The sequence below is a fragment of the Hippopotamus amphibius genome, chromosome 7 (assembly GCF_030028045.1).
Source record: "Hippopotamus amphibius kiboko isolate mHipAmp2 chromosome 7, mHipAmp2.hap2, whole genome shotgun sequence".
Lineage (NCBI taxonomy): Eukaryota > Metazoa > Chordata > Mammalia > Artiodactyla > Hippopotamidae > Hippopotamus > Hippopotamus amphibius.
In genome coordinates, this window is record NC_080192.1 from 9,185,166 (window position 1) to 9,254,660 (window position 69,495).

Sequence of the window (69,495 nt, forward strand, 5' to 3'; positions counted from 1 at the left end):
CTTTTTTATTTCTTCTCCTTTTAGTCTCCTTGTCAAACAGATAACTACACTTGACTGTGGGCCTGTAATACTGTGCTATGATAAGAAATATATATTTGGTCTTCATCCAGTCCTGGTCAGGAAACTAGATCCTGCACGCCACAACTAAAAAGATCCCCCACGCTACTAAAGATCCTACGTGCTTCAACTAAAGATCTCGCGTGCCACAACAAAGATTCTGCACGCAGCAATGGAGATCCCACATGTCGCAACTAAGACTCGGTGCAGCCAAATAATTAATTAATTAATTAAAAAGAATGGACCCAGCTTTTGGTTTAATGCCTGCATGTGCCATCTTGAAATTCTTAATAATTTTCTCCTTGAACTTGTTTTGTAAGAGAAGTCCAAGGGGATGATGGAGTATGTGTGTGACCAGGTGGCAGCAAGCAGGCTCTGGACAGCAAGAACAGCGGGCAATGGGCAGTATGGGTGCCAAGCAGTTGGCCTGGCCACCCAGTGTGCACCCGCATGGCTGGGCCATCTGGGACACCGTGGGGTTGCAAGGGACCAGGATCTGTGCCGAGATGGGCAGCAGCAGAAGATGGCAGCAGTCCTCCAAGGCCGTGGTGAGAGAAGGAAGAACCCATCCTGTAGCATCTACACAAATATAAACTCTGCAGCCTAAGTCTGGGACAGGAACTGCCAGCACTCCCGCAGTAAGCTGTCAGGAAACTATTACAAAACCAAAGCACACACATGGATGTTGCACGAAAGTATATCAGGGAGCCGTTAGAATTCATCAGTGCTACAGCTTCTGCTTTTAAAAACTGCTGCAGCTTAGCAAAGCAGGTATTCACAGGCTTAGAAATACAGATTAAATTTAAATATCATATTCTACAGAAAAGAATTCTATTTTCATGTGGTTTCTTCTCTTTTTTTTAATTTATATATTCATTTTTATTGGCTGCATTGCTGTGCTCGGGCTTTCTCTAGTTGCGGCAAGTGGGGGCTTCTCTTGTTGTGGAGCACAGGCTCTAGGCACGTGGGCTTCAGTAGTTGTGGCGCATGGGCTTAGTTGCTCTGAGGCACGTGGGATCTTCCTGGACCAGGGATTGAACCCGTGTCCCCTGCATTGGCAGGTGGATTCTTAACCACTGCACCACCAGGGAAGTCCCTGAAGTTTCATTATTAATGAGGAAGGCAATCTGAAATTAACTTTTCCTTGTAATCGAAGATAGAGCAAGCAAATGTATAAACAGGTTATTAAAATTATATACAAATCATGAAGTCACTCAGTTTCTTATACAACTTCCACAAGTTACAGAAGATGTTAGGGGAAACATTAAAATGTCACTCTATAAATTTACATATAAAATTAAATTCAGACATATGAAATTGATTTGTATGAAGAGTTAAATCTTTTTAGAAAAATTGTTCCACAAGAATCATCAGCTCTAGATGTACTAATATTTATTGATATATTCTGAAATAGTTTATCAGAAATTTCTCCTAATTTCACCTATAAAACATTCTAACAACTCCAGTAACAGTTGCATTGGCAGAAAGATCCTTCTCAAAATTAAAAATTGTAAAAAATTATTTGTGATCTTGCATTTACCAAGAATGACTGTCATAGCTTTCAATTATGTCAATTGAAATGAAGTGGGCAAAAGTATATGTTTTGATGACTTAAGAAATTTACAAAAAAAGAAGCCAGAATAGTTTTATGATCAGATATTATATTAACGAGGTATTTATTGTATTATATAAAATTATGAGAATTTTTTTGCAATTTTAGGTTTATGGTGTTACTCATGTATCACTATTACCCCTTACTTATCATTAAAATATTTTGAAAGGAAAAATCTTTACATTTTAGTACTTTTAACTGCACTTTTTTTTTTAATTGCTTTTTGAACAAGAGGCCCCGCGTTTAATTTTGAACTGGGCTCTGCAAATCATGTAGTGGCCCTGAATCTGAAAACTAGTGTTTTTTTCAACTAGTATTTTTTCACATTTCCCCAAATTGTCCTGACTCTGTGACAACCCTTTCAGGCTTTTACACACTTCCCTCCAGTCCAGTGCATAGCCATACATCAGTGTGGAGGGCTGGTCATCTTGGAAGGCTGACCCTCTCCACTGTGATGTCCTCTTCATCCCTTTTGGGGCGCCATGCTCTCGACCTGAGATTCATTGTTCTGAATCGCTCCCCCACCCGCACCCCAGATGGCAGATCTGAGCCCTCCGATGTCAATTTTTGAAGTCCTCTGGCAGGTAACGTATGTGACAAGTGCTTTGCTAACTGTAAAGTAGTGGAGGGACTACCTGAATAATGCTGACGAAGACAGAAAGTGCAAATGGAGGACGGTGTGACTACTAAGTGTTCACAATACCAGCAGTCTTGAAGACTGGGGGGAAGTCTGTTACAGGTGTGGCCTGGGGTCCAGCGGAAGCCAGCGAGTTGGTGCCCGGCCCCTCTGCTTCCTCGAGCAGGGGTGGGAGTGGGGGTACAGCAGCCTCTGGGTTGGGCCTTCCAGAGGTCATGGGGCGTCTTGATTGCGAGCAGCTGCAGCCCTCGGGCCTCCTTAAAGCAAAGAGGGGCAACACCTGCGTAGGCTGGAACCTGCTGGTCTCCATTTTCTATTGGAACGCGCTCCTCTTCGGGAGTCTCCTCCTGCTCCCGATTGACCAACCCCTCCACCCCATTGCGGAGGGAAGCAATCTGATTGGTCCACCCCATTGCAGAGGCAAGCAATCTGATTGGCTTAGTCATAATGGGGGGGGTGGAGGGAGAACGTTTATAATAGCCTTGGCCCCAAGGCACTTCAGCCTATGAAGAGGTGGCCCATGGATCAGGTGTTCACCTCTGTCCAATCAGAGGCCTGGGGGTGACTTCCCAGGACTGGACTAAGGCGGAAGTTGCGGATAACAGAGCATCATGACTGACAGGTCCACACAGGCTGCACTCACCTGCTTCTCCCGGCCGGCCAGACTCCAGCACTTCTAGTACTTGGGAGGGGTTCTCCAACCTACCTCACCCCTCTTTACTCAGTCCATCACTTACTGATCTGCACCTTCATCAAATGTATCTTGACTTCCTCCACTCTTCTCATCGCCATGGTGACCATCCTGTCCGAACATTGGGCAGCAACCTCTTGACTGCCATTTCAACACCGGGGTGGTCTTTTCAAAGCACACACTGGGATGGTCACTTGCCCTTCAGTGAGTTCCACACACTTGGTATGAAGCAAAACCCTATGTGGCTTCAAGACCCTACACCGTGGAACTTGAGTACCCTCCGCATTCTCTCCTGTGTCCGCCACTCTCAAGCTCTTCCCAAGCCGGGGATGGCGTTTTAGTTCCTCTCCAGAATGCTCACCTGCCCACCTTGCCAGTGAACCCCTGCTCATCCTAGAGAGCTCAGGTTAAGGGTCATCTGCTCAGAGGGGCCCAGGGCTAAACCGCATCTTCTGACACTCTCAGCACGTCACACAACTGAGATTTCTGCTCGCATATTGGTTTAACGTCCATCTCCCCGGACGGAAGACCACCTGTGCGAGGGCAGGGGCATCTACCTGGTTCAGTGTTGAACTCCTAGGGCCCCGCACAGTGCCTGGCACTTTATAGGGTCTGGACCCTGTGCCAGCTCAGGACCCCTAACTTTAAAAACAGCGTCCTGCAAACATATGTGTACATAAGAGCATGGGAACATTCTGAAAGGAATGAGGCCAAGCTCCTAATCTTGGCAGCCCCTGGTGGTTGGGGAAGGGACCAGGACCCGGAGTGGCGATGGGGTGTGTGTGTGCGCACAAGGTCAAGTCAGGGGGGCACTGGCTTCAACTGTAATTTTACTCAACAATAATGAACACATAAAGCATGTTCCAGGTCAGGGGAGACAGAGGGGACAGGCAAATGCCAAGCGACACTCACGAAGAACAAAAAAACACTGTGACACTCTGCAATCCGCCAGGTGGTTGTGAGTCTTCACTTTATTACTATGTCACCAGAAGTCACCACCTTCACTTGGTTCACCACAAATGGACGGATGTCATAGAGGAGGGTGCCACAGGGCCACTGGACTCACTCTTGAGAGACTTAACCAGGTGGTGGGGGAGTCCAGAGTGGGGGCCCAGGACGGGGATCGCCATTCACTGCGCGCTCACACACACACACACACATATATTTGTGGAGCCTTATATTATACATCTTATATATAGAAAATATATATATTTATACTATACACAGGCAGTAACGCTGGGGGAAGGGCCGGGGCACCCAGACAAGGGCTGTGGGCACCAGGGAATGGGAAGTGTCACATCAAGGGGCGGCGCTGGGAGACGGATGGACAAGTCCATCCTCCCACAAACTCTTGGGAGGGGTGCTCCCCCTTTGTGCTCCTTAGAGAATCAAAGGGGTCTTAGGCCAAGGTTGGGGGCTCCTGAGGGGTAACACGGGGGCTCTTGGTTACATGGGGGAAGCCTGGGACCCCCAAGTCTTTGAAGATCAAGAATCACCAGGGAAGGTTGGAGTGGGGAGCAGATGCCAGTACCCTGGGAGTGAGTCCCTCAGTTGTTACACCCCCAGGAGGACCAGGAGGCACACCCAGGCAGATGCCTGTGACCGTGAAGGATCAGTGTCAACTCAACTCAGAGGCAGGAGACCTGGACCCCGAACCGCTAGCTCTGTGCTTGACTTTGGACAAGTCACTGTCTTCCTGGCCCAGACCCTACCGCCCCTAACAGTCCTTGCAGCTCTAACCTTGTGTGGAACCCCGTTTTCCTTGGCCCTCTCTTGTGCTTGACGGGAGGAGGGAGCCCAAACTCAGCAAGGTCAGACTGCAGGGGTGCCCTTCTCCAAGGAAGGGCTTGGAAGCAAGGGAGCGGCAGAGGGGGGCAGCAGGGAGGGAAAAGGGGATACCGCTGGCCTGTGAGCACAGGCTCTAAGCTTGGGGCCCCCAGGGGGGCTGTCCTCAGCCAACAGGAGCAGGAGGGCTTCCCCACCAACAACGTGGCAGGGGAGTCAGGAGCCCCGGGTCTCAATCAAATCCTGCCCTCTAAATCTCTGGTCCTGTTTCTCACCCCCACCGTGGCACAGTCTGGCCATGAGATCCCGCCTGGGCCGCACCCCGGGACTAGTGGGGAGTGTTGAGTGAGATGATCCAGCACCCCCCACTCCTGGCAGGGTCCTGTAAATGTTCCCATTCTGGGGTGGCACGGAGTCTGTAATGAACACCCAGCGATTGGGTGAACTTTAAATGGTACCCTGCCCTCCAGCCCAGCATCACCAGCAGCTGGTTGGTGCCCAGGGGAACAGATGGGCAGCACTCTGAGGTCTCCTGGTGCCCATCAGCAAGGGAGGTTTTTGGTGGGGAGTGGGAGAGGGGGAGGACTTCTCATAGCCTCCTGTGTGGGCACAGAACTTCTCTCTGCCAGAAACACACCCACGCCCACCCTTAGCTTTTTCGCAAACCTCTGGTCTGGTCTTTTTCGCAAGCCTCTGGTCTGGTACAGGTTCCCCTGCTCAACCTGGCAGATGCCACAGCCCCATTCTGTCCCCTCTAGGGCCACCAGGGGGGTGGAGGAGAGAACCACAGATAGAGCCCCTTCCCAGATGTGGAAAATCGAAGTCAGCAACAAGCGGCTTGTCGGCTGTCTGGGGTCCTCTCCCGTCACCACTGCCCCTCGGAAGGACCTGACCAGGCCTGATCCACGCTCCAGTGCTAACTTACTCACAGGCTGAGCCTCAGTTTCCCCTTCTGTTACGTGGGGACAATGATGCCACTTCTCTGCCTAGGAAATTCCCTCTCCCTCCCTCCTTGCCATGCGAACTCCTGCCCATCCTCAGGGCCCCTCCTGGGGGAGTGGAGCCTGTCACACACTCGCACAGCACCTCGCCCCTGTAATGGACCCTGGGAATAGCTGTTGGTTTAATGCTCATCTCTGACGACCAGCAGCTCCTTGAGGGCAGGGACCCCACCCTCTGTATAACCGGCACAGATGCCCCATAACTGCTGAATCAACAGGCAAGTGAGTGAACATTACCTGTCTCTTAGGGTTCTCGTGGGGGCTGGTGGTGGGAACATCCAGCACTGTGCCGACCCGCGATCCCACTGTCCTGCTCCCCAGGGCACTGGCTGGTGGATGCTGGGCCCCAGGTCTCCCCTCACCTCTCTCCCCTTCAAGGCCTCCTCATCCCTTAAGGCTCAGTGGAGAGCCCTCATTGTGCAAGAATCCCTCCCTGCCCCCCACAACCCTCCCTGTGCCTTTGGGGACACCTGCCACCCTCTCCCCTACACCCTGTGGCCTCCCTGAGCCTTCCACGCCCCAGGGGCTCTCACCGTTCATCTTGGGGACAGTTTGTCCCACAGCAGCAGCTTGCAGGCTGGCCTTGGTGGGTCTAGAGCCCCTGTCTGCCCACAGGGAGACCGGCCACTTGGCAGGCCTTCTGGAAGGTCTTGGCTTGGCTGTCCCAGCCCCTGAGCCCCTGGATGACCCCAGGTGAGGGAAAGAGACACAGTGTCCCAGATCAGTTCTATTTCCTGGGAGGTCATGAGGGCAGGGAATGGGGTACCTGCTGGGTGGCTGGGACCAAGAAGCCCAGGTAGCAAGCCCAGCTCTGCCACTCACTCACTGTGACCTTGGGCTGGGTACTCCCCCTCTGGGCCTCCTTGTCCATTCAGCCCCAGGCAGGGACTTAGCAAGCTCCTCTTAGAGGCAGGGACAGTGGTCAGTCCATCAGGAGGCCACAAAGGCGTGCTGGAGCTCCCGGCGGGATGTGCGCAGCTTGGAGCAGTATACGGGGGCCAGGCCAGCCCTCTCGGCTCTCCTGCCCTGGGAGGTGGCCAGGGGAGGGGCCGGCGGGATGTGGGGAGAGGGGCCTAGAGGCAGGGCTGTCCCGCTGGGGGGAACAGTCGGGGCAGAGCAGGCCCCTGGCTTGCAGCAGAATCAGGGTGTCTCATGGGCTGAGGTCCCCAAGGCCTCCCAGAGTGACGGTAGCACTGAGCAGCGGAGCCTCTGGCTCGGGGAGGGGGGAAGGCAGGGAGGTCAGGGGACAGCAGGTGCTCTGCGGTCAGGCGGCCTGGGCTTGGCCCCACCTCTATCAGTGGCCGCCTAAATGACCCTGGGCAAGTGACCTTGACCTCTCTTGGCCTCAGTCTCCTCAACCATAAAATGGAGACAGCCTAACACTCCTCGCAGGGCAGTTGTGTCACTCCTAGCAGGTGACAGCCCCCAGTGTCCTGGGGGTGCTCACGCCCCACAGCCAAACCTTCCCAGCACCCTCCCAGTCGATCTTTCTCTCCATTCCTACCTCTGGTACCAGTAGGGCCTCCTCCACATCTCCTCTTCCCCATTTCTGGGGACCATGTGTCTTTCAGCACTCGTGCCAAGCACAGGCCTGATATACAGTAGGCGCTCACCAAATGCTCGAAGACACAAGGAATGAATGCAAACACCCCAGAGCCCTGCTGGACACACCTGCACACACATATGGAGACCCCCCAACACCTCACTGCCCCCTCCCACCCGAGCTGCCCTGGACCTCAGTGGAACCACCTGGAGGCTCCGGGCAGGGCAGCCTGGGAGAGAGCAGGGGGCCAGGTGTGGAGGGAGGGGGCAGCTGGGGTGGGTCAGGGGCAGGTGGGGGGCAGGCGGTCACTGTGGCTCAGTAGCCCTGCGACTGGTAGCCCTGGGGCTCGGGCTCGAAGGCGCTGGCCGGCTGCTGGTAGGTGCCACCCATGCCGGCAGGGTCTGGCCCGGTGCTGGGCTCCACGTAGGGGGCGTAAGGCATGCTGGAGTCCTGGCTGGGGTCCATGTAGTCCTGGGAGAAGAGGGCCGAGTCGGCGCCAATCTGGTACCTCTGGAAGGCCAGCACAGCCTGGCCCGCCTGGGGACGGGGGTTGGTGGGGACAAGGACAGGTGGGAGGGGATGGTTAGGGGAGAAACAGACAAGAGCACTGGGTTAGTAAAGGTTAGTCCACAGGACACGGGCAATAGAGGGTTAAATATCCTCAAAACACGGAAGATAAAACCAAGCTTGACTAGGGAGGAAGGCTGTTCTTGCAGGCAGCCCAGAACCACACTCTCTAGCCAGAAAGAACTTAGGAATTCACCTGCCCTATGCCCCTAATCCAGAGGTCTCTGGGTCAACAAAAATTCTTGAGTCTCCATTTTGGAGTGATAAAATGCCCCAAAGGCCTACAGCATCCTTCTCAAAGTGTGTTCTTAGGGAGTTAGATGGAATGGAGAAGTTTCTTGGTGGGACAGAGAAACGCTGGCATCTCCCAATAGCTAGTCTATCTCTCTTGCAGTTAGGCATAGCCATCTGACTAAGTTCTAGCCAATGGGTCACCCCTAAGTTCTCTGTCCCACCCTTTAACCTGATGCCTGGAATGCAGATGTGATAGCTGGTGCTCTAGTTGCCATAACGGACCACGAAGTTCATGAGCCAAATTGTAGGAACGGTAGAGGCCTGGGTCACTAAAGACTTCTGGAGCCACTATGCCAGCCCTGGACTGTCTTCCCAGACTAAGACTTTGTTTAAACCACTGGCATTTGTGATTTCTGTCATTTGCCACTGAACCTAATTCTAACGGAAATGCTTCGTCAAACAAGTTTGGGAAACTGAGTTAAAGAGAGGACTACAGGACTTGTCAGAGCTTTGACTAATGCATGCTGGGATCCCCAAGGGGAAAACTATGGCAAGCAACATTTGCCAACCGTATTTGACCACTGAAGCCCTTTCTGCAAAGGACCCAGTTGGGAAAGACTTGTCTACAGCGTAAATGCATAGGTGGGAAATTCTTTTCCAGTAAAAGCAATTACACTGTTAGTATGACACTGATCACACCAAGCTAGGGAATAAATGAAATCTGTCATTAAAAGGCAATGTTTATAGGTTTACACTGAAAGCCTGATCCAGAGAGCTTCCCAGTCCAGGTAATTTGCTTGTGATGGGAAAAGGGTAATGTTCTACATACCCCTGTTTGGAGGCTGGGAAGCCTGAGGCCTAGAAAAGGGTGGCCTCATGGCAGTCAGTGCCAGAACCCAGACCTGAATCCAGGGATCCTGCCCCTTCCCGGGCCAAGGCCCTCTCTACCTCCTTCCTTTTGATCACCTGCTGACAAGTCACTAAGTCAATCAGGAACCCAAAAGGGCCAATGGGTGAGAGGCAGGGGGCAGAGTGCTAGGGGCCTGCTAAAGGCAGACCAGGCCTCCAGGAGGTGGGCTGAGGAAGTTAGGAGTGGCCCTCTTGCATTTTCTATTGTGTTGGTATGAGGTCCTGGCTGCTGGGGGCTCAGATGCAGGAGCCTGGAGAAGCAGGGAGGTGGAACAGGCCACGCCTTCAGCACCCTTGAGCCATCAACGAGCCCATGAGGGCACATGGGGAATGAATGAATGAGTCCCTGAGAGGAACTTCAGCAGACCTGGTCTTCCCGCAGCTCCCTGGTTCCACTGGTGTCTGCATGAAGGCAGAGGGCTGGAGCAGATGACCTCTGCAGACCCTTCCAGGGAGGAGCCTCTGGCTACAGGCACCTAGTGCTATCTCTGTGCTCACTCCTCCGTCCCCACTGAGTCAAGGCCTCCCTTAGCCATCCAGTTCAAAGAGCCACAGACAGGAGCCATGGAGGAGTGTGGGCTCCTGCTGGACTGGGGTGCAGAGGGGAGGCTGGGAGTTCCATTCAGAGCCCAGGGACCTGGTGGTCCACCTGGCCCTGCTTCTTCAGAGCGGGCGCACTCTGCAGCATCTCCACCGTGCAGTGCTTTGCCCTGAGGCCAGTCTGTGCTCCACGGCAGTGGAGGGCCCCAAGGAGGGAACCACTGGAAGCCAAGGTCCTCTGGAAGAATAGGGATTCCCCACTTGGGAATCACTCCCAAAGGAGCGATTATAAAGGTGTCCCTCACTCCTTGGAGAGAATGAGTGAATGAATGAACAAACAAAAGAACCTACATTTATTGAGCATCTCTGTGCCAGGCCCTGTGCCAAGCTTTGTTTCACCTAAGCAACAGCCCTGAGAGGTGGGTCCATTATCGTTCCTCAGTCCAGGGAAGCAGACTGAGGCTCAGAGAGGTGCACAGGTCTGCCCAGGGTCACACAGCACACGAGAGCAGAGCCAGACCAGGAGTTCTCTGATGTCCTGGGCCAGGCCCCCCTTGGTAGCCAGCCTCCATGGGGACTGGAGAATCGGCCTTCACGTGACAGCTGTGGGACGGGCTCTCAGCCCACAGCTCCGCACCCTGACAGCCCAGGTACAGAGCCAGCTCTGGCCCTCCTACAGCCTGCGGTAGTGCATCTGAGGCAGGTTTCAGTCTGACTGTTTTCCCCTCCCCAGCATGTGGGCTCCTGGGGTCAGGGACCACATCTGATTCATCACTAGGCACAGAACAATTGCTCAATGTTTACTGAATGAACGGACACGTGAAGAATAAACAAAGGAGACAATGAATGAGTAAGTGGTGAGTCTTAACTGGCCTCTCCAGCCAGCCTTCCACTGCCCTGCAAGCACTAGCAGCCTGGCCGGTCCAGGCCGTGGGCTGCCCCTCGACCGTGCCGCTGGGCACGATTAGCGCTCCCTGCCTCTAGAAGCTGGGCAGGCCTACGGCTGTGCCGAGGCGGGAAACAGCGTGCTGTATTCCTCCTGGAAGGTAAGGTCCTTGAATCTCCGCACGGCCAAGGCTGCGGTCAGGCTCTGCCAGGAGAGAGCAGGGGTGAGGCCAGTGGAGAAGAACAGGGAGAGGCAGAGATGCCAGCAGGGAGGCTGGCTTCAGTGGGCTGGTGGGCACCTGTCACTCAGGCTTTGAGACCCGCCCCTGGAAGTCCTGATGTCCAATCACCCACTCCTCCTCTGCAAGCCCCGTCCCAGGAAAAAAGGGATAGCCAGGCGGCCACAGAAAGAGAAAGAAGTCTGGCCAGGATAGGCCCAGGAGGGCAGGGGGACAGGGAAGGCTGGCTGCAGCACGGCTTCACAGGAGGGGCCACACAGCTGCAGGACCTGGAGGGGAGGGGGCTGCTGCGGGGTGGGGCACCGTGACAGGGGAGGGGAGAACCCTTGGGATGGGGGAATGGAGCTGCAGGACCCCAGATATGCACAGGAAGGAGATGAGAGAAGAAAAAATAAATTGAGAGGACCTGGAACCAGTGGGAAAGAAGGGCCAGCCTTGCTGTCACGCTGATGGGTGCTCGAGACCACCGGGTCCAGAGCCTGCAAAGGGGTGTGACCTCTGGTCAATGGGGCCCAAAGACATGCTATTTTGGACCCACACAATATATATTTTTTTAACTTGAACAAACTGCTAACACATAAAGATCAGATTTTACATAGAAATTCAGATTTCTGGCTTCTCTGGGAAAACAAGAAGACCTGGCCTCTGTGGGTCCCCATTCCTGCTCAGAACAAGGGCCAGGCAGAGGGTGTCCTTTTAGGATGGTGTGTACACGCTACCCAGTCCACTCACGCCTTCTCACATCCTGCCTGTCCTGTGGGCATCTGCATTTGTGACACACCCCGCCACAAATCCAATCTCCCCATTTTATAGATGGGAAGACAGAGGCCCAGAAAATTAGAGGCAGCGTCAAGATTTGATCCGGGTCTCCTGACTCTCAGCCTCCTTCCTAGCCTCGAACCTCAAGGCCTTATCTTCCCTTCTAGGCCTCAGCTATTTTGTCTGTAAAAGGGAACAGTTAATACCTACCACTCCACTACTGGAGAGGTTGAGAAGGGGGTCCATTACCACAGGAAGGGTGCTCTGCACCAAAGCCAGGGTCTGCCACCACCACCTGACTGTCCTCGCTGGCCACAGCAACTGTCTCCTTCCTCAGGGGGCAGCCCCACCAGGAGCATTGAAGAGGGAAGCAGGACGGAGTCTCTGGCTATGCTCAAAGGCCGCCCGGGAGCCTGGCTGGGGCCAGCGAGTGTGGGCTGGGTGGGCGGCATACTTACCCACGTGAAGATGGAGAAGAAGGAGAAGGCAATGGCAGCCCGGGCTGCGTCTGTTCCTTCGTTCAGCGGGTTGTCCTTGGGCTTGGAGACCTGCCACTGGTTGGCCAGGTAGCAGAAGCCCACAAACCAGAGGAAGGCCCAGAAGGCTGGGGTGCGCACAGGGCCAGGCAGAACAGGCCCCACACGGGGAGAGAGGGCAAATGGGATGGATACGGGAAACCGAGGAACAGGGGGAGGTTCAAAAGTGCGTCTCCCACGCTCCCCAGCCCCCAAAGGGAGAGGGGGTGGGGGTCAGAGTGAGGGGGGCACAGGGAACGTGCAGGCGAGAACAGAGAGGCCAGTCAGACGCAGAGCGGGAGAGAGACCATGGACAGGAGGCAGCCAGGCCGGGAGCAGGCCCAGGGAGGGTCAGCAGTGAGAGGGAGGGAGGGAGGTGGGGAAAGGAAGGAGGGAGGGAGGGAGGGAGGTGGGAGGGAGAGACAGAGAAAAGTCAGTCAGCCTCGGCTGGCATTTCTCTAACCTCAGCCAAGCACAGATTTCCCGGCTGAATCCCCAACTGACCCGTGGTCCACCCTGAGGCCTGCAGCTCTCTGGGAGGGGCATCCACCCCACCCCCCGCCTGACCGCAGCCTCCCGGAGAACTGGGCAGGCGAGGATGAGGGGACGCTGGGGCCAGGGGGTCTGAGTCTCGACCTCTAATGTGTGTGCAGCCCCACAAAGCCCCGAGGTCAGGGAGGGGCCCTTTGAGAGCCGAGGCCTGGGGAGTTTAGTGGTGGTAGCCTTAGGGCGACAAGATCTTCTCTGGGTGCCCACAGTCTACCCAGAGAAGTCCAGAGCTCTCAGGATAAAGAGCGTGCGTGCCCAGGGGGTGGTGCCCAGAGGCCAGCCCCTCCCAGAGGCACAGCTGGGGAACCCTGGGGCTCCATGGAACACAGTTTGAGAATCACTCATGTCATTCTAGTTCTTTCAAGTCTAAGGGACCCCAGGCCTCATGGCCTGCAGGCCAGGCACATCCTGAGAGTCCTGGGCCAGGAAATGGGGGGAGGCCCCAACCAGAGGCCTGAGACCACAGCCCTAGGCCAATGACACCAAACCCAAGCACCCTCCAATCAGTCTCTCAGAACTCAAGGGGACAGAGGCCAGGTACCTTTGCCAAAGGCCATTTCTGAAGGGCAAGGGCGGCAGGTCACAGCAGCTCCCCAGCTCCACGTCCTGACCCTCCCAGGGCACCTACCGTGTGCCAGGGCCTTCAACCATCACCTTGCTTACTTTTCACGGGGCTGCACCAGGGAGGGGGCCGCACGCTGTGCTCTCCTCCCCGCCATGAGCTATGGGCTGTTCTGGGGTCTCAGCTCCGGCCCTGGTCCCATCCTTCCCTGCTGCCAACCCCGGGACCCCAAGTCTGTCCCTTCACCCGCCTGCACTTCGGTTTCCCCATCTGGCAAATGGGGAGAAGGGTGGCAGCCGCCTCCCAGGTGTGTGTGAGAATAAGCAGGACCCCGGCTGGGACAGCCCCCTGCGGACGCTGCTGCGCTGGGCGGGGTGCCCACTGGGGCGGAGGCTCACCCGAGACGCCGATGTCGGACAGGACGGCCTTCTTTCGGTCCTTGACACTGCTGATCTGCGGGAAGTACACGTCCAGGGCCAGGTAGAGCAGGCAGGTGAGGAAGGCGAGCACACCCACGGTCACGCCGTAGCCGCAGGCGTTGGGGTTGCGGTTGTAGATGCAGAACTCCTCGCTCTCCGAGGGGCTGTTGAGGTAGCCCTCATTCACGATGGAGCCGAACACCACGATGGAGAACACCTACAGTGGCGGGGGAGGGGCAGGGGCAGGCATGAGACCCCGCCCTGCACCAGCCCCAAGGGAGGAGAGGGCTGCTAACCCCCGGCCTGCGGCCTGCCCCTCTGGGAGCCCTCCTCATTCCAAACAGCCACAGGGCTAGCGTTATGCAGGCGTTTCAGAGAGGAGGCCCAGAGATGGAGGGGAAGTTGCTTGGGGTCACACAGCACAGGCAGCACCTGCGGCGTCAATCACTCCCCTCTTCAGCTGCAGGCACTGAGGACCCTCTGACCACAGCTGTGGCCCCACTCCCCTTCCAGCCAGGTGCTCAGAGGTCTTCCTGGGCCCTGACACCACGGTTCCTCTAGGTCTGGACTTGGCCTCCCAGAAGAACACGTTTCATGCCCTCTGGCTGGTGAACCTGCCAAGCTCTCAGGCTGATTCCTCTGGATGCGGGCACGTGCCCAGCCCCATCCTGTGCTCCCCTCTGCTCTGCAAAGCCACAGGCTGTTCTGGGGTCTCAGGCCCTGTCCTTGGTCCCACCCTTCCCTGCTGCCCAGGCCCTGACAAGTGGAAAGAACAATAAATGAAAAAATACACACAACCCTGTCAATTACAGGACCACCTGCACAACGGGAAGTATGTTACCTCCTTTGGTGCCCCCAACAACCCCAGAGACAGGTCTGTTTCAGCTGGGCTGGCAGCCAGCAGAGGTGGTCCCCCACGACCCCACCTCCTGGTATTCACGCTTGTGTGATCTCCTTCCCCTAGACTGTGGGCTGAGCCTCGCGATTTGCTTCTAAACAGAATACGGCAAAAAAAGTGATGGGATGTCACTTGTGAGAGGAGGTTACGAAGACTCAGCCTCCAACATGCTCGCCCTCTCTTGCCGCCTCCCGCTTGCTTGCTCTGATGGAAGCAGCTGTCTTATGGAGAAACACACGCGGTGTGGAACTGAGGGAGGCCGGCAATCAACAGCCAGTGGGGAACTGAGCCCCTCACTCCACAGAGAACGAGTCCTGCCTGCGCCGTGTAAGTGAGCCTGATGACGGATCCACCCTCAGCTTTCAGATGAGACCACAGCCCCCGCTGACACCATGATGTGGGAGGCAGAGGCACCTTGCTAAGCAGGTTCCTGGCCACAGAAACTGTGAGACTGTTGTTTTAAGCCACTACATTTTGAGGAGTCTTGTTACACAGCAGCAGCTAACAAATACAATCAGTATCATAGGTGCTTTGCAGATGAGGCAGGGAAGGTGTAGGTATTGGTTGATATGCCCAGAGTCACACAGCTGGTCCATGACAGAGCTGGCTTCAAACCCAGGGACCTGACTCTGAAGTTCATCCTTTTTGCTCCTGCCTCTCACCTCCTCTGAAACTCTGAGGACCAGGAGGCCTGGACCCAATGGACAAACACAACAAACAGGAAGACAGAGCCTCAGATGTGCCTGCAGTGAGCCTGAGGTGCAGGCTGCAGAGGACTTTTATTGTCCATTTTCCACTTCATTTTGCTTTCCAATTTCTCTACAATAAGGAACTATAATTTCAATACGAGCCAGACACAGTTTCATCCTCAGCTAACACCTAGGCTGGGTAGTGACACCAGGGCAGGTGTGAGAAAAAATATGAGAAGCACCGTTTTTTTAATTGTATCTTTTTAAGATGTCTACACTTTACATGGGTTCTATAATGTACTGGATATATTGGTGTAGTAGTAATATATATAAAACAAATGCACATTTTTAATTGAAATATAGTTGATGTACAATATTATATGTTACGGGTATATAATATTGGGATTCACAATTTTCAAAGGTTATCCTCCATTGATAGTTATTATAAAATATTAGCTACAGTCCCCATGCTGTACAATAAGTCCTTGTAGCTTATTTCATACATAATAGTTTATACCTCTTAATCCCCTACCCCTATATTGCCCCTCCCCACTGGTAACCACTAGTTTGTTCTCTATATCTGTGAGTCTGCTGCTTTTATGTTATACTCACGAGTTTGCTGTATTTTTTAGATTCTCTATATGTGATATACAGTATTTGCCTCTGACTTACTTCACTTCGTATAATGCGCTCCAAGTCCATCCATGTTGCTGCAAATGGCAAAATTTCATTCTTTTTTATGGCTGAGTAGTATTCCATTGCATGTATATGCCACATCTTCTTTATCCATTCATCTATTGACAGACACTTAGGTTGCTTCCTTTTCTTGGCAATTGTAAATAATGCTATGAACATTGGGGTGCATGTATCTTTTCAAGTCAGTGTTTTTGTTTTTTTTCATATACACACCCAGGAGTGGAATTGCTGGGTCAAACGGCAGTTCTAGTTTTTTATTTGTTTAATAAATTTATTTATTATTTATTTATTTGCTGCATTGGGTCTTCATTGCTGCACATGGGATTTCTCCAGTTGCAGCAAGTGGGGGCTACTCTTCATTATGGTGTGCAGGCTCCTCACTGTGGTGGCTTCTTGCTGCAGAGCACGGGCTCTAGGCACGTGGGCTTCAGTAGTTGCGGCACACGGGCTCAACAGTTGTGGCTCACAGGCTCTAGAGTGTAGGCTCAATAGTTGTGGTGCGCAGGTTTAGTTGCTCTGCGGCCTGTGGGATCTTCTTGGAGCAGGGATCCAACTCATGTCCCCTGAATTGGCAGGTGGATTCTTAACCACTGCGCCACCTAAGAAGTCCCCAGTTCTAGTTTTTTGAGAAACCTCCATATAGTTCTCCACAGGGGCTGCACCAATTTACATTCCCACCAACAGTGTATGAGGGTTTCCTTTTCAACATTTGTTATATGTATTCTTTTTGATAATAGCCATTCAGACAGGTGAGAGGTGAAATCTCATTTGGATTTTGATTTGCATTTCCCTGATGATTAGAGATGTTGAGCATCTTTTTATGTGCCTGTTGGCCATTTGCACTTCCTCTTTGGAAAAATGTCTATCCAGGTCTTCTGCCCATTTTTTAATCAGGTTGTTTTGTTTTTCTGATGTTGAGTTGTATGAACTGTTTATATTTGTTGGATATTAACCCCTTATCAGCTATATCATTTGCAAATATCTTCTCCCATTCAGTAGTGTTGTCTTTTCATTTTGTTTATGGTTTCCTTTGCTGTGCAAAAGCTTTTAAGTTCAATTAGGTCCCATTTGTTTATTTTTGTTTTTATTTCCTTTGCTTTAGGAGATAAACCCAAAAACAAATATTGCTACGATTTATGTCAGAGTGTTCTGCCTATGTTTTCCTCTAGGAGTTTTATGGTTTCCGGTCTTACATTTAGATCTTTAATCCATTTTGAGTTTATTTTTGTACATGACGTTAGAGAATACTCTGATTTCATTCTTTTATACGTAGCTGTCCAGTCTTCCCAGCACGACTTAGTGAAGAGACTTTCTTTTCTCCACTGTATATTGTTGCCTTTTCTGTCGCAGATTAATTGACCATAAATGCGTGGGTTTCTTTTCTTTTTTAATATTTATTTATTTATATTTTATTTGGCGTCGGGTCTTAGTTGCTGCATGCAGGATCTTTAGTTGCAATATGTGGGATCTTTTAGCTACAGCATGCATGCAGGATCTAGTTCCCTGACCAGGAACCGAACCCCTGCATTGGGAGCGTGAGGTCTTAGCCACTGGACCACCAGGGAAGTCCCAGTGCATGGGTTTCAAATCCACATTTAATGGGAAGATTGATTCAAAAATTTTTCCTCAGGGAGTGCATGATCAAAGGTTTGGAGATCACTGGTTCATGACACTGTGTGTTAAGAAGGATTCTGACCCAAATGTCCATCAACGGGTAAATGGGAAAGTAACTTGTGGCACATCCATACAGTGGAATATTATTCAGCCATAAAATGCATGCTGCAACTGGATGAACCTTAAAACAGGTGAAGAAAAAAGTGAAAGAAGCCAGACACAAAAGGTCAATATTATGATCCCTTTTATGTATTATACCCAGAATAGGCAAAACAGAGACAGAAAGCAGACTAGACGTTACCAGGAGCTGGGGAAGCAGAGAATGGGTAAGGGGTGTGTTTATGGGGTGACGAAAAAGTTTCAAAACTAGACAGGAGGTAGTTGCACAACATTGTGACTCCACTAAACGCCACTGAACTGTATACTTTAAAATGGTTTATTGTGGGTAAGGTGAATTTTTCTGAAATTCAAAAAAGAAGAAAAGATTGGGGGTGGGGGTTGTGTCCTGATTCAGCCATGGGCACCGAAGTGGGCAGTGGTGGCCTGTGAGTCACACATCACAGTCCTGATTTGGGAATGTACACGTCACCACAACCCGCAGAGCTGTGCAGGCCTCCTGGCTCACAGCTTTGCCCGGTCCAGGCTCTGGATCTCCACTGCCACCCCCGTGAAGCTGCAAGGGCAATTCGTACTGCCCCCAACTGACAGAGAAGGAAAACTGAGGCTCAGAAAGAGAAGGCGACACTGTCGTCAGGAGTACAGGCTGAACTTGAAACCAGGTCTCCTGAACCCCAGCCTTGCGCTCTCCTCCACTTGACCAGGCTGACTCTCAGCCTCAGGAGTTGGGCCCTGAAGAAGGGGTGATCCTTTCTTTCCGGAGACCCAGGGGATCAGCAGGAAAGCAGACCATGGGACTGGAGTGCCAAGTCTGGTGTTCGGGGTTACAGGAGGGAAAGGCAGGAAGTCCTGACTTCAAAGCAATTGTCAAAGGGATCCTTGGGCTACTGACACAGCCCAGACGAGCAAGGCAGATGCCACCAGGAGACAAAGGTGGGCTCTGACAGCTGGCTGCCTGGGCCGTGCACTGCACAACTCCAGGGACCGCCACTCACACAGCCCCTTGGGCCTGTGCACCAAGACAAGTCTAAGGCTCCTACCAGAAAACTGCCAGTTTTCTGAGGCCCAGTCCCAATGTCACCAGATGTCACCAATCAGCAAGATGGAAAAGCCTCTTGATTAGAGACTTCAGACACTGAGGTGTCACACAGACCTGCTGGATTCAAATCCCAGGCCTGCTGCTCATGCTGTGTGGCCTCTGGCAAATGGCTTCACCTCTCTGAGCCTCAAGTTGGTCCTCTGTAAAAATTAACCTTCTCTCCAGGGCTGATGGAGAATTACACCCAAGTACCCCGAGCAGAGCAATCAGGACTTAGTAAGGGTTAACTTCATTCTCCAGAGGCCCCGGGAGAGAAGGCAGAGCATCAGGAAGGCCCTCTGGAGCAGCATTTCCTGACAGACACACTCCCTGGGGGCTGGAACAAGGGTGGACCCCCTCCCTAAAGCAGGCTGCAAGGAGGTGGGGGGGGGGGTGGGCAGCAGGTGGGCGCAAGTCCGGGCTTTGGGGACAGCAGAGGAGGAACCATTAAGATGGGCCCTCTTCAGGGAGAGGAGCAGGGAGTCCTTGGAGAGGCCAGGAGGAAAGTGCTGGCGAGGACGTGTCCCCAAGAGGGGAAGGAGCAAGATCAAAACAGCCTCCGAGGGACCTGGTGCCGCCATGGAACTGGCAGAGCGGAAGGAGGAGGTGTTGTGCCAGCTCCCTGCGGCTTGTCCTTCGGGCCCCGAGCTCCCTGCCCTCCTCCCTGCCCACGGCTCCCTCCTGCAGGCTCAGGGCTCGGTCAGGCATTCATCACAGATCACGGGCTTCTCGGTGCCTCGCACTGTGCTGTGAGGGGGTGTCAGGGGTGACCCTGCTGTTGGGAAGCTGATCGCCTGGAGGGACAGGAGTGAGGGGGCAAGAGCCTGGGTCAGATTACCTGGGCTTGCTGAATCCGAGCCTGGCCCCTTGTCTAGCGGGGTGACCTTGGGCAAGTGACTTAACCTCCCTGAGTCTCAGTTCCCAAGTCTGTATAGTGGGGCCACATTAGCACCTAAACCACTGATGTTTTGTGAGGAATGAATGAGGTCCTGCATGCAAGGAACAGCACGTGACGTGGAGTAAGCATCCAAAAAATGCCAGACCGACACTGAGCGAGTGGAACAGACAACCGAGGCAATGACCCGCGGTGGCAAGTGCTGGGAGGAGGCGGCAGTGGTCAGGGAAGGGAGTCCTGAGCAATGATTTTTGAGCTGGGCCAAGAAGGAGCTCACCCTGCACAGATCAGGGAAGCGTGTTTCAGGCAGAGGAACAGAAGGGGCAAAGGCCAAAGGTGAGGGAAGGAGCGCTGTGGGCGCAGGGATGGGGAGCTGGGGCTGGAGAGGCACATGGGACAGGAAGTAGGGGGGCAGGGCCTGGTGGGCCACCGGGACATGGGGTTAAACGCAGTGAGAAGCCACAGGGATGACGAGATCTGGCTCTATGGACCACGGTCCCCACCCTGCAGCACGCAGGTCACCAAAGCTCCCCGCCCGTCCCACACCCTGCCACTCCCTGGCCTCCGGCCTTCTGGACACAATCCAAGCTTCTAGAGCTGGTGGTCAAGGTCCTCTAAGTACCTGCTTTGTCCGCTTCTCCTGGGGCCTCCCTTCCCTCCACTTCCCACCAGCCACCTGCTTGCCCACCTCACACCTGTGGCCTTTTCCACTGTTTTCTTTCTGTAAGATTCTTTCTACCATGCTGCAGGTGCTGGGCTATAGTTAACTTTTCTGTTTTCTGTTGGGTGGGGGTGGAGTGAGTGGCCCCTGGGCTGGGCATGTGCTATCCAGGGAGCTGAAAGCTCTGCACCCACAGGGGCCCATGCATCCCGGGTCTGGGAGGCCTCATCTCAGAGGCCAGAGAACTGGGGCTTGCCTTCGGCTGTTCACTCATCTGACAGTATTTCTGAGCACCTACTATGTGCCAGGCCCTGTGTGAGAGGCTGAGAGGGCAAGGTCCCTGTTCTCACCAGGGATACAAACAGCCGAGAAACATGTTACAAAAGGCCTGGCAAGTGTCCCGAAGAAGCATCAAGCAGGGCAGGAGGACACAGACTCGGTGAATGGGGGTCACTGATGCAGTGACCTTTGAGCAGACGCCCATCTGCAGAAAGGCAGAGCCATGCAGATTTTTGGGAGAGATGTTCCAGGGAGGAGTCACCACAAGTGCAAAGGCCCTGGGGCACGAATAAGCTTGGTGTGTCGAGGAGGCGCACAGAGTGTGGCTGGAGCAGGGTGAGCAAGGGGCAGGGGCTAGCCCCCCGGGCCTGCAGGGGAACACTGAGTTCAGGAGTCACTTTGGGGTTAAGAGCAGGTGAATGACTTGATCTGACTTGGATTTGAGAAGACTCACCCTGGACATGGTGGAGAAAAGACTGCAGGGCAAGGGTGAAAGCAGAGAGACCAGTGGGGCCAATCAGCGCCCAGGTGAGGGACAAGGGGGCGGGGCTGGCACAGGCAGTGGGATGGGGTGAAGTGGCAGGGGCTGAATGTCCTGTGGAGGTAAAGCCACTAGAATCAGAGGACACTGGCCTGCTGCGGGGAGCAGAGGAAGCGGGAGAGCAGGTCGGGGAGGGGCTGGGCTGCATGAGAATTGGGAGCAGAGGTGTCTCGTGCTAGGTCCCCCGCAGGCTGCAGGGAGCTGCCCCTGAACCAGGCTGAGAGTCTACAGATGGAGAAACAAAGGCTCAGGGAGGGGAAGAAGCATTGCCAAGGACAGACAACCAGGCCCTTGCAGTCTCCCCACACTCCCTGCAGGACCCTCTGAGCCCCGGGTTAAGTCCCCCATTTAGCTGCAGTCTCCCCACCCCGAGTGGAAGGGAGCCCCGCCAGGAGCAGGTCCAGGCCCCAGGTTTCTGTTCCACAGTCTGGGAAGGAGGAAGGGCGACTCCTTTAAGACCCACGATGTGACTGAAATACACGCTCTTCACTCCCCGAGGTCCATGTCTTTATTCTCATTTTACCCACGTCTGGGGACCTGCCCAGGTCCAACGGCTGTTTGGGGGTGGATGGAGACTCACACCTGGGTCTCTCTGAATCCAAGGCCGGTGCCCTGTGTCGGCCTCTGGGGTAACTTGCTAAGGCCGGATCTGCAGGCACAGCAAGGAGCACGCAGAGCAGCCACTGGAGAACCAGAAATTAAACCACAATGAACTTCTACGCTGGCCACAGCGGCAGAGGCACGGGAGGGAGAAGCTCACCCCAACGAGCAGATCTGCTGCAGGGGCCAGAGACAGGTCTGCGAAGGCAGAACCAGCAGCAGGGAAACAGGAGAGGATGAAGGGTAGGGGCCTCGGTGGGCACTTGGGGGCCGCTGGTCACTGGCGGGCACAGGAAAAACAACCTCCCTCCCTTGCACTAGAGAAAATGTTGAAAAAAAAAAAAAAAGAAAAGAAAAGCACCAAGGTAAACCGGGCCAAGACTCTTCTTTTTTCACCATCTTTATAATCCAATCTTGAATCTTTAAAAAAACGGATTCCAGATGGCACTTAGAGCAGAGCTGTGTCAGACTCAGAAAAACAAACTGGAAGGAATCTCAGCATTTCAGGCTTCTGGATTCAGAGACACACAGAAACAGAGACCCTAGAACTGGCAGACCCTGCCCTGGCCTCACATCTCTCCCTCTCCCACCCCACAACTCAACCATCCCAGGGAATCGGCATTGGCAAAGCCACAGGCTGCTTGATAATTTTGCCCCAGCTGTTCCCACCTCCCAGAACGTCCTCTTCAACTTTTTCATCTTTCAAATAGAAACAAACTCCTTCTCACCCTTCAAAACCCTGCTGGGAGGTAGCGACTTCCAGCTGCCTTCTGGGACACCCTCCTTCCCAGCCACTCTCCCCAACCCTGACCCTGCACATACTCCTACTTGGGATTCATCTACGGGTCTGTCCCAAGACCCTGAGCCAGCTCACAGCCTCCACAGGGACCCTGCATGTACTGGGAGTGCCTGAAAAAAATCCTCTCATTTAATCCTCTTCAAAACCTCTTAAGGGAAAAAATAAACCTAAAAACACTCCCATAGATTAGGAGATACACACTACTATGTATAAAATAGATAAACAGGGGCTTCCCTGGTGGTGCAGTGGTTAAGAATCCGCCTGCCAATGCAGGGGACATGGGTTTGAGCCCTGGTCTGGGAAGATTCCACATGCTACAACTAATCAGAGCAACTAAGCCCATGCACCAAAACTACTGAGCCTGCGCTCTAGAGCTCAGGAGCCACAACTCCTGAGCCCACATGCCACAACTACTGAAGCCCACGCGCCTAGAGCCCATGCTCCGCAACAAGAAAAGCCACCGCAATGAGAAGCCTGCACAGTGCAACGAAGAGCAGCCCCCGCTCTCCGCAACTAGAGAAGGCCTGTGTACAGCAATGAAGACCCAATGCAACCAATAAGAATAAATAAATAAATAAATATTTAAAAAATAGATAAACAAGGTCCTACTGCATAGCACAGGGAAATATATTCAATATCTTGTAATAACTTATAATGGAAAAGAATCTGAAAAATATATATGTATACATATATGTATAAATGAATCACTTTGCTATATACCAGAAACTAACACAACACTGTAAAAATCAACGACAGTTCAATAAATAAACAAACCAAAACAACAACAACAAAACCCCACTCCCACAAAGCAGGTTTACTTAGCCCATTTCACAGAGCAGGAACCTGAGGCTCCGTGAGGCCTAGACTCTGGCCAGCCTGTGGCCGGCTGACCCGGAGCAGGTAAGCGCAGCGTCAGGCCTGCCTCCTGCCCAGGCCTGCCCCCGGTCCCAGCCCCATTCCAGAATGTGAGCCAAACCTTGACCTTCAGCTGCCTCTCCACGAGGAAGTGAATTCCAGGTCCCAGGCTCTAGGACCAGCACGAGACCCAGGAGAGACAGCTGCTGTCCCGAGCCTGTCACCACCCCACAGCGCAGGAGGGGCCCGGCCCACGTTTCTCCACATCCACACAAAGAGCCAGCAGGCAGTGCCTGGGCCACTGCCGGGCTTCGGGCTAACTCGGGCTCCAGGGACAGCTGGGCCCAGCTGGCGCTGGGGGAGGTGGGGGCAGAGGTCACCGCTGTTCCCAGGTAACTTCCCAGAGGCCTGGCTTTAAACATCCTTAGGCACCTGCTGAGTCTTCCCCCAGATAAGCTGCCGAGAGATGAGGTCGGGAGCCCACGGCCCTCCAGTCCTGCCAGCTCCGGATGGCACCTCCGACCTCACCCTGTACAGGGACATCTGTTCCCAAGCCTCACGCTGCCGGCAGCCAGCCGACCCGCTCGCTGGCTCTCCACTTCGCAGTCTCGGCTGCGGTCCACTTCCAGGCCGTGATGTTGCTTGCCTGACCCAGGACAGCCTCCTCTCCAGCCTCCTCCAAGCTGTCTCCAGACAACCGCCAGGGGGTGCTCCCCACCCCCCTACTCTCACCAGTCCCTCCGGGGGCTGAGGATAAAGTCCAGCCTCTAAGAGGACGGATCCGAGGTTCCCCTATTCAGGCTGTTGATCTCACCCCTGGTCCCTCCCAGTCGCCAGTGACCTCCAGCCCCTCATCCATTTGCACCCTGGCCCCCACCCAACTGCTCAGACCCCAGAGCGGGTGCGTCCTCAAACCCCATTCAACCTGGCATTTGGGTCTCCTTCCTCATCCTTCCCCAAACAACTCTCAATTTCCTCCGTGCACCCCCCCACCCCCCTGCACCGGTCCAGGCCACCATCACCTCTTGCTAGGCGATGACAGCAGCTTCCCAGGCTCTGTGTGCCACTCCTGCCCCCCCACCCCTGCATCACCCACTTCAAGGGGCTGGAAAGATCTCTTCAAACCTAAGTCAGATCATGTCACCCCCTGCTGCATCCCACTCATTCACACCCCCACGGTGAAATCCCCCTCCCCAGGGTTCCTGCCTTCCTCTCAGCCTCCTTTCCAGCCACTCTCCTCTCACTCCTAAACTCATTCCTGCCTCAAGACCTCTGCACTGGCTGCTCCCTCTGCCCGGGATGCCTAGAGTTCCCCAGATCTTTCAGGCTGGCTTCTACTGGTTCCTTCTCAACACCCAAATCTCAATGCAAGCCACCTCCTCAGAGAAGCCCTCCAGACCTGACGCCCAATACCCCCGTTTATTTTCTTGACAACATCTTACACATTTTTTTTATTTATTGGTTCAGTTATTGGGTGTATACCTCCACTCCAGACCCAGAGGAAGGGTCAGGAAAGGCTTCAAGGTAAGTGAACAGCTAGCCTGATTGATGGACAGAGGCACAGGCAGCACGAGAGTTGGGAGAAAGACTATTCTCTCCTCAGCATCCTTGGCTTGCACACCTCTGACCACAGGGAGCTCACTCCTTAAAAAAGGGCTGCCAAGTCCTCTCCCTCAGCACGAGCTGAGCCCACCATCCTGCTGGCATCCCTGTGAAGTCCTCAACCTGCCTCCTGGGCCCCAGGGAAAGGATGGATGAAGAGACGAGCAGGCGTGCGTTTGAGGGATGAGTCAGGCCGCAAGAGCGCCCCCCGTCATGGGAACGGGCGCTGCCTCCCCCCGGGTCATGTGAGGCCAAGGGCTGAAGCCAACACAGGGGCACGTGACAGGCACTGGGCGGGCACTGGGCTTCCTCAAGAGCCTCGTGCAGAGCCGCAGGGCTGCGGCAGGGCAGGCGGGCTCCCTTCTCTCCTCCCAGCCTTGGCCCAGCCCAGCCCGGCCACCACCTCTGCAGCCTTGGAAGCAGCAACATGCTGCGGATTAGGCTGTAATCTTCCTGCAAGCTGTCCCCGTGTGCTCTCAGCGGTGGGGGTAGGGAGTGGGCTTGCTGGGCAGGAACCCTGTCTCCGCGGCACTGAGACCCAGCCCGGTGGTCTAAAGGCTTCCCCATCTTCTCCCTCCTGTGGCTGTGCAATCGCCAGGGGGGCAGGGAGCCTCCTTAGAAACAGGGAGACTGGGACTTTCCCGGCGGTGCAGTGGTTAAGACTGCCTTCCAATGCAGGGGGTACGGGTTCCATCCCTAGTCAGGGAACTAGGGTCCCACACATGCCATAGGATGTGGCCAAAAATTTAAAAAAAAAAGAAACAGGGAAACTGAGACCCAGCCCTGAAGACTGGAGACCTGAATGGGGACAGTGGGTGGCAGGAGGAGGCAGGGTGCAGTTCCCAGCCTCATTCACCCACATGTGACAGGATGCCAGGCGCTGTCTAGCACTGGGGACCTGACAGACACGGTCCCCGCCCCACAGAGCTTACAGCCCATGGGGGCAGCAGCCTCTTGTCACTGCCATGCTGCGCCTCTCGGCCTTGGCCTTCACCCTTGCCCTTCCTTCTGCCTGGAACGTCCCCTCTCTCCGACTGGCTGGCCCCATCCCCCCCACCCTCTGGGGCCCTTGTGAGCGTTCCCTCACTCTAGGTCTTGTGCTCACCTCCATATTTTCAGTGCTTTCTCCGCCACATTTCCCTCCACTAGACTGTGAGCCTCGCAAAGACCAGGCACACTAAAGAGAAGGCGACAGTCCCGCGACTGTCGGAACCAACAGGACATACGAACCCCTCACTGCGCCAGAGGCAGCCGAGAGAGCCATTAATAACAACTGGCCACGGGATTTGCCAACGTGAAGGTCACGGATGATCTTGACAAGATGGAGAGGTGAGGGAGAGGGCCTGAGTGGGGCACACGTGAGAGAAAACCGGGGGAGAAACACTGGAGATGGTGACCATAGACAAATCGTCTGCAGGACCAGAGGAGCGGGCGAGGGGGTGGGAAGAACCCACATGTGTGAGCTGATGGGAAAGAGCCAGAGTGGAGGGTGGAGGCGGGAGTGGAGGGGAGGAGGAAGGAGGAAGGGAGGGAATCCAAGTCCTCGAGCAGGTGGGAGGGCGGATCTGGTGGACTCTGAGAGGCTGGCCTGGCCACCAGCACAGCAGAGAGCCTGGGGGAGGGGCCGGTGTGAGGAGGCCACGGGTGGATGCGAGCAGGGCTTTGCCAGGTGAGCGCAGTGACGCAGGAGGGCTAGAGCCAGGGGCAGGTGCGTGAGACCACCAGGGAGCCCAAGCTGGAGAGGAGGACGGGGAGGGTGGGGTGAGGGCCCCAGGCCCAGGACCGCGAGGGAGGGCGCTGGAACGACAGGAGGGGTGGGGAGAGGCCGACACCTGAGTTCTCGCCAGGAACAGCGGCCAGGCCCAGGGTACAGCTGGTGAGAGCGACTGAGGCAGTGAGGATAAGACTGTGGGAGGAAGGAGGCCAAGGAAATCAGAGGCCAGGCTGTGAGAAGGATCACGGAAGGGGGAACTGTAGTGACCAGGAAGGCAGGCATGATGGAGCTGCGGAGGGCGGGCGCCACGTCAGGGGAAGTGACCCGGCGGTGGCCCACAACACGGGGAGTGGCTGGTCCCTTGCTGGTGCGGGATTCAAAGCTGGGGGAGAATGGTCTGGAAGTAGCCTCAGGAGCCAGGAGGACTCTGCCCTATCTCCAGGCCCGGCAAGGGGAGGGCATTAGGCAAAGAACAGCCCCCACTGAGAAGGCTGCTGGGGAAGCAGGGGTGGGGGGGTTGGGCAGGGGCAGGTTACAGTGCAACTTACAAAAGGTGTCAGGGATGTGCAGAGCGGGGGCCGAATTTGGGGAACAGACTCCTGAGGAGCCCGGGATGGCTGGGGTCCCTGGATGATCGCTTTCTAAACAGTCTGGGCCTGACAGCCTAGGACTGTCCCAGCCACCCCTTCCCCACAGTCCACCTCTGCCACACCATCTTCCCTGGCAGAGGTGGGGGTGAACATAATTCCCTCCTGGCAGGGAGGGCCTCTCCCGAAACACAGGGGCACAGGCCACCCTGCCAGCTCCAGCTGACACTGTTCTGCTCAGTCAGTAACGGACCTGGGGTCCGGGCCCCTCTGCAGCCCCCACGTGGCACTGGGGGATGGTTCTTGACATCACTCCTTTAAACACTAACCAGTCCCAAAGTTTCCGATCTACAATCCACTAGGAGCAACAGCAGGGTTCTTGGAGGGTGGAAAGGCTGGGCACCACCAGCCCAATCTGCCTATCCTTTTCCCATTTGACAGGTGGGGAAACTGAGGCCCCATCTTGGCATCTTGCTCACATCACACCACCCGTCAGGGTTGGAGGGGGCACAGAACACGGATGCAGGCCTCGGGCTCCAGGCACTTTTTGCTGCTCTGCCCTGCCTCTCCTCCCACTGGACGGCTGGTTCTTCCGGTGTAGGTGCCAAGCGCGGCTCCCTTTCCAGCTCTGCCATCTGCCCTCTCCCTTCCTCCCTCCTCCCCCTGGTTCTTCCTCCTCCCCGCCCTCCCTCCCCCAGCCTTTGTTCTTTCTCCCCAGGCTCAGGCCTGCCTGACAGCTCTGCACAAGTGGCCACGTGGGGATGGGACTCCCGGTGTGGCTGGGGACTCCCCGAAGCAGGAAGCGGGGGCCTCATCCTGGAAGTCAGGCGCCGGCTGCAACCCCAGCAGCTCCAGTTAACCTCTCTGGGCCTCACCGTCTCACCTACAATGGAGGTGATGAAACCCAATGGGCAGGGATGTCACGTGCCTAGAGGAGAGGATTCGATGGCACGCCCTTTAAACATCCACAAACCAAGTCCGTCTGGAACCCAGGCACTCCAATCTCATGTTACAGATGAGCCTCAGAGAGGCTAGGATTTTCCAAGGTTCCCTTCTGGTGGTCCTGCTCTCAATGCCAAACCCAAGGCTCCTCAAGCTCCCCCACTGCCCCAGGACACGAGGAAATGCCCAAGACGCATGCAGAAACCTATCAGCTGATGTCTTTGGATGACCTCCTTGCCCTTACGCCCTCCCAGGCCTGAGAGAGATGGACCAGCCAACGGTCAGCCACAGGCAGGCGAAGAGGCGAGAAAGATTCCAAGACAGTCAGCGATACACGCCAAAGGAGCACAGGACCTGCCTCTGGGAACCCAGCTCCCTGAGTAAGTGACAAGGCCTTGCCCACTGCTGGGAGAGGACAGGCTGGACCACACCACACATCTCCTGCTGGGCCTCCCGCCCCCAGAGCCCTCCCCAAGCCACACCTCCACATGGCAGCTGCAGGGAGCTTCCAAAACACGGAAAAACCTCTTCTCCACTTGAAACCCCTCTCTGAGGCTGTCCATGGCCCTCAGATGCGGCCCAGCTTGTGAAACTGGCATCCAAGGCCTACTCTGGGCTGCCCAGCCTGCCTGCCCCCCGTGTCTCCTGACCTGTCACTCTCACTCACACACCTGGGGTCCCTAAGAGCTCACCATCGTTTCTAAAACCCACTCAGACCTTGTGGCCCCAGGTATTTATTTGCACATGCTGTTCCTCACACCTGGAAGGCACCTCCCCCACACTTTCTTTATTAGGACCAACACAGGAGTCACCTCCCCCTGGATGCCCTCCACGCCCCCTGGCAGAGGTAGCTACTCCCCACTGGACTTCCTTCTTGTTGTGTCCCAAGCCTTCCGGATGGTGTCTGTCAATTCAATTCTGTTCTCGTTGGACTGAGAGCATCTCCGGTGGGACACACAGGCAGGCACTGAGCAGGGATTTGGTATTTATGGAATGAATGAATGAATGAATGCCAGAGCTGGCCAGAGGCTCTGTCTCCACCCTGGACCCATTTCACCCCAGCCACTGCAGGCTCCAGAATTTCTATGCAGGACAGCGAGGGTGTAACAATCTGGCTGGGAACGGAGACAAGGGGTCTCATTTTGAAGCTGCTGCCTTTGCAAAGCGAACTCAGCTTTTATTTTTTTGGCCGTAGAGTGTAAGATTCCCCAACCAGGGAGCAAACCCATGCGCCCTGCAGTGGAAGCACAGAGTCTCAACCACTGGACCACCAGGGAAGTCCCGCAAGCTCAGCTCTTATCCTCAGTGTTTGCTTGGAGTTACTGAGGGAGTCTGATATAAATGAAGGTGTAAAACCGCCCCCTCAAGCCACTCCTTGGTGCCACTACAACTCAGACAGGGAAGCCACGGAGAGTGCACTGAATGTGGACCCAGTGGACTGGATTGAAACTGCGGCTCTGACAGTCCAGGGCCCAGTAGCTCTGTCTCTAGCCAGAGAGAAGTCACCTCCAGCCTGCCCCTTACTTCTGTCATGGGGGGCTGACACCCACCCTACTTACAGCATCCTGAGTGTTACAGCCAAAGCCCTTAAGAGATCAACCCTGAAAACGGCAAAATTTCAAACATTTTATTGTTTTATTTTTGCCAAAACAGAGCATTAATTCAAAAGAAAAGAAAAGAAAACCTCTCATCTAGCAGCCAATATTCTTTTCCCATAGGTCATGTCAACCCTCTAAAAGTAAGGATGTAAATTCCAGACAGAAGGTGGTCCTTTATATGAAATCAGCGAGCTCCCTGCTGAAACTCCATTTCCCCCACTTGCCTCCAGGTAAAGAAAGGGGTCACTGACAGGCTGCGGGAGCGGGAGCGGGATGGGAGCAGGATTGGGCAACTCTGACCCACTGCAGCCTCTGCTTTCTGATGGGGAGACAGAGGCACAGGGGGTGACCACAGCTGGTGCCAGATCTCCTGGCCCCCGGCCAGCAGAGCCCACCTCCCCGCCAACCCAGGTCAGAAGAGGCAGCTCTGAGCTCACCCTGCACACTGTCCCAACTTAGCCGTCACCTCCTCACCCAGGGCAGGAAGGGTCCAAGTTGGGATCGGCCACAGGGCTCACCAGCTCCCTCCCCACCTTAACCCTCAGGGTTAACTCCTCAGTTCCTGCTGTGAGTAATCACCCTCCCAGATGTGTATGTGTAGGGTGAGGGAGGGAGCGAAGGGCCCACAGGGGCAGAGAGGAGCTGAGAAAGCCTCAGTTGAGATAAGGAGGTCCTGCAGGCCTGGGGGCTCAGAGGGCCGAGGTTCCAGGGTAGGTCCAGGTCTGGTGACTCCCTGAAGCTTACACGGTTTGGGGGCCCACTTTCAAATAAACAAATAACAGAAAAAAGATCTTTCTCTTACAAATTTTACAAAATCCCAAGCCCATGTGCTCACATCACTAGGAGGTCGGCTCCCAGGACATGGGACTTTCAGTGCTCAAGCCAGGAAAGTGCCCACAAACCAGGGCAAGTTGGTGCTCAGGCTCCATTAGCTCGAAGGTGAAGCTTAACGCCTGCCAGACCCTGCGGTGAGCAGAGGGAGGGAGCTCGAGGGGGGAGGACAGGTCGCCATGTGTGTCCACTACATGACCCCAACGTGTTAAAATGTTTCAGAGTGCCACGTGTTTTAGAAAAAGACTCCCTACCACTTAAGGAGACAGTGGCCCTTCCTAAGTGGTAGGATCACATGTGCTTTTTTTTTTTTCCACTTTTTTTGTGTGTGTGTGTGGTAAGATACACACAACATAAAATTTACCATCTTAACTTTTAAGTGTACAGTTCAGTGGTAATAAGCACACATATACTGTTGTGTAACATCACAAGTGATTTATGTTTTCCAATAATCGGCAGGTATTACTTCTATGATCAGAAAAAAGCCTACATATTATTTTTAAAGTGTCAATCAGCCTGCATCAGATGTCTCTGCTCATGCAAAGGTAGTGAGCAGGGCTGCGAGGCTGCTGGGAGGCCTCTGGGCAGATTCGGGCATTGGATGGGGGTTGACCCAGATAACCCTTATCCTTTCCAAACCTGAAATTCCAGGATTCCAAACTCTTCCTGATGCAGGGGAAGCACCGTGCTTTGGAGACAGGAAGATCTGGGTTCAAATCCTCCATCTGCCACTCAGATGCTCAGTAACCTTGGGCCTCTCTGAGCCTCGGTTCCCTCAAGCATGATACAGGCTGTGGGGGGAGCTAGCCAGGTAATTGTGAGAACAGCCCTGTGTACAGTGGGTGCTCAGCGACTTTTTCTCCCTTCTGCTTGGAATGTCTTCCCTGCACCTTGATGTGCACACATGTGAACCCTCCTCACCCTTCCAGGCCCAATCTGACATCACCTCCTCCAGGAAGCTTCTCTGATTGCTCTCCTGGCTCACTCGGCCTCCGCCTCGGGGTGCCTGGCTCACAACCCAGCGGGACTGGAGGCTCCCCGAGCACTAAAGGGCTGCATCTGAGTCACGCCGCCTTCCCTCGGGGCCCAGCCGACTCAATAAAGCTTTGCTAAATGAAGCCATCGCTGGCAGAAGTGACCCAAGCAGACAAAACGCCGACACCCCCTCAACAAAGCCAGTGACTTCACCTTCCCAGGCCAGTGGCCCAGGGGCTGGTAGAGGGGAGCAGCGCACAGAGCCCGCCCACCTGATCAGGCAGGTGTCCCCCAGAGCTCTACCTTTGCCCAGGATCTGCCAGGGTCTCTAGGGAGCTGGAGATGAAATGGATGAATGAAATCAGTGCCACAAACCCTCCTGGATGTACCCAGGGTGCCAGGCCCTGTGCCAGCACCAGAGACCCCAAGACTAAAGAACAGGGTCTCCCTGCCCTCAAAGAGCTCCCCATCCAGGTGGGCACTTGAAAAGAAGGGGGTTTAAACGTGGCCACGCTTCCTGTGGCACCAGAGGGAGGTTTTAATGTTTTTAGACAAAGGAAAAGGTAGCTCCCTTTCCCTCTGGGAGGCCAGAGATAAACACCCCAGTTGTCCCACCCATCACACCCTAATATGGCCCTGAAAATCCAGGAAGTGAGGGAGCTTGAGCACCCCACGGCCACTGCTGGCTTTAGGCGTAGCCCCCTGGGGTGGCTGACAGGGCCGCTGCCCTGTGTCCCCAATCCAGGCCCTTCTGGTCAAGGCCCACAGGAAGGGGCCCCAGGCTTGCAGAGGCAAGGCCCTCTAGTGATGAGGTCTGGGCAACGGCCTGCAACCCTAGAGAGCCCCAGACCGCCCTCCCCCAGACAGCAGCAGGCCTCCTTTCCCTGGATGCTGCTCAGGCCACGTGAACCCCTCTCTGTGTGCTGACTCTGTCCCATCCTCCTCTCCCCGAACTCAGGGTTGAACAGGGACCCCCCCCACTCAGCTCTCTGCCCTAGGGGATTCTGTCCTCACCAGGCTGGGGGTCCAGAACGGGCCTCTCTGCTCTTCACTGTGGGCAGCGGACCTTTCTCCCGCCCTCCCCTCCCCTCCCCTCCCCCCGCCCTCCCCTCCCCTGCCCCCGCCCTCCTCAGGCATCCAGGTGTCGGCAGATTCAGGAAATATCCAAGCCCAAGGAGGTCTCACGGAGGCTCCTCCCACCTCGCTACAAATCGGGAAACTGAGGCAAGCGAGAGGAGGTGGCTCTGCCCACCTCGGAATTTAACTCCTCGCTTCCCGTGAACATTTCTCGGGTGGTTTCCAGCCCAAGGTCACGCCGCGGAAAGGCAGTTCCCGGGTAGAACCCAGGTATCCGGCTCCCGACGCGTCGCTCCTCACCATCCCGGCTAAGCCACAAAAACCCGGTTTCCTGCCCTCTACCTCCTTGAACGTCCGTGGCACGCGCGCCTACACCCCGCGAGACGACCCACGCCCTGATCCACCCCCCAAAAAGGCCACCTGAAACCAGGGTTCCGTCCCCACGGTCGCCGGTCCGCCCAGGCGGCCGCGCGCGACCCGAGCCGCGAGGTGCCTGGTCGCGGCCTGGAGGTCACCTCGATGGGGGGGGGGAGTAAGAAGTGGGGACACCGGGAAGCCAGGGGTCGGGGAGCAGGCGCCCCCGCGAACGCCGGGACCCCCGCCCGGGGCCCGGGAAGGAGAGAGGGAGCGGCGGGCGCCCGTGCCCCGGCCGGACGGCGCCCCACCAGCGGCCGGGCCGCGGGCTCGGCGGGGTCGGGGTCCGTCCGTCCCGGCGCGCCGCCCTTGCCCGCGCCCCCACCCCGCCCCACCACCGACCTGGCCGGGCCGCCCAGCCGTCCTTACCCAGGACACGACGCGCAGGATGGTGTGCGGCTGCCGGACCAGGGTGTAGGGGTCGAAGGCGCCCCCGGCTTTGCCGGCTCCGTACGCACCCCCTTCCATCGTGGCTGCACCCGCGCGGCGCCCCCAGCTCGGCGCGCGCCGCCGGCCCGTGCGCGTGCGCGGTGCCCCCGCCCCCTCCCCTGCTCGCGCGAGCGGCGCGGCCCAGGGCTCCCGCGAGGGGGCGCCGTACGCCGGGGGCGCCGGGGGGCGGGCAGGCGGGCCGCGCGCGCCCTGGATCGCGGGGGCGCGGGTGCTGCGGGCCGGGCGGAGAGCGCGCTCGTCGCCGGCGTGGTGACCTCTCTGCTAAAAAGGGGGACGTGGGCGGGGGGGGGCAGGGTTGCAGCAAAGGCAGGACTTGTCCCCGCCCCCGGGGGCGCCCTACCCCCATAGCAGCCCCTCCGAGCCTACGGCTCCGGGTGAAACCACCTCTCTGACTTTTTTGCTGGTTTCCTATCGCTCTGTCTGACCCAATATAGTGAGCGGGGAGGGGCCGCGTTTGTCCTCCTCATGGGGTGCTTGGGACACAGTAGGTGCCGCAGGAAGACTTGTCGAGTGAAGCCACCACGAATGAATAACCCTTCTCTCAGAGCCTTTACTAAAGCAAGCCTCCCCCCCCCCCCCCGCCAGGACCTCTGCACCTTGCTTTTACGCTGACGTCATGTGGGTCCCCGAGTCTGCTCACCCCCACTACCAGCCTGGAGGGGATCCGAGGCACCTGGCTCAGAGGCAGAAGGGCAATAAATTCATGAGACACCCCCACCCCCACCCCACCAGCACGTTACTCTTTTCCTTAGTCTAGTAATTACTTACGTAGTTATTTGTTCCTTGTCCTCCTCTGCTAGTCTCCGGATTTTGTCTACCCTGTTCACTGCTGTAGCCAAGGGCCTGGCACACAGTAGATGCTCAATAAACATACCCTAGTCCCCATCACTCCGTCACTGCCTGGCCTAGAGCTCCAGGTTTCATGGAAACTGAGGCTGGTTGGAGGCGTGCTCGCTGCAGTGAGAATGACCACCTTCCAGGTCTGGCTCTTAGGATGACCTGTAGTCCTCAGAGCCTCCGTGTCTCTCTCCACTTGTTCCAGGAGGCTGTTGGAAAAGGATATCTATCTGCAGGGGCCTTTGCTGTCCTGGTGATGACAGGATATCCTACATCCTATGATGACAGGACACCAGATCCGTGCAGAGGAAATGTGGTGGGTGTGAAGGCACCTCCTATAAACATTCCGCAGGCGAATGTCCATCTTAGGTTCCATTTACTGAGTGTTAACTCTGCACCAGGCCCTGAGCTAAGAGCTTTACATACATTATCTCATTCATTACAGCAATCACATTCTATGATTATATGAAATTTCTAGAAGAAAACAAGTTTTTTGTGACTTGGGGTGAGGCAAAGAGTTCTTTGATGCAGGACCAAGAGCGTAATCCATAAAAGAAAATAAGTGATAAACTGGACTCCATCAAAATTAAGAGCACTCACCCAGGGACCTCCCCGATGGTGCAGCGGTTAAGGTTCCACGCTTCCAATGCAGGGGGTCCGGGTTTGATCCCTGGTCAGGGTACTAGATCCCACATGCTGCAACTAAAAGAGCCTGCACGCCACAATGAAGATAGTGTCGCAACTAAGACCCGGTGCAGGCAAATAAATAAACAAATAAATATTTTAAAAAAAAGAAAAACTCATCCACAGACCTTGTTAAAAGAGTGAATGAAAAGGCAAACAACAGTCTGAGAGGTAATATTTGCAAAGCATATTTCTGACAAAGGATTTGCATCCAATGTATAAAGGACTATAAAAAGTCAACAATAAGAAAAAGACCCATTTTTTAAAAAATGGGCAAAAGATTTGAACAGACATACTTCACCAAAGATATACAGATGGCAATTAAGCACATGAAAAGATGCTCAATATCATTAGTCATCAGGGAAATGCAAATTACTCAGAATGAGATACTTCCACACACCTATTAAAATGGCTAACGTCTTAAAAATTGGACAATTTTGAGTGTTAATGAGGATTTGGAACAACTGGAACTCGTGCATTGCTGGTGAAAATACAAAATAATACAGCCCCATAGGAAAACAATCTAGCAACTTCTTAACTATACATTTGCCACATGACCTCGCAACCCTTCTCCTAGGTGTATTGACCCTAGAGAAATGAGAAGTTACGTTCACACAAAACCCTGTACAGGAATTTCTGGCAGTTTCATTGGGAATAGCTGAAACCTGGAAACAACCCAAATGTCCCTCAATTGTGGATTGTATAAACAAATTGTGGAATATTCATACAATGGAATACTACTCAGGAATCAAAAGGAATGAGTAATTGATACACTCAACCACAAGAGACTACAGACTGCATGACTTCCTTGATGTGACATTCTTGCAAAAGCAAAACTATAGGAACAAAAAACAGACCTGGGGACTCCCCTGGTGGCGCAGTGGTTAAGAATCCGCCTGCCGAGGCAGGGGACACGGGTTTGAGCCCTGAGCTGGGAAGATCCCACATGCTGTGGAGCAACTAAGCGTGTGTGCCACAATGACTGAGCCTGAGCTCTAGAGCCCACAAGCCACAACTAGCAAAAGCCCATGCGCAGCCACAAAGACCCAATGCAGCCATAAATAAATAAATAATAAGTAAATAAATAAATCTTAAAAAAAAACTATAAAAAAGTATTTGTTTGAAGCCCACCATGCATTAGGCTTTGTGCTAGGCTTAGGGCCATGAGAGAGAGGAATTTAGAGACTGTCCCTAGCCCGTCCAGCACTAAGTTTTGATCACGCTAATGAATTAAATCTCCCAAAGGGTAGCATTTAGGAATCTGAGCTTCAGACCAAGATATTCTTGGGTGGTTGTCCTGGCTCCCCCCACCCTCCACTCACTGTGTGACCTTGGGCAAATGGCTTCACCTCTCTGTGCCCATTTCCTCATCTGAAAAATGGAAATAAGCATAGTACCTACCTCTGAGGATTGCTGTCAGGATTAAATGAGAGAACACATGAAACATGCTTAGAATAGTGCCTGATACAAAGAATGAGCTCAGTAAATCTTATTAGCCTCCCCACCCCCATTGGTCTTCAGGGTAGGTGTGTACAACAGGGTATGTTAGGCGTTTTCTTAGAAACGCAAAGCTGTAAATGGTGGGTAGCTTCCCGACTCGCCCAGGAAGCTCTACTTTTTACCTCTCATGGCAGGTCATAGAAACATCCTCCTCTTCTACCGTCTGTATTTATGTGTTCTGCATTAGCAGCAAGGTCAAAGGAGGAAGTTAGGCTGTCGTTTGTAGGTCAAGCTTTTGCAAACCCAGAGCTGCCTGGATCACGCCCTGTTCTGAAGGGTCATTCAAGCTCCCAGCCCAGGCCCAGCTGTAACTTGCCTTTGCTCGCTCTCTCCCGCCCCCTGGAGGCCGCTTTAGTATCGAAGGTTTAGGTCTGTTTTCTGTGAGTGTGGAGTCGCCTGGGCAGAGGGGCAATGCGTTCATTGTATTTGAGTGGATGAGCCCCAGCGTAATGATAACGTTAAAAATCTGCCAAATGCACCTTTTTGGAGAGCTGTTTGGCAGTGTGTTTCAACTGAATAAAGAATGTGTCATTTGATACAGAAATCCCATTCTTTTCCCAAGGGAGGGATGTAGGACGTGCACACAGATCTAGTTAGCACTAAACCTGGGTTGCACATTCACCTAGTCATTTGTTCAATATATATGTAACACCACTGTGAACCAGGTCATTGAAGACCCTCGGGATCCAACACTGACTTAGTATACGGTCTCTTTGACGCTCCTCCCACAGAGAGACGGAGTCTATGTCTCCTCCCTTGAATACGAGCAGGCCTGTGATCAATAGGAGGACATTGTGCTGTCTTCCTGGCACAGGCCTTAAAAAAATATCAGCTTTCGCATTCCACCTCTTGGAACATTCAGCCCTGAGCTGTCATGTAAGAAGTCTGACTATGCTGACACCACTGAGACATCATGTCCGTACTCAGGTCAAGAATCCCAGCTGAGGGAATTCCCTGGCTGCCCAGTGGTTAGGACTCAGCACTTTCCCAGCTGAGCCCAGCCTTCCAGCCATCACCACCACTGTCCTGAACCCTCCAGACTGACTCATGTACCAGCTGAATACCACAGAGCAGAAATTCGAGCTGGGGAGAGGGCTGAAGCCATGGCTACCTGGACTCTGGATTCAAGTGGCCACCGAAGCTTTGGCTTTTGTAGGATAACAGAGATTACAACTTTCCACAAGAGACGGAACCTGAGCCGGGCTCCTGCCTGAAGTCAGCGACAGGGGTGGCACTCCCCCACTGGGAGAGGAAGCAAAGAATAGAACTGTGGGGGATTCTTGCCTGGGACTCTGACTTAAGAAAGTGATGGGTCCAGGAAGGCAGGACAAAGATTTAGCTTGCCACTGAATGCTGAAGCAAGCCTCCCACTGCATCCCCAACCAAGGCGTCCCCAATATGTCCATAAGAAGGAGCCCTAACATATCATTGTGAGATCTGCAGAGATTTAAAATAGTAATACTAATATAGCAAGAGTATATTGTGAACTTTATGCTAATAAAAATTGAAAATAGAGAAGAATGGACAATTTCCTATATACTTACAGAAAAATATAATTTACCAAAACTGATTCAATATGGCATAGAAAAATCTATGTAGTCCTATAACCATTAAAGAAGCTGAAACAGTGGCTAAAAATCTACTTACAAATAAAATACAAGGCCCAGATAATTTTATGAGTGAATTTTACTAATCATCCATAAAAGATGATTTCATTTTCACACAAATTCTTTTAGAGTGAAAAAGCGTGTGTACTTCTTTTATTCTATGAAGTTAAAATACTTTGACATCAAAATCAGACAAAGATAGTACTAGAAAGGAAAAACTCAGGCTAATCTCACTCATGAATATCACTGCAAACAGCACTGGGAAAATACTAGCAAACTTAATCCTGCAATGCATAAAATGATAATAGGTCATGAGTGAGTTGGGTTTATCCTAGGAATGCAAACTTGGTTCATTATTAGGAAATCAATAAATGTAATTTCTCATATAAAAAGATTAAAAGGTAAAAACTACATGATCATCTCAATAGATGCACTAAAACTATTCAATGCAATCAATATCCATTCAATATAAAATCTCTCACCAAACTAAAAACAGAACTTCCTTGACAATGAAGATTATCTACAAAAATCCTACAGGATGAGTACACTTAACAGATGAAGCATTAAAAGCATTCCTTTTAAAAATTAGAGAAAAACAAGAATACCAGCCATAACTGTATTTAACATTGCTCTAGAGATCATAGCTAACACAGTAATACAAGGAAAATATATATATAAGGTACGAAAATTAGAAAGAAATATTTAGGGCTTCCCTGGTGGTGCAGTGGCTAAGACTCCACCTGCCAATGCAGGGGACATGGGTTTGATCCCTGGGCCAGGAAGATCCCACAGGTAGGGGAGGAGCTAAACCCATGTGCCACAACTACTGAGCCTACTCTCTAGAGCCCACGAGACACAACTGCCAAGCCCCTGTGCCTCAACTACTGAAGCCCGTGCACCTAGAGCCCGTGCTCCAGAACAAGAGAAGCCACCGCAATAAGAAGCCCACATGCTGCAACCAAGAGTAGTCCCCGCTTGCTGCGACTAGGGAAAGCCCATGTGCAGCAAGAAAGACCCAACACAACCTAAAATAAAAATAAAATGAAATTAAAAAAAATTTTTTAAATAAACAAAAATAATAAAATAGGTAATCTTTTTTAAAAAAAGAAAGAAATATTTATTATTTTCAGGAGATATAATCACTGTACACAGAAAACTCTAAAGGATGTATAGCCAAATTATTAGAATTGCATAAAGAAGATGTGGCACATGTATACAATGGAATATTACTCAGCCATAGAAAGGAATGAAATCGAGTTATTTGTAGTGAGGTGGATGGACCTAAAGTCTGTCATACAGAGTGAAGTAAGTCAGAAAGAGAAAAACAAATACCATATGCTAACTCATATATATGGAATCTAAAAAAATGGTACTGATGAACCCACTGACAGGGCAAGAATAAAGATGCAGATGTAGAGAAAGGACTTGAAGACAAGGCGACGGTTGGGTGGGGAGGGGGCGAAGGGGAAGCCGGGACAAAGTGAGAGAGTAGCATTGACATATATACACTACCAAATGTAAAATAGTTAGTGGGAAGCTGCTGCATAACATAGGGAGATCAACTCGATGCTTGGTGATGACTTAGAGGGCCGGGATGGGGAGGGTGGGAAGGAGTCGAGGGAGGGAGGGAATATGGGGATATATGTATAAATGCAGCTGATTCACTTTGTTGTACAGCAAAAACTGGCATGACCGTGTAAAGCAATTATATTCCGCTAGAGAGCTTAAAAAAATTAAATTAAAAAAATAAAGTTGAAATACGGACCAACGTAAAAAAAATTATTAGAATGATGAGTTTAGTAAATTTGTTGACTAGAACATCAAAATACCAAAAGCAATCGTATTTTTATATTCCTAAAGCCAATAGTCAAAAAAATGTAAAATTTAAAAGGGAGCTATTTACAATGTATTTTTTTAAAATATAGGAATAATTTTAAGGGGGGGGCAGTGTGGACAAGATCTTTAGAAAGAAAATTCTAAAACCTAAGCCCTAATAGAGTAACCCCTACATACGAACCTTAAAGTTGTGAACTTTCTAAAATGTGAACGTGCCCCTGTATGCCAGCTGTTGTACTGTACTTTTCAAGGTGCTGTGCTGTAAGATTAAAATTGTTTTGTTTATTTTTTATGTTTGTTTCTTATGTATTATTTGTGTGAAAAGTATTATAAACCTATTACAGTACAATACTATATAGTCAATTGTGTTAGTTGGGTACCTAGACTAATTTTGTTGGACTTAACAAACAAACTGGATTTACGAACGTGCTCTCAGAACAGAACTTGTTCGTATGTAGGGGATTTACCGTAAAGAAGACCTAAAAAAATGGAGACATATTCCAAGATAATCAGGTATGAAGACAATATTATAAAGATCTCAATTCTTCCCAAATTGATCTATAGAGTCAGTGTAATTCCAATTCAAATATCCATGAGCTAAATTTTTATACAGAAACAAAGGGCCAAGAATTGCTCAATTTGAGGAAGAAGGGCAAGCCCTATTGGATAGGTATAGCAGATGTCAAGGTTTATTATAAGCTAAAGTAAATAAGATGGTAGACAAAATGAACCATGGAACAGAATACAAAGTCCAGAAATAGAACAACGAACATATGGAAATGTGTTGTGCAGCAGAAGTGACACTGCAAACAGAAGGATGGGCCATTTGGTAAGGAAGTAGTGGCTGGGAAATGGCTCTCACATGGGGAAAAAATGAGGTTGGGTTCCTACCTCACACCGTTCGCACAAGTTAATTCCACGTGCTGGTTGGAAGTACTATCAGTGCAAATCAAAAGCCCCGGCTGCTGTGGGAGTTGTTGAAAACAGCTGTGGACTGGCCTCAGGAGTCACTCACCCACCCCTCCACTTCAAATCAGCAGCACTCAGGGATGACAGCTGCGAGACGGCCCCCTCCCAAAGGCCCTGCACCCTAGGTGTTTTCAGGTAAAACCATAATAAAGTGGGGGGCAGTGTCAGCAAGAAGGGGTCCTTGCAGCTGTTTTGTGGAGCCTGAGGCTCTCTGCCGCAAGGCTCACCCTCCCATCTACTTCAATTTCCTCGGACTAACACACACTAGAAACTGCCCTTTTTCTTTTCTCAATATACATTACCAGATTGACTAGTTGAAATCCCTGTGGGGGAGGGTGGGGCTGAGAGGCTAAAATAACTAGATGTCTGAATAGGACAACTCCTTGAAAATAAACACAGTAAACTGCAGGACGTATACCATTTGAAGCCTGGGTATTAGAAAAAACAAACCAAGAATGTAAAATAGGCCTGACCCAGAGATAAGGGATAATATTAGTGATATAAATAAGGAACAAGAAATAATCAAAGTGAATCAAGCAGAAGTTTGTGGTTTTTTGTTTTGTTTTTTGCGTTTTTTTGGTCATGCATGCTGCCTGGCTTGTGGGATCTCAGTTCCCTGACCGGGGATTGAACCTGGGCTACGGCAGTGAAGGCCCAGAATCCTAACCACTAGGCCAGCAGGGAACTTCCTCGAAGTATTAAATGAAAAATATAAACATCAAGGGACTTCCTTGGTGGTCCAGTGGTTAAGACTCCGCTCTTCTAATGCAGGGGCTGTGGATTTGATCCCTGGTTGGGGAACTAACTAAGATCCTGCATGCTGCGAGGCCCAGAAAACCAAAACCATTGAAACAGAGAACACAACAGGTGGAGAAAGGAGCAGCATGTTACAGCTGAAGAATGAATTAGTGAGGTGGGTGATCAGAGTGATTAAATGCCTTGGTATGGTTTACTGATGGCTAGGGTCCCCAGATGTTTGGTCAAACACTAGTCTAGAGGTTGCTGTGAAAGTATTTTGTAGATGTGATTAACAATTATCTGGGGATGGGACTTCTCTTGTGGAGCAGTGGTTAAGAAGAATCCACCTGCCAATGCAGGGGACATGAGTTCAATCCCTGCTCCAGGAAGATCCCACATGCTGTGGAGCAAGTAAGCCCGTGTGCCACAACTATTGAACCCGTGTGCTGCAACTACTGAAGCCCGTGGCCTAGAGCCCATGCTCTGCAACAAGAGAAGCCATCACAATGAGGAGCCCGAGCACCACAATGAAGAGTAGCCCCCACTCGCCGCAACTAGAGAAAGCGCGTGTGCAGCAACGAAGACCCAACGCAGCCAATAAATAAATGAATTAATTAAAACAAAACAAAACAGAACAGAAAACAATCATTTGGGGAATTCCCTGGAGGTCCAGTGGTTGGGACTTTGTGCTTCCTCTGCAGGGGGCACTGTTGGATCCCTGGTGAGGGAACTAAGATCCTAGCGGCCAAAATAAAAACAAAAACAAAAACATACAATCATTTGACTAAGTAAAGGAGATTACCCTCAATGATGTGGGTGGGCCTCATCTCATCAGGTAAAGGCCTTAAGACTTCCCAGAGAGGAAGGAATTCAGCCCATATTGAGCTTCCGGTCCTTTGGTCTGCCCTACAGATTTCAGACTTGTTAGGCTCCACAATCACGTGAACTAATTCCTTAAGATAAATCATACATCTATTTTTATTGGTTCTGTTGGTTCTGTTTCTCTGGAGAACCTTGACTGATACAAGTGGAATATGAAAATCTCGCCACAATAGAAATCCCTTTACCCTCCCTGCCTATACCCTTGCCTCCACATACGTTGCAAACCCCATTACAATAAATTTAGAGGGGCTGAAGGGGAGCGCTTGAGAAGGGGCTGGGTGAAAGTGGAGGCCAGAGAGGCCTGATTTGTCTGTTTCCTCATGATGACGTGTATGCGAAACATTTGGATGTTACTAATTCACATGTGATGTCAGGCACTTTGCCAGGCACCCTGTTGGGAGGGACATGATGCCAGATTGTCCCACTATGGGCTTCTGGCTTAAAGTGTGACCATCAGTCTCCCCGGTGTTGAAGTGTTCTTTTCCTTGGTTATTAAAAAGTAATCTGTAGCTGATAGTTTGCATGATTTTCCTGTTTTCCAGCTGTTTCACCCAATGGTTTTAAGTTCCCTGACCAGGGATCGAACCCACGCCCCCTGCATTGGGAGCTTGGAGTCTTAACCACTGGACCGCCAGGGTCCTTTTGACCACAGGGCTGTGTTTCCCCTTCCCCCAGCTTCAGGTTCAGCAGGCGCTGGGGGTGGTATCTATATTTTGAAGAAGCCCAGATGACTCTAGTTTTGTTTCTTCTCAGAAGTTTACTTTGATTTTTATTTTTAAAAATCGTGTAAGTAATTAACAACAAGTACATTTTTGTGAAGAATACAGCTGGGTACACAAAGCCATCTGGGAAAGCCACTTGCACACCCACCGCTTATGCCCACGGCACTGTTCAAAAGTATCCAGTTTGATAAGCCATCTTCCGGTCGGCTCTTTATGAATTTACTCACAATATGTGCATGGACTTGTACCTAGTTTTTAAGTAAATAGGATCACAGCATTTGCACTGTTCCATGAATTGCTTTTTTTTAACTTAATGATGTGTTTTGAAAGTCTTCTCACGTCACTATATATAGATCTACCTAATTCTGGTTAACAGGCTGCAAACTATTTCACTGTACAGAAATAGCATTGAAGGAAATCGCAATATGTCACCCCTAAATATGCCTGTTTGACTTAAGAATTCTTTTGCACTGAAGGCAATTAAGAAGTAGCAAATACAGGAAAAGTTCTCTTTCCTTTCCCCTTTTCTAAGGTATAAATTTTCCTTTCTTGAAGAAAACGCTACACTCCTACTAGCCCGGAGCCGGCACCAAAGGAATCAGAAAACAAACTGTATTCCATTCATTTCCCCCCATACATTTACTTCTCCACAATTTGCCCCCTTGGAGGCTTAGACCCCGTTTCCTTTGTCCTGTTATTTTTCTGTAATTGTGTGATTCTTTGTTGCAGATGCAAGATAAGCCCAAGGTTTAGCCACCCCTTTAAGTTACTCATGGGTTTCTCCCATGCTTATATGCCATAGAAGTGTTAATAAACTTGTTTGTTTTTCTCTTGTTAATCAGTCACCTGTTATAGAGTGCCAGCCAAGAACCTAGAAGGGTAGAAGGAAAAAAGATATTTTTCCTCCCCAACAATCGTCATGGTAATAATAATAATTATTGTTCTCTGTGCACCTCAAGTGCAAACCTCCGAGTTCATCAGTCTCCTCACCTCACAACACATTATGGTCCCCAGACTGGGTCAAAAGCCCTCTCCTGTCTCCTCTAATTTCCCTCCTTCTCCCCTGACCCTCAGTCCTAGGCTCTTCCTCACAACAGTTTCTAAAGGAGAGGTTGTCAAACGGAGTGCATCAGCCTCCCTGAGAGAACTAAGGTAGAACATGGAGACCCAGCTTTGCTGACAGGTACAGCCTGGGCCTTTGTGTTTCTACCTGGTCCCACCTTGTAAATTAAGTATGGATGCATTTGTGTTTGCATTTTTTGATAATATTAATGGCACTGGGCTATAAAGCTTATTGTTTTTTCCTTTTCAACTCCACATTGTATTTTAAGTCTTCTCCATGTTATAGTAGGAGCATCCAACTTGTTCCAAATGTGGTCCAGTATTCTCACATCTTACTCATCCATCTCCATGGTGGTGGCCACTGGGACTGCTGCCACCTCCTGCTTCAATTCCACTGTTCTCATTTGCTTCAAGAACTACAGAATTAAAGTAAAGGGAAAACCTACTGTATAGCACAGGGAACTCTATTCAATGTCTTGTAATAACTTATAATGGAAAAGAATCTAAAAAAGAATATATATGTATAACTGAATCACTCTGCTGTACACCTGAAACTAACACAACATTGTAAATCAACTACATTTCAATAAAAAAATAAAGAAAAAATAGGGAGATAGGGGTTTATATACACACTTAATAAGGGGATAGGGAGGGGGTAGAAAGGGCTTCTTTGGAAGGACAAATGGAAGGTGTGACAGTTTCAGATAAAGTTGGTTTAAGCAATACTCAGGTGATGATGGTTAGTCTCCTTTCTGACCATGAACCTCCCAGGTTGGGGATTTGTGGTGGCTGTATCTTTCAGGAGGTCTTGCTTAAGGCCGCGAAGACGTTTAGGAAAGTTTTTTTCTGTGGCTGCTGTTTGTTCAGATGTTTTTAGCTTAAAATAATTTTAATGCCACTGGAGTGCATTTTGTTGTTGGTTTTTGTTTGTTCTATTTTTAATTAATTAATTAATTTAATTTTTGGCTGTGTTGGGTCTTCGTTGCTGTGTGCAGGCTTTCTCTAATTGTGGTGAGTGGGGCTACTCCTTGTGGTTCGCGGGCTTCTCATTACAGTGGCTTCTCTTGCTGTGGAGTATGGGCTCTAGGGCTTCAGTAGTCGTGGCTTGAGGGCTCAGTAATTGTGGCTTGAGGGCTCTAGAGCGCAGACTCAGTAGTTGTGGCACACAGACTTAGTTGCTCCGTGGCATGTGGGATCTTCCCGGACCACTGGCAGGTGGATTCTTAACCACTGCACCACCAGGGAAGTCCATGGATTGCATTTTGAATCCCCACAACTATATGGTCCACAAAGCCCCAAATATTTACTCTCTGGCCCTTTACAGAAAGCATTTGTGGACCCCTGGCTAAGAGCGTGGACCTTGGACTCAGACTGCTTGGGCTAGAATCTGCTCTCATCACTTTCAAGTGTACGTTTCCATGGCTCCGTTTTCCCATGTATGAGATGAGGATACGAACAGGACAGAGCTTGTAGAATTGAGGTTAAATGGGTTAACATTTGTAAATGTATAGAACAGTGCCAAGCACCTAGGAAATACTCTGCAAGTATTAATTATAATCTCCTTCAATGAATAGCAATCCTTAATTTTGACATAGCTAAATACAATCATTTTCCCCTTACGATGTGTGTTTCCAGGGTCTTCTATAAGAAGACTTTCAGCATCCATAAGTCACAAAGATTTTCTCCCATTTTAAAAAATTATCTTTATAGTTGTACATTTCTTTAATCTACCTAACTTTTTAAAATTATATTTCTTTTAATTAATTAACTAATTTATTTATTGGCTGCATTGGGTCTTCATTGCTGCGTGCAGGCTTTCTCTAGTTGCGGCCAGCGGGGGCTACCCTTTGTTGCAGTGCGAGAGCTTCTCATTGCGGTGGCTTCTCTTGTTGCAGAGCACCGGTTCTAGGTGCATGGACTTCAGTATCAGTAGTTGCAACACAAGGGCTCAGTAGTTGTGGCTCATGGGCTCCAGAGTGCAGGCTCAGTAGTTGTGGCGCACGGGCTTAGTTGCTTCGCAGCATGTGGAATCTTCCTGGCCCAGGGATCAAACCCGTGTCCCCTGCGTTGGCAGGTGGATTCTTAACTACTGCGCCACCAGGGAAGTCCCAATCTACCTAACATTTGCCTTCATATACGGCATAGGCAGAAGATACCCTGGTTTTCCTCTCCACAGTGAATCAGTTCTCCCCACACCATATGTATCACTTGTCAATCCATCTGAGCCCACGGCCTTGTGGCTCATCAGTCATGGATAAGGTCCTGATGTGCGTGGGGATCTGTTTCCGTGCTCTGTCTTTACATACTTTTTCCATACCTTTTTCCAGTGTCCAGGCTCCATGCTGTTTTTATCATTAAGGCTGGATTGTTAGCACCCAGCATGCAGGGAAGGTTGTTTTATTCACTGATTTATTCCAAATGCCTAAACCAGTGCCCGGCACACAGCAGGTGCACAAAGGTATGTGGTGAATGAATGACCTTGTGAAATGTTTTAATGTCAGGTAAGGTGAGCTGTGATTTATTTCACCACCTCTGACTGATGTGTATTTTTTTTATTTTTCAGGGGATTCTGCACCCAAGAACCACATCAGGGTCACCTTAGGTCCCTGGGAAACCTACCCCAGCGCAAGTTACTCAGCCCAGGAGCCTCTTGGGCAGGACACAGAAACACTCTCGCCTCAGGGGAGAGGTGCCTCCTTCTGAAAGACCCCTCTCCTCTTCCCTCTCTCCCTCCTCCTCCTCCATCCTTTCCCTCCTACAGCCCTCCCCCACCTATCTTTAGGTATCTAGAATGAACACCAAATGGATTCGTCTCCAAATCCCCAACAGCAGGGCAGAACCTGGCACACATTTGGAATCTAGAAAAGTTTGGCTGAATGAATAACATTGAAACCTACAACTCCATCCTCCTACTGAATTCTCTAGCCCAGTAGTTCTCAATTTTAGCTACATTTGGAATCGCCTGGAGAACTTTTCGAAATGTCTGATGCCTGGATCTCACCCTCAGAAGCTACACTTTGTTGCACTGTGATTCAGCCTGGGAATCAGAATTTGTAAAAAAAAACCTCCCTGGGCGATTCTAATGTACAGCCAATGCTGAAGAATCTTTGCTTTACACTGTCTCTGATACCCCTCTCCACCTGTGACAGCTGTGGGACCCTCAACCACTCTGAGTCTCAGGGACCTGGGCTGTAAAATGGGGATAATTAATAAGATGCACTTAGGGCCTTGCTGTTTCCAATGTGTTCCACAGACTAGTAGCCTTGGCACCCTAATCCTCCTGAATTGGAAGCCACATGCTAACAAGCTGCCTGGTGATTTGTTTGCATATTAAAGTTTGAAAAACACTGTCTCAGTGGATTTTGAAGAATGATTGAAATAGTGAATATTATAATTATATAATAAATTATATACAATGAGCATAACAGAATCTGACAACAGGCACTCCTAGCGTATTCAGTGAATGAATGAATGACCCCTTGATGGAGAGGTGATTGTTCCCATTTTACACCTGAGGAAACAATGGCTCAGTTGGCTATTAGGTCAGCCGGTCAAACTGCTAAAATGCTGGAGTTGATGGGCACGGTATTTGGGGGTTAGCAAAAAAGGAAGGTTTTAGAGACCTGAAGGCCAGGACACACAACTGCACTTGTGGATATTCTGGGAGAAGGGACTCCTCATCTTCATATTCCCCCAGGGAAGAGAAATCCATTTTCTAAAAAAATTATTTATTTTGGCTGTGCCGTGAGGCTGGCGGGATCTTAGTTCCACAACCAGGGATGAAACCCAGGCCACAGCAGTGAAAACATGAAAGTGCCAAGTCCTAACCACTGGACCACCAGGGAATTCCCAAGAAATGCATTTTTGTTAAAGAGACCCAGGAGGTCCAAGCTTGAGTCTCCCCAGAACAAACAGGCTCACCTATGCATTTATCCACAGATATTTATGCAGCCCACTTATGAGCCTGGTGCTGGACAAAACAGAAAACGGCCTCCTCTCTGAAGACGCTGACAAGTTAAAATCCACAATGCGGGATAAGGTCTGAGGAGGGGAGCGAGACTGGTTTACAAGATCAGGTGACTGGGGAAGGCTCCTGAAGAGATAACGTAGAAGGTCTGATGTGAAGAGTATAGGAACATTTAAAGATTCTTGGAATAGGCAAAAGAGATCACTGGCTATCCTTTTCATGACAAGCTGGAGCCTCAGAGATTATCTAGTTCTTTGTATTTTAACGGTTCTTCTTTGCCTTTTAACTATTTTGCAGCTCTGTTCCTTGTAGAAAAAGAATAGCAATACAAATAATCCTTATCTGTACACATGTAAATAAATCCTGTCCAGTGGAAGGACACTCCCCCACCCCCCCAGTGGCAAAAGCCAGTTTTATGTCCATTTGTAAATTCATTTCAACAATGGTTCTGTGTTCTCCTTTGAATCATTTGCGGCATCTGCCTGGGTCCCTCGTTAATTAGTGAGCTAAATAAAAACCTTTGACATATGTTCATTTTATATCTGTACAAGTGTCGTGATTTTATCATCTTCTACGATTTACGCTTTAACAAGAATAGAAGTCAGCCCATGTTCCAGGCAGGAAGAGAAGCAGGTCCAAAGGCTTTGCTGTGGGGAGGGCTGCATGTGGAATGGGAGAGAGTCAGTGTGAGGGGCGACCCGGGGAACAAGGGATGTGCTGGGACCAAGCTGGCAGTCCACAGAGGCCTCATATGGGAAGCCACTGGAAGGTCTTAATAGATGGAATGACGGTCTGATTCTCAGTGTAAGATCCACCCAGCTGCTGGGTGGAGAACGGATTGAAGGTGCAGGAGGGGGACCAAGAGGATGCCCCTGGAAATTGGTTCAGCAATCCAGGGGGAAGGTGACTGTGGCCTGGACTTAGCGGGTTGAGGGTTGAGTATCTGCTGAATCACAAACAAATGGGGCTGGCACAAAGTCTACAAGGGGACACTGCATCTGATTTCACTCATAGGATAAATGCTCTAGGCCTGGGAACACAGCAGGGAACTCAGCAGAGCCCAACTTCGTAACATCTGTGTGCCAGTGCAGGCATGAAGGGGGTGCCAGAGAAACCCTGAGCAGGGAGGCAAAGTCTTGTGCGTGGTGTGAGCTCTGCTGTGTGATCTATGGGAGTTACTCAATTCTTTATTTTTGTCTGGCTTGTAGGATTTTAGTTCCCCAACCAGGGATCGAACCTGTGCCCACAGCTGTGAAAGCACCAAATCATAACCACTGGACCGCCAGGGAATTCCTTACTTAATTCTTTTGAGAGAGTTTCCTTAACTATAAAATGGAGATGATAAAAGGGTGCTTTCCTCAAAGGGTTGATTGGATGATCCAATGAAATAAAAGATTGTTCTGCCCTCAATAAATGACAGCTAATATTATTTCCCAAAGAATAATAAATGCCTTGAGCACATGAAAATAACCTCTGCATTGGTATACCGCTGCAAATATTTTTGGATCTTAGGTATAGCTCTATATTGGCAAGGTAAGGATCTGTATTGGTTTCCTGTGGCTGCGGTAACAAATAACCAAAAACTTGGTGGCTTAAAACAACAGAAACAGCTGCCACAGTTCTGGAGACAGACATCTGAAATCAGGTGTCAGCAGGGTTGGTTTCTCCTGGAGGCGCTGAGGAAGAAACTCTTCCATGCCTCTCTCCTTGCTCCTGGTGGCTATTGGCAACCCTTGGCATTCCTTGGCTCATCTATCTCCCTCCTTCTGTGTTCCTCCTCCAAAGACACCTGTCATTGGGTTTAGGCCCCATCCTAATCCGGGATGATCTACTCTCAAAATCCTTAGTTCAAGGTGTCCTTTGCAAAGATCCTTTTCCCAAATAAGGCCACATTCATAGGTTCTAGATGGACATACCTTTGGGGGAACCACCATCCAACGGACTAGGAGACATTTGTTTTTTCATGTGGTGAACCAATTTCTCCAACTCTATCTGCTAAATAGTCCCTGCTCTCCCCACTGGTTTGTGACGTCACCTTTTCCATGTACCAGGTTTCCATCTGTAGCCAGCTTATGCCCGGGCTCTGCATTCTATTCCACTCATCTGCCATGTTGCTTTTACTACTGTGATTTCGTACTGTCTTAATATTTGGTAGAGCAAGTCTCCTACCTTGGCTCCATTTTTTTAAAATGCCTTAAAATTTTAAGGACCTTGATTTTCCATATACATCTTACAATCAGTTTATGAGTCCTCTCTCTTGCCCTCAAATCCCTTGGGATTTTGGTTGGAATCCTAATGACTTTGTAGATTAATTTGGAGACAATTGACTTTTTAGAGACATTGGTCAGTCCACCTATGAATTGACTATGTCCCTCTTCATTCAGGTCTTCTTTTTATGTCCTTTAATAGAACCTGAGTGTTCTCCAAGGAGGCCTTGTACGCTCTGTTAGGATAACTAGGGGGGAAGAGCACTCTATGACTTACAAATGGCTCATTTTTATATATCTCCTCTCCCTGGAGCCTTATTATCCACATTTTACAGAAAAGGAAACTGAGGCCCAGAAGCGTGAAGGAAATTCCCCAAGGACACACCGAAGTGACAGAGCTGAGACCAGCTCAGGCCCTGCTATGCCATGTGGCTTGCGTATGGGGTACTGCCCACGCTTGCCCCAAAAGGTTTGGGACGTCAATCAATCTCTCCTTGACAAAGCAAGCCATGGACACACAGGGGGCTGGCTCACACTTGGTCATTTATTTTAAGATCTGCACGAAGAGACACGCGGCATAGATATACAGAAGGACGATGAGAATTACAGGTCGCCTTGACTTGCTGTGCGAGGGCCTGCTTGGAGGAAGACCTGAAGGCCATCTTGCTTGTCCGATTGCTTTGGAACTCGGTGCTAATGGGCACCTTGCTGACCCTCAGACCGCAGGCCCCTTCTCCTTCGCTGGCATCCTTGTCCCCAACCGCTAAGCACAGGCTGATGGAGGCTGGTGGGAGTCTGCTCAGAGTGGCCGGGTCAGGTCCAGGGAAGCGCTGGCTAAATGGGATAGTGGTTGCTGGAAGGATGGTGGTGACCACATCCAGGTCTTTGGAAGGTGCCCCGCACAGCCTGGCCCACCCCAGGGACTGCAGGCCTCTGCACCGCAGCACCCGGGCCACCCGTCCCATGATCACCCACAGCCTGTCCAGGCAGTGGAGCAGCAGGGACACAGCCACCTGCTGTAGCACAGCCCGCAGCAGCAGCTCCAAGGCCTTGCTGTTCTCATGGTGGAAGTCGATCAGGCTGTAATAGGCCCACTGGGCTGTGGAGAGCAGGGCTAGGTGGGCCTCCCACCGCAAGTGCTGCCGCCGGAGCCATGGGACGCAGTGGCAGGCTCTGTGCATCAGGGTGGTGAGCAGCTGAAGGCCCCAGCCCCGCATGACGGTCAGCAGCTGCCACAAGGCCTGTTGGACGGGCAGCAGCACCTCCACGCACAGCTTCTGGGCCAGGATGAGCCTCCCAGGCACCTGCAGACTCCTGCCCCACAGGACGCAGAGGCCCAGCACGTAGACAGAAAGGCCGTGGGAAGCCACGGCCGCCTGCAGCCCCAGCAGGGCTCCATAGAATTTCACCAGGCCCAGCCGGCACAGGAGCAGGAGCAGAAGCTGACAGGTGCCTCTGGCCAGCCGACTCCCATTCTGTGGGGCATCACCTGGGCAGCTGGTGGTGGAGGAGCAGGGAGGGGGGCCTTCATGACGCAGAGGCTCTGGGCCCAGCCTCCCGCTCCAAGGGCATGGGGCTGCACTCATGCCACAAGCTCATATTAACTGACCTCTGGCCCAAATGACCTGTCATCTAAGCCAAGTGCTTTTGCAACAATCAATGACAACACAAAAGATCAGGATGTGAGCTCCTGTCAAAGAGGGAGCATTATTGCTTCAATGGGCAAGGGAGGCAGCCTTGGAAACTGTGATGTTCTAGGTGGGGCCCACTGTGTTCATGCCCACAGCTGCCAAATGTGAGCCAGAGCCTTCTCTGGGCAAGGACCTGCAGTCTCTGCTGCCACAAAGATTCCCATCCGGTAAGAGAGATGGACATTGAAATGCCCTCATGACAAAACTGCATCACGCAGCTCCTCTCTTGCCCTCGTGCTTCCCCATTCTCTTTTTTTTTTCTTTTGGTCCTACCACACGGCTTGCACGATCTTAGTTCCCTGGCCAGGGATTGAACCCGGGGTCCCCGCAGTGAGAGCACTGAGTCCTAACCACTGGACCTCCAGGGATTTCTCCCATGCTTCCCCATTCTGCTCCTCAGGTCCCCCTAATCTCCAGCGCCGAGGTTAGTCCACACTTTGGGTTTTACCTGGCAGCAGAGAACACCTGCCCTTCAGGGATTTTAGCAAAACCTTGGACCCCTTTCCATTCCTTACTAGAAGTTCCATTTTGAAGAACAGTATTGATGGAGGACCATTTGTAAACAAAGTCAATCCACTTCTTTCCAGACTCTGGATCTCATTTTTGGATTAAACCAGCAAGCCGGGATTGGGTAACCCAACCCCCTTGTTTTGGCCTCTTGTAAACAGCTCACACAGAGGCACCGTGATTTCATTTCATTGGTCTGCATCGAATGTGCTCAACCACTGTGTGTTCGCTGTGGGGTGATGTTCAGGGTGTCATTAGCTGCATCCCATTTTGGTTCTCTTTAGGAGAACCCCATGTCCCCAGAGACATTTCTTTCAAATCTTATTTCAGGCACAGTGGATTCCTTTGGCCACTGGCTTGTTTTTATCATGCGGATATTGTGAATCATGTTACTAATCATATTTATCTTTCTTATTTGGCTGGAGAGGCTTGAAATCAAATGGGAGGATTTACTCTGGCACAAACAGAGTTCTATAATGTGTGTTTTGGGTGTGATCCTGAAACTGAGCAGGGCCCTGTGGGGCTCCCGGGCACGGAGGCCTTTTTGTCTCCCATTTCTTGTAGGTAAGACTCCAGCCTCCCTGACCTTCCTTGAGTTCCAAAGGACAGATTCGAACAGTTGCTAATCAAGGGAGGAGCAACTAAGACACCACCTGACACAAGATTAAAGGGACCAGGGATGCTGCAGGCCCAGCTAAGACCATCCCCCTCCACCCCGTACCCCCCCTCCCCTGGTTGGGACACATAGTTTTCGAGGGCAGCAACCCTCTGGGTCCCCCTTTGCCTGGCAAAGCAATAAAGCTATTCTTTCCTGCTTCACTCAAAACTGTCTCCGAGATTTGATTTGGCATTGGTGCACAGAGAGGCTGAGCTTTCAGTCCTTCTCTGGTTTCATCTTATTTGCCTTCGCTCACGTCCTTACTTTTCTCTTGGTGATGTACATACACCTTGCTGTGTAGTCTTAGAGATGTTCTCGGAAGAGGAAAAGATACAGTTAACCCCATAAATGAATCCAAACGTACATACATAATCTATCCTTTCTAAAAGTATCTACCCAATATTCCAAAACAGATATCTTAACTCCTGCCATCTCTGCTTCCTCTCCCTGTCCCCACCCACAATGACTCATACAAATAGTCTCCAGACCCTGTGCATCCTAAATGTCTCCTGATTCGGCTCAAGTCTACGCTCAGGGTCCTTTTCCAGGTCATCCACCGGATGGCTGGCGCGGAATAGTGAAAGCCCTTCTACCTTATTCCCACCTTTATTTGGCCCTTTAATGTCGCTCTTAGGCAGAGTAGGTCAGTACACATTTGCTGAGTCAATGAACGAATCCCTCATTTGACAGATGGGGAAACTGAGGCCCAAGGCAATATCCCAGTGAGCTATGTGTACAACTGGCAGGACCATGCAGGTCTGTTGATACTCTGACTGGAGAGAGGGAATTCTTTTCCAGGAATGGTTTCTCCAGGACCTTTGGTAACATTGTTAAATCTTTTTCAACACTCATCACAATTTTAAGTCTTCTTTGGTCTGTGATGGTAGCTGTCTTGTCCCCCTTTGTATTCCTGCAGGCTGGTGCAGTACCTGGCACAGAGCAGGCCTTCTGGAAGAATTTTTTATTGAGTGAATGAGTGACTCAGGACCCCAGAGCTCCTTTTCCAGTGAAGGGGCTACTGAACCCTGAGTCTGATGTCAAGAAAACCCAACTTAGAGTCAGTCAGACTTGAGCTCTGTCCTTTATTAATTGCATGACTTTTACCAAATTATTTCCTCTTGGCCTGAACTTCATTTTCTCTGTAAAAGGGGACAATATGGGCCATAATTCCTGTCTGCAATTCTGAAACGAAAAATCTTTTTTTTTTTAAATTGAAGTATAGTTGATTTACAATGTTGTGTTAGTCTCTGGTGTATACAGCAAAGTGATTCAGTTATATATTCTTTTTCGTACTCTTTTGCATTATGGTTTATTACAGTATATTGAATATAGTTCCCTGTGCTATACAATACAACCTTGTTTATTTTATATATAGTAGTTTGTATCTGCTAATTCCAAACTCCTAATTTATCCCTCCCCCACCCCTTTCCTCTTTGGCAGCCATAAGTTTGTTTTCTATGTCCATGAATCTGTTTCTGTTTTGTAAATAAGTTCACTTGTATCATATTTTAGATTCCACATAAGTGATATCACATGGTATTGGTCTTTCTCTTTCTGACTTTACTTCACTCAGTATGATAATCTCCAGGTCCATCCATGTTGCTGTAAATGCCATTATGAGAAAGCTTCTTCAGTCATTTGGTGGCAAAAATCAAACTAACCTGAATTTTTTAGGCAGCTAAGTTAGCTTTGAACTGTGAGGCTATTTATATTTATCCCACTCCATGTGAATATTCATGTTTCTTAGCAGAATATTCATGTTTCATTAAAGAGCTTAGGGAGGATTACATAATATACAGTATGTGCACCATATTGCACAATATCATCTAAAACACGAAAAATGCTGAATCTGGAAATGTCTGGTCCCAGAGATCTCCAATAAGGGGCTGAGGACTATCAGCACTGCCACTGGGGGATGGCGTGAGGGTTAAATGAGAGAATGTTTTCTAACAACGGTGTGAGCAATGGTCAGGCCCAGAATCAAAGAACAGAACAGTGTGGGATGGAGGTGGTGTTAGGGGAAACACTGACTGAAACAGCCCGCCCTGGCCAGGCAAAGGCAGTAACAATTCGCATGAGCTATTTTACTACAGGGGATCCTGGTAAGGAACACGGAGCTAACAAGCCACTACCAACCGGAATAATACGGGAAAGGTCAAAAGGAAAGAAGGGACACCAGTCCACACGTCCTACCAACCTCCCAGAATCCTCCTTGCTGGAATCCATCTTGGCTGAACGGTGGTATGCACCCCGAGAAAGGACCCTGAGTCAGAATGAATGGCCAGAGACAACCCAGAAGCCAATCCCATCACCATAAAACCCAAGACTGCGAGCCACCTGGCAGAACAGTCTTCCTGGGTTCCCTTACCGTCCTGTTCTCCGACCGGGCACCCCTTCCCAGTAAAGTCTCTTGCATTGTCGGCACGTCGGTCTCCTCGGACAATTTATTTCTGAGTGCTAGACAAGAGCCCACTCTCAGGCCCTGCAAGGGGTCCCGCTTCCTGCAACAGTGGAAGGTATTAGATATGAAAATATGCTATGCCAGAAGAGGCTGGAGTAGCTAGCTAGTTAAGGCAGACTCTTGGCTGGCAGGCTCAGGAATTAAAGCTTAATCCAGAGGAAACAACCAGGAGTGGGGGTGGGGAGGGGCACGGGAAGTAACAAGAAAAGACTGGATTCTTAGATTTGGAGGAGCAAGCCTGGCAGCAGGGAGAGCAGCGAAGAGCCTCCTAGGTGACCCAGAGCCCAGGCAGAGAGCAGCGTGGACCATTCATGCAGAAGGTCTGGGAAGCAGGGAGGGCCAGGCTCCGTGAGGCCAGGCAGCTGGACCCATGACCCTACACCGTGAGGTGGTTCCACCGCCTGAGACCTTCAGAACCAAGCGCGGGCCCCCGTAGCCAGATACTGGGAGGAATGGCCGAGATGGAGCTTGAGGGAGGAGGGCCTGAAATCAGGACGCATTAAAGGCAAGCTGCTATCGGGAAGCGGCTCTGTGTTGGAAGCCAGGAAACCAGGGTTTCAGTCTTTTCTCTCCAACTTTGAGCTGGTGGGAGCACTTCAACGTGCCTGCAAAATTCAACAACGCTCTGTGGGATGGAAAAGGGATACCACGTGTAAAAGCGCCTTGGAACTGAAGGCCCAACAAGGTTACTCAATTCCAGAGGTGATTGCATTTCATATGAAAAGAACAAACGTAGCTATTTTCCTTCACCGTAACAGCGCGTGTCATCAAATTTGGCTGCTGTCCAATGCCGCAGGGTTGTTGTAATTCAATTCACCGCCAGAGACACCAGGGCTTTTCACTAAGTTTGAACCCAGTCGCTCGCCGTAGAGCCTCTAAATCCCGCCTGCAAAACTGGCGTCCCGGTCGGAACGAACGCAAGGCGGGGACAAGGGTGCGTGCAAATGGCGCCCAGCGCCCGCCCCCCGCCCCAACATCCGCCGCGGGCGCGCGCTCGCACGCCGGAAGGGGCGGAGCCGAAATGGGGTTTATATATCGCGCACAGCGCGTTGACCGACCTCTACCGGCAAGCATCCGAGCGTGGGATGGTATGTATTGTCATTGGCGGCCTTCTGCTTGTCTGCCTCGGCGGCATGGCTGAATCCGCGGTACATCCCCGCCATCTCGGCTCGCCGGGCGCCGGGGTTCTGCTTTAGGAGCACAGAGCACTCAGCAGAATCCGCACTCAGGCCTATTTGTTGAAAATATCCGAGGCTTGAGGTTGGCTTTGGGCCTGCCGGTTGGCTGGCGAGAGGCCTTGCCACGGGGGCTGGGTTCGGGGCCGGGGGCTGGGCCCGGGCCCGGGCCCGACAACCTTAAAGACACGAACTATTCTCGGATCTCGACCTCAGCATTCGAGACCCGAGTCATGAGCATTTTGGCCGGGAGGACCTTGGGTGGGAGTGTTTGGCAGTGTTGTGAAAGTGGGCGGTGCAGAAATCCTGGCCGGAGCGGGAGGGGAGGCTTGGACAAGGGTTGTTGAAGCGTTATTCTGAAACGTCTGGGACGGTTGGTACAACTTCTCGGGCCTCTAGAGTTCTCAGAAACCAGAAGTGATGAACTTATTGACGGGCGGACAGAGACTATGTGCTGATTGTCATGTTCTGATTTGGCTCTGTTGAGTTCTAGTGGCCTCCACTTGCCAGATGAGCCCCCGTTGGGAGCACGGGGAGCCTTTAGGAACATTCTCCACCACCCAGTCGTTTGAGCAGAAGTTCCTATTGTCAGAATCTTGCTGATTTGCCCAGAAGGCTGCTTGTTAAACCAACCTTTCATGCCAGTACCTGGTATGCCTTTGTCCTCTTTAGAGGGAAAGGTGAATGGTTCATGTTCTTGAGAGGGTTTGAGATTCAACTCACTTGGCTGAATTATGGTTTTTGGACGTGTGATCCCGAAGAAAGTAAACTTCATCCAGCATGTAAGCCCATTACCTGGGTTGCTGGTGTGGATTCAGCGTTGCTGGGACTCTTGTTAGAACCTAGGCCTCTGGGGATGGAGAGACAGGAGAGCACCTTACAGGGTGGTAACGTGGATCATCTTCTCCCAGTCTCACAGGAAGTTCTCCGCTCCCAGGCATGGGTCCCTGGGCTTCCTGCCTCGGAAGCGCAGCAGCCGGCACCGCGGGAAGGTGAAGAGCTTCCCCAAGGATGACTCTTCCAAGCCCGTGCACCTCACGGCCTTCCTCGGCTACAAGGCTGGCATGACCCACATTGTGAGGGAGGTCGACAGGCCAGGGTCCAGTAAGTACACGCTGCACCTTCCCAGCTGATGGGGTAGGAGTTGGTGGGAATGACTAAATGGGGCCAAGCTATCAGAAGAGAGTGAGCTTTGGCAAGATCAGTAGAACATCTAGATGTCAGGATGGAAAGATATTTTAGGATTGATCGGTGCTTCCAGGGTTCAAGTGGCTGGCATTGCTTGCTTTAGGCAGAGGGTTGGGATGGAGTCAGGGAGCGTGATGAGGAAATTTGTAAAGAGCTGCAGCAGCCGGAAGTAGGCTAACATGGGAGATGGCAACCACCGTGGGTCAAGGAGAAACTCCAGTCAGGTTTTAGTGGCGGTACTGATCTGTGAGCCTCACCTGAACGCTTGAATACTACCCATGTTCCTGGGTTGTGAGGTTCAAAGTGAAGTCTCTTAGTAGTACATACAGCACTGGTTATTGAACCAGAGTAGGGACAGTTAAAATTGTCTACTCTAGGCTCGCGTATTACTATCCCACTAAGTACTCTTGTATTATCTGGGTAATAAGGAGTTTGTCTCTGGATATGGTTATGATAAACCAGAACTGAAGCCAGGCTTACTTGGCTGAGTACGTCCAGATAAGTGTTGAGGTGAAATGTCAGTGGGCACAGACTGAGCAGTCGGCAGTGAGGACAGTCTGGGAGCTTGGGCTGTGATGCAGACTTCCCCACAAACCTCCCTGTCATCTGAAGCAGCTTGCCTTGCTGGCCTGGAAGAGCAGGTGACATTTTTCTAAAAGGCACCCCTCTTGTCAGGGACTTGAGCCAGCCCACTCAGGTCTGACCACCTGCTTTCTTTGCAGAGGTGAACAAGAAGGAAGTTGTGGAGGCTGTGACCATCGTGGAAACACCGCCCATGGTGATTGTGGGCATTGTGGGCTACGTGGAAACACCTCGAGGCCTCCGGACCTTTAAGACCATCTTTGCTGAGCATATCAGTGATGAATGCAAACGGCGCTTCTATAAGAACTGGTAAGGGCCGAGGCCGCGCTCGCCCTGGGTTAGGCTGGGAAGGAGGGGCAGTGTGCACTCAGGGCCACAGCTCCACAGCCAGAGGTGGGAGGAGCTGCTCTGGTGTGGGGGTTAGATGCAGAGCAGCAGAACATTCCTGGGGAGACAGCTTCCTGAGCTAGGAGCAGCACCTTGAGACATTCCTTCAGGGTTCTCCTGAGTGGGTGCTGCCATGAGTCAGTTTAGTATTCCCTTGCTTCCTGGCAAGTATCGAGCAGCTACTTAGAAGCTGAGAGGGAGCAGTAGTGCCCCCAGACGCCCTCGGGTGTGTGGTCTGGTTAATGGCTACTCTGGAGCAAGAACTAGTGTATCTGAATGTTTGTGACTTGCGTTATTAATCTTGTGGACCTCTGCTCAGCTCCGCTCGGCTCTGCCCGATGAGCTCCATCCGGGCTCCGCTTGCCGGTGGAAGAGGCTGCTTAGAAGCCGGCAATGAGCCCCAGCCCCGCATGGTGCCCGTGTGCCTTCCGCTCACCCCTTGGAGGGGTGATGAAGGCTGGCACCTGGTCCCCTCCCCAACTCTGCTCTGCTCCTGAAGGCATAAATCTAAGAAGAAGGCCTTCACCAAGTACTGCAAGAAGTGGCAGGACGTAGACGGCAAGAAGCAGCTGGAGAGGGACTTCAGCAGCATGAAGAAGTACTGCCAGGTCATCCGTGTCATTGCCCACACCCAGGTGAGGGCCCACTGCTTTTTGTCGTGGGCCGGGGGGGCTCAAAGTGGTTTTGTGTGTAGCCTCAGGATTTTAGGGATGGTATGACTTCCAGGTTCTTAAACTTCTTTCCTGTTGGAGGAAGGGGTTGTTAAAAGCAACACAGTCCAGCCAGTGTCCTGCCTTGAGGCCTGGGTTCCTGAGGCCAGATTAAGGACAGTTGGCTTGAGAAGGCATCTAGTGCCTCCACACATAGGGTTGGTTTTTTTGTTGCCAGCAGAGGGCACTGTGTTCCTGATGGTTCTTAATTAGGGAAAACTATACCCCATTTTAGGAAAACTGGTTGAGGGAACTGGTGAGTCATAGCTAACATTGTCTAGCGCCTAACTGAAAATAGTGTTGAGGTGCTGGCTATTTGCACTTCAGACCTGATGGGTGAGCTGAATTAGCTCTTGGTTGTCTGGGTAAGAATGGGTGCCGCCTTTGCTGTCTGTCTGGGCAGTTGTCCTGGGTATATACGTGTGATTCCTCAGTGATGAGTAGTCCTGTGTGGTTAGTGGTGAGCACATTACCACAGTGTGTGTCCATTACTGAAGACAGGTCAGTAGGATAGTGCCAGGCAGCTTTGGAAAAAGTCTTAGTTTAGAGTCAGTCCTTCATCACAGCTCGTACTCTGGCAGTGCTGTCCTCATCCCCGAATAAACGCCTTATCAATAGTCAGTAAAGCAAGGCAGGTGGCCAGGGTAAGCCAGGGCAGGACCCCAGAGGAACTGGCCAAAAGGACAGGGATCAGGAATATTGGGCTGCTTGGGCCCAGGATCTGGTTAAATCAGCCTTTCTAACGTGGGTCCAGGGTGTCTGTCAAGGATCAGTTCATCCTGACTTGATTCAGGCACCAGAATTGAAAGGTGAATAGAACCCAGTGGGGAGTCACAACACAGGAAAGCCATTTTGGTTTTTTCCCCCCAAAAAACTGTTGTCTATTGTGCCAAGCTTGGGGTCCTCTCACCTTGAAGCGTCTGTTCCCTTGTAGATGCGCCTGCTTCCTCTACGCCAGAAGAAGGCCCACCTCATGGAGATCCAGGTGAACGGAGGCACTGTGGCCGAAAAACTGGACTGGGCCCGAGAGAGGCTAGAGCAGCAGGTGCCTGTGAACCAAGTGTTTGGGCAGGATGAGATGATTGATGTCATCGGGGTGACCAAGGGCAAGGGCTACAAAGGTGAGCTTTGCAGGGGCCCACGTTGCTGTGGTTAACCTGGGAGGAGGGGTGTTGGGCCCAGCTGTTCAGTGATGAGGCCCTGGAATGAGCGCTGGGCACAGCGCCCGAGTCAGACTGCGGAAGTATTCCTTGCTGCCTTCCTTCTGAGAACAGCGCTGAAGTCAGGTGGCTGGGGTAGCACGTGGGACTGGGGGTGACATACCCTTTGAACACACTGCAAAACGCACTGGGGGGCTTCCTGAATGTTCAAGTGCAGAGGATCACATCCTAGTACAGGGCTGGTGCTCCAACACCTGTCTGCTGATTTGTAACTCAAGGTTTTCACCTAGGCCGGTATTCAGCTTGTGTGGAGGTATAAGAAAAGAGGACGTGGCAATCAGGTGTTGCTTGTTCTGTGGACAAAGTACTACAAAACTCAAGTTGTGCATTTATAGCAGGAAAGGGCCCGTGGTTTGGGTGCCAGGCACCCCAGTAACAGCATGGGTCTATTCCAGGGGTCACCAGCCGTTGGCACACCAAGAAGCTGCCCCGTAAGACCCACCGAGGGTTGCGCAAGGTTGCCTGTATAGGGGCGTGGCATCCTGCCCGGGTGGCCTTCTCTGTGGCTCGGGCTGGGCAGAAAGGCTACCATCATCGCACTGAGATCAACAAGAAGGTGAGGTGCTCAGGGGGTCCTGTGGAGACTTCAACCCTGGGAGGGGCAGGGTGCTCCCAGTATTGGGAGTTGGGGTTCCAGTCCCTGTCACTCTTGGTCCATTGGTGGTGGAGCATCATAGGGACTTCGTGTCTCGTGTCTGGTGGAACAGTTGTCAGTCTTGGGTTGTCATGATTGTAAAGTGCCATCCTTGAAGGTGGTTCTGGTGCAGCTGACCCTTGCGGGGCTGAGGATATGAGCCTTGTCTATCCCCTCTGGTCCAGTGGTGTTTGGAGAGCGCTCATCCATTGTCATTGGTTAGCATTGTCTTTAGTTCAGGCCCAGCCAGCTTTTCTTTGCTCTGAGCCTGGGATTCCTCATGACAAGAGCCAGGGTCATAGCTGCTTTCCCAGAGGACTGCAGGATAGCCCACCTGCAAGCTGGGGGGTCATTTGTCCCTAATGGCCGCCCTTGCTGGCAGCCAGTTCCAGAGGCCTCTGAGCTGACTCCCCACCCGGTTTTCTTGTTCTCTGGTGTTCATGCTCATTTCCTCCTCCAGATCTACAAGATTGGCCAGGGCTACCTCATCAAGGATGGCAAGCTGATCAAGAACAATGCCTCTACTGATTACGATCTGTCTGACAAGAGCATCAACCCTCTGGTGAGTGATGGGAGCTGTCCTTGCACAGCCTCGCATGTCTGGTCTGGCCTGGCCTGATTGGGGATTTCTGGTTCCAGGCCCTCTCCTGTGGGGATGTGACTGTTTTTACAGTCAGTTAACTGGCCCCCTGCACAGCATCCAGTTGTCCCCCATTTGGGGACTGGCTGAAAACACCTCTGGTCAGGTGGTGGGACCACCAGGATCTGGAAAGGGGGCTTGTGTGTGTTGTCAGACCTGTCTCCAGCCCCGTGCTTGATCTGTGCTGACCTGATGGCCTTGCTCCTTCCCAGGGTGGCTTTGTCCACTACGGTGAAGTGACCAACGACTTTGTCATGCTCAAAGGCTGCGTGGTGGGAACCAAGAAGCGGGTGCTCACCCTGCGCAAGGTGAGGCTTGGGGAGGGGGGCTGAGCTCTGTTAGGGAGGGGAGTTGGGAGGAAAAGGGGGGAGGCGGGATTGCTACTCTTGACTTTTGAAGTCCTGGGAGGAGGAAATTCCCTGTCTGGCCTGGCCCAGCTGTTTGCTTCTGTAAACAGCTCATCCTCATCTTCCTGGCGGCAGAAGGAAGCCTCTTGGTAGTGGCTAGATGGTGGTGGTTGGGTTGGGCGGGGTTCTGATCTCAGGACTGATCTAGATGGAGTTGACCTCTGCCCTCTAAGATGAGGGTCTAGGGGGAACCAAGATGGTGCAGAGAAAGGCTTGGCTCTCTGACTTTCCCCTCTTGGCCCACAGTCCTTGCTGGTGCAGACCAAACGGCGGGCCCTGGAGAAGATTGACCTCAAGTTCATTGACACCACCTCCAAATTTGGCCATGGCCGCTTCCAGACTGTGGAGGAGAAGAAAGCATTCATGGTGAGCACCCACCTCGCTGCCCTCGGGCTGGGGTGGGGGCCGAGGCAGGAGGGGCCGCCTGTGCCTGTGTGTGCCCGGGGCTGGGGAGACCAACCCAGAATCTGATCCCACTGGGGCTGGGGGTTATGACTGCCTTCTGCCTCTAACCTTGCCTGCTGCCTTTCTCTTCACAGGGACCACTTAAAAAGGACCGAATTGCAAAGGAAGAAGGGGCCTAATGTCAGAACAGGTTATACAGCTGGTAGAATCTCAATAAAGTTATTTTCCAATGACATCCATGTGCCTCTGACTTTACCTTCCCAGTCCTGGCTGCATCCTCGGGCCCTCATGCTCCCTGGGGCATGCTGTCCCCCCAGCTCCTTACCTACTACACTTAGGTCCCTCTTTCCCTACCACCTGGCAGCCCTGTGCCTGGAGCAGAAGCTGGAGGTGAGAGCCAGCCGGCCTGGTCTGCCCTGGACTGTAAGGCCAACCTGAGGAGAGTGAGCTTTGTGCAGAATGTTTGTCACGGGGCAAGGTAGCTGAGTCTGCTGTAGAAGTTGTTTGCACAGCCTGGGTGGCAGCGCCCACTGTGGAAATGGGAAGGAGACAGGACCTGGTGGGTGTGGCAGGGCAGACCCTGGCGCTCTGCTGAGGGCAGGTACACAGTCACTGATGCACACAGGAGGGCTCCCAGTTAGCGCTTATTGAGCTGCTTCTGTAGCCAGCAGCTGAGTTCTGGCCGAGGGAGAGGGTATCATGGGGAAACCCTGCACAGCACCTGGCACTCAGGAAGACGCATATGTTTGCTTTGAGGAAGGCCCTGCTGATGAACAGGTGAGAATGTAGACTGGTGGGGGTTGAGTACAATGATCAGTCTCAACCTGGCTGAAGTCCTCGAACCCCAGTTTCTGGTCTACGTCTGCCTTGCTGACTCAGTCCCCGTGCCTGGGTACCCTGTTTACTTTTCTCAGCTCCACAAGCATAATTTCCTCAAAATACACATCAGTGTGAATCCACCTTTCCCGAAATTCTGCAGTGCTTGTGGTTGCTGTGTGCGGACCCTGTTGAGCACCTGGATCGCGTGGGCTGGGGAGCAGCATGGCTGCTAGAGCCCAATGCCCAGGCCTCTGACCCCAGCGCAGCTCCTGCGTTCCAGGTATACAGCATGCCCCTCATCCCCTTTCCGACGCAGCTGCTCCCCACTTCTGTCTGGGGCATGTCGGCCCTGGCTCCACCTGAGCAGAGGGCAGAGATCACAGCTGCAGCAGCTCTGCCCAGTGGCAGTCGGCTGGTTGTCCACCAGTTAATCACCTGGGTTCTGGTGTCTTCTGAGCCTTAGTTTCCTTGGAGCAGTGGTAGCTGGGAATGGACCGAGGTCTCACTCATGTGGTGCTGTCTCAAGATAGTGAGGTGGCCGAAGGTGGAACATCTGGTTCCCAATGAGCATGGCACCGCTATGATGGGTGAGGCTCTAAAATGTCCAAAGTCTGAAGCACAGAGGAGGTGGCTGGAATTACATGTGAGGCAGAGGCAGGCTGAGGTCTGGCGGTGCTGAGCAAGAGTCCTTACTGGGGCCTCTCCCCAATGTCTGTCTGCCCAGCTTTTCTGGAGTCCCTTCTGAGCTCTGAATGGGGCAGAGGGCCTCAAAGTCAACTTTCGGGCTGATTTGCTCCCCTCTACAGCACCCATCAGCTCAGAATTTGGGCCCAGACTGGCTGGCGCTGCACTTCTGGTTGGAGCCACCAGGGGGTGAGAGTGGGCAGCACCCAGTCCTGCAGGAGCACCTTGCTCTGGGCTCTGGGCTTTGCAGGGGTTGCAGAGTCCGCTCCCCAATCAGGGCCTCTTCAGATGCCCCGTAGTCCCGGGAGTCAAGCCCACAGCCAGAGGGGGTCAGGACCTGCCCCAAGGCCTACAGGCACCTCTAGCAGAGCCAGGCATGGGAGCAGGGTCTGGGTTCTTGTCACTGTGGGAGCTTCTGTCCAGTCATGTCCTGAGGAGGGTGCTGAGCTGGGCAGGGGCCCCACGTCATCCGCTCACCCATCCCAGTTGCCCTTGGTCTCTTAGTCTGTGGGCCTCCCCCGACCCTTAGGCAGCCCTAAGGTAGGAAAGGCTACCTACCCAGCCCAGGTAGAAAAGGCTTTGCTGGTTTGAGACGTCCTGGCGGGGCCTCACTTCTTTTCAGGACTCTGCCCAGTTGTAGGCATGGCTGGAATGACTCCAGGAACATGGAGTCCAGAGAACAGGCTGAGGGCGTGTGCACATGCATCCAACAGCACAGACCACACCCTCATGTTCTCACATGTGATGTGCACAGAGAGCCTTTTCCGGGGCAGGCTTGCTTGACAGGGGCTGAGCCTTTGTCTGTTAACTAACCCCACACTCCCATCCTTGTTTCTGCCCTGCCCCTGGCCAGTGATTTGGGGCACATCCCAGGCCACAGATGTGAGCCTCACCCTCATCTGGTTGGTGACTTGCTACCTGGGTGGTCGGTGGTTGTGGGGTCCAATGGGGAAGACAGCCCCGCGTGTGCACAGAGCAGCTGGTGCGGCGGTCGGGACGAGTAGTCGGGCTCCCTGCGGGCAGTGGAAAACTCAACCACGTGTGTATGGGACCAGCTTCACTCTCAAGAAACCCTGAGCGCCCGCTGTGGGCACAGCACTCGTCTAGGTGCTGGGAAAGCAGTGCTGAACGCAAAGGCCCACCTCTCAAGGAGTTTATTTTCTAGTTGGAGAGGGCAGACAGTAAACACAGGCAAATAAGACAGTTTTAAAAGTGATGAGGGGCTTCCCTGGTGATCCAGTGGTTAAGACTCTGCTTCCACTGCAGGGGGTGTGTATTCGCTCCCTCGTTGGGAAACAAAGCTCCCACATGCCTAAAGTATAAAAAATAAAGCATTGGCCTGTGAAGGTATACTATTTGGATAATAGAAATGATGAATGCTTTGGCTCTGAATCAAGCTCTGCAGTTGCTGAAGCTGTTGGTTTTATTTTGTGTGTGTGTTTAATTTTTTAAATATTTACTTGGCTGCACTGGGCCTCAGTTGCAGCTCAGGGAATCTAGTTCCCTGACCAGGAATCAAACCTAGGCCCCCTGTATTAGGAACACAGAGTCTCAACCACTAGACCACCAGGGAAGGCACCAAACCATTGGTTTTAAGCAGGAGCTAAAGAAGTCTCTTCGTATGGTCTGTTGGCTATTTCAGAACTTTGTAAGTGTAATGGTCAATTCATCAGAAAGAAACATCTGAGTCATTGGTGATAGATGTGGGCTAATACTTATTTGTAGTTGATTAATACTGGGATTCCAGAATTTAGAGATCCCTGATTTAACTTTCTCATTAGAATTATAGTGCTGTTAAATCCAATTACTATGAAAAAGTTGCTGTGGATCCCAAAACAGTAGGATGAGTCTGAACTGTGAGCTTCCTTTGAATATTATCCTTTTGTATGGTCAGGGCCCTGACTTGTATATTTTATACTTCATTCAAATTGGAAACTTATATTTACTATTGGGCTGTAAAACGTTTTGAGTTGTATATTGGATTGTGAAAGTGCATCTATATTTTGGACACTGATTGAAAGTTACTTTCATGGTCAATGCACTTTATTTTTTAAAATTATTTTTTATTTTTATTTTTTGGCTGTGCTGTGCGGCTTGTGGGATCTTAGTTCCCTGACCAGGGATTGAATCCAGGCTCACAGCAGTGAAGGCATGGAGTCCAACCACTGGACTGCCAGGAAACTCCCCTAAATGCACTTAAAAAAAAAAAAGTGATGAATGCTGTGAAGACATAAAACAGGCCATTGGGGTACAGAATGATGGGTCAGGGGAGACGTTTCTGAGACCCGAGGGTGTAAAGGATCCAGCCTGGTGGAGCTCTAAGGGGAGAACACCCCACGCAGAGGGAACGGTAGGCACAAAATCCCTGAAGTGGGAACCAGGCTTTTGGGCTCAGATCTGAGCTCCCAAGGGAGGCAGCTCCCCAGGGGAAAGTCTGAGTGAGTTCCATGAAGGTGGGACTGGCTCCCCGCTGCCTCCATAGCCAGGACCTGGCATAGAGTAGGTGCTTAATAAATGTTGTTTCTAGTCTCTGGGATTCGCCCCTGCTTGCGTACACCTGGGTGTCGCACGTGGGGGTCCCCAGGCATTTCCGTGGGCCTGCAGCGGGCGGGGCAGTGCTCTGGGCCGCCTGTAGTCCATGTCTGTGCGTGTCACTGAGAGCACGTCTCCAAGTGCCTGGCGCTGTGCACTTCCTGTCACCAGAACCCCCAGACAGGCCCCTCTGGAATCCTGCGGTGACAGAACAAGAAGCCTCATTCCATTCCTCCTGAAAAAAAAGAAAAGAAAAATACCTGCTGGGAATTTCTGAGCAAGTGGGAACAGGGAGGTGGCAGGAGCCACCATCGCCTTAAAAGGCAGAGCCAGTGACTTTGTGGAGCTCACCTGGGGATGGCCTTGGGGGTGGAAGGGTGGGCAGCTGGCTGCCGGCTCAGGGGCTCACCCCAAAGTGCTCTCCCCCCATCCTTGCCGACAGCCTTGCCAGTGGGGGCTGCGTGCTCGGCCCTCTGTCCTCATCCCCCAAAGCCCCCAGCCCTGCCCCCGCACCCGGGGGCCCAGCCCTGGGTTCCAGAGGCCTCACCCTCCTCCTATCAGCTCTCAGCAGGCATCTACTTGTCTGGAGCTTCTGTGGGTCCCCCGCCCTCCGTGCGACGTTCTGTGGCTCAGGCTGGCACTCAGGGCCTGCCGACCTCGCCAGCACCATGTGCCTCCCAGGATCTGGATTCCTGAGCTGCTCCCAGGAGCCCAAGTAGCACTCCCTGTCCTTTCAGCAGAGGCTCCGAAGCCTGGGCTGGACCCCTGAGAGGAGAGGGGCCTGACCCAGACTCTATAGGAGGCAAGAAAGCAATGTCCATGAGCCCAGGAATAAGGGAGGTGACATCCAGGAAACTTTCGGGGCCTAAAACACATCAGAACTCTTATATATCTGAACGACTGTGTCCTCGGCAACCATCAGCCCCTGGTCCCACAATGCTGTCCAGGGCCCAACTTCACCAGTTCCTGGCCCTCGATGACCAGCGCTCACATTGACTTTGAATGCCTCCGGGGGCCGGTGCCTGGGCTGGCAAGTGGTAGTAATTGTGAATACATTATACCTACTGAGCACTGACCTGAGTGCTTCATATATATAAACTCGATACTCAGGATCACCCCTTGAGGCAGCTTTTATTATTATCCCATTTTATAAATAAGAAACTGAGGCTCAGAGAGAGTGAGCAACTTGCCCAAGGGCACACAGTGTACAACTGGTAGGGCTGGGATTTGAGTCCAGGCATCTCTTCATCCTGTCCCTATGGTACTAGGGGCCTGGAAAGCATATTTTGGTTCAAGGGAGAAAGAGTTGGGTGCTTATTTGTTTGGTTTCGTTTTTTGTCTTGGTTTTTCTTTTGGCTGCACTGTGCATCGTGCAGAATCTTAGTTCCCCAATGAGGGATCGAACCCATACCCCCTCCAGTGGAAGCTTGGAGTCTTAACCACTGGACCACCAGGGAAGTCCTCAAGGGTGCTTATTTGTCAAGTACCTACTGTGTGCCAAGCCTTGTGTTAGACCCTTTCAAAGCTACCTTATTTAATCCTTGCAACCACTATTCCCATTTCACAGATGGGGAAAATGGGGGCCCCGAGAGATTCAGAAAATCCTCCCAGGTCAGAGAGCTAGAATGCTCTCTGTCTTAGATGCTGTGTCTCACTGAGTAATCATGACAGCCCTGTGAGTTGTGGGTCGAGGTTCCTGTCGACACTTCTGTTGTGACAACGAGGACATCAAGGCCTGGGGAGATTAAGCAATGTCCCCTCACTCAGGCCAGACTCTCGGGAGTGCTGAAGCAGAGACTTAAATCCAGGCGCCAGACGCTTGGCGCTAACCACTGCACAACACTGCGCTCACTGAGTGGGGGCCTGGAGGCTCCCGGTGAGGAGCGGGAGGGCCACCTCATCCCAGCAGCCACTGCAGCCCCAACGTTCCTTCACCTGCCACCTCTCGTAGGCGCATACCCTGGGCCCCTGCTTGCCAGAGAGATGTGAGTACCAGGGGATGCTGCCCTCAGGGCTGCCAGCAGACAGGTGGGGGTGGGGGAGTCAGGTACCACCATCAGCCCCACCTCCTCCTGCCCCGGCCCCCAGCTGGCCTCTGGGTCACCGGGCTTCATGTGACTATGGAGAAGTGGCCCCTCCTGGCCGCTCCCTGCCCCAGCCCCACGCAGCCAGGCAGAGGAAAAGGGCTGTGAGGGAAGGCACTAAAGATAGCCGACTGGCCGACTTCCCCATCCTCACTGGCCACCACCTCGGCCCCTGTGGGCTCCTCCAGCAGGCCCCCGCCCCACAGCAGCCACTCCTCAGAGCCTGGGGGCCCAGCCTGGGGCACCACACAGGGACCCAGGCAAGGGTCCTGATGGGAGGACTC

General features: G+C 51.9%; 2 protein-coding genes, 3 non-coding genes and 1 pseudogene across 7 annotated transcripts; 5 read left to right on the forward strand and 1 right to left on the reverse strand.

Moving 5' to 3' along the window:
- Window positions 1–3,933: 3,933 nt before the first annotated feature.
- SYNGR1 (synaptogyrin 1) lies at window positions 3,934–33,523 on the reverse strand. Of its 3 annotated transcripts, XM_057741124.1 has the most exons (5): window positions 33,336–33,522; window positions 13,484–13,721; window positions 11,918–12,063; window positions 11,107–11,179; window positions 10,364–10,666 (listed from the first exon to the last, which is right to left on the reverse strand). In XM_057741124.1, exons 1-5 carry the CDS (start codon window positions 33,432–33,434, stop codon window positions 10,557–10,559), a joined length of 666 nt encoding a protein of 221 aa, XP_057597107.1. In that variant the 5' UTR covers window positions 33,435–33,522; the 3' UTR covers window positions 10,364–10,556. The 3 variants fall into 3 exon arrangements, with proteins under 3 accessions (XP_057597106.1, XP_057597107.1, XP_057597108.1); XM_057741123.1 differs by lacking the exons at window positions 10,364–10,666; window positions 11,107–11,179 and adding an exon at window positions 3,934–7,863 and having other exon boundaries at window positions 33,336–33,523; XM_057741125.1 differs by lacking the exon at window positions 11,107–11,179 and having other exon boundaries at window positions 33,336–33,518.
- A 23,253-nt stretch (window positions 33,524–56,776) lies between these two features.
- Window positions 56,777–63,327, forward strand: RPL3 (ribosomal protein L3). Its single transcript, XM_057742625.1, has 10 exons — window positions 56,777–56,832; window positions 57,831–58,023; window positions 58,830–58,998; window positions 59,576–59,711; window positions 60,721–60,907; window positions 61,402–61,562; window positions 62,101–62,202; window positions 62,493–62,588; window positions 62,934–63,053; window positions 63,227–63,327. The coding sequence occupies exons 1-10, from the start codon at window positions 56,830–56,832 to the stop codon at window positions 63,269–63,271; spliced, it is 1,212 nt and encodes a 403-aa protein (XP_057598608.1). The 5' UTR covers window positions 56,777–56,829; the 3' UTR covers window positions 63,272–63,327.
- Window positions 57,332–57,395, forward strand: LOC130857912 (small nucleolar RNA SNORD43). The gene has a single exon (XR_009054907.1). It is a non-coding gene; the product is annotated as a small nucleolar RNA SNORD43 (small nucleolar RNA).
- On the forward strand, window positions 59,521–59,575 carry LOC130857943 (small nucleolar RNA U82P). The gene has a single exon (XR_009054937.1). It is a non-coding gene; the product is annotated as a small nucleolar RNA U82P (small nucleolar RNA).
- LOC130857935 (small nucleolar RNA U83B) lies at window positions 60,968–61,061 on the forward strand. Its single transcript, XR_009054929.1, has one exon. It is a non-coding gene; the product is annotated as a small nucleolar RNA U83B (small nucleolar RNA).
- A 2,827-nt stretch (window positions 63,328–66,154) lies between the features above and the next one.
- On the forward strand, window positions 66,155–66,280 carry LOC130857928 (small nucleolar RNA SNORA2/SNORA34 family; annotated as a pseudogene).
- Window positions 66,281–69,495: the final 3,215 nt, after the last annotated feature.

Excerpts from the sequence above, each read along its gene's own strand:
- SYNGR1 (XM_057741123.1), bottom strand. The coding sequence starts at position 33,434 with ATGGAAGGGGGTGCGTACGGAGCCGGCAAAGCCGGGGGCGCCTTCGAC. Across the intron at positions 13,722-33,335 it reads TCCTGCGCGTCGTGTCCTGG|GTGTTCTCCATCGTGGTGTT; the intron begins GTAAGGACGGCT and ends CCGCCACTGTAG. Across the intron at positions 7,864-11,917 it reads TCTTCTCCATCTTCACGTGG|GCGGGCCAGGCTGTGCTGGC; the intron begins GTAAGTATGCCG and ends CCCCGTCCCCAG.
- RPL3 (XM_057742625.1), top strand. Across the intron at positions 58,999-59,575 it reads CGGCGCTTCTATAAGAACTG|GCATAAATCTAAGAAGAAGG; the intron begins GTAAGGGCCGAG and ends CTGCTCCTGAAG. Across the intron at positions 62,589-62,933 it reads GGGTGCTCACCCTGCGCAAG|TCCTTGCTGGTGCAGACCAA; the intron begins GTGAGGCTTGGG and ends CTTGGCCCACAG.